This window comes from Amblyomma mixtum, chromosome 6 (assembly GCF_055824585.1).
Source record: "Amblyomma mixtum isolate Tamu chromosome 6, ASM5582458v1, whole genome shotgun sequence".
NCBI classification, from domain to species: Eukaryota; Metazoa; Arthropoda; class Arachnida; order Ixodida; family Ixodidae; genus Amblyomma; species Amblyomma mixtum.
The window spans coordinates 102,629,550-102,701,638 of NC_143017.1; positions in this window are offsets into that span (position 1 = coordinate 102,629,550).

Below are 72,089 nucleotides of genomic sequence, written 5' to 3' on the forward strand. Positions count from 1 at the left end.
TTAGTTGCTTGTACATAAAGACCTCATTAACTCCGTGAAGGGCGAGCGTATCGTCAGACGCTTGCTCGTGAATAAACTGTACAAAACCATCAGAGCATTCGCGATCTTTTGTTGTTTAAACTGGTCGATTCCTTCCACTTGGAAACGCTGGCTCCACTGAGCGGAGGAAATAGCTATTAATTTGTGGACGTTTCAAGCTTAACGATAGCTAATACGGGCACCATGCAAAGCTTGATGATGATTGACTGGCTTATTGGTCTATCCCTTTCGGCCCTAGATTTTTTCTTTCGGTATCAGATTTCTTCGCTCTTTGTTTTTACAATCTCTAAGGCCCTATAACCACACAGTAAAAATTTAAAGCTCGTGGTGCAAGTATTAAGTGATTTACAGTTATGGTGTCAAAATCGCACATCGGGGTTTAGTGAGCGTAACATAAGAAAGTGACCGCTTTGGTTGCCGTAATTCAATGCAAAAAAGGGAAAGAAAAAATGTCTTATTCTATAGGTTAGAGATGTCTACAGAAGCTTTTTTTACTTTGTAAAGGATAGATCATGCATTTGCCACAGAAGGCGCAGCTCTCTCCTGTTTGCCTTGAGTTTTGTGTCATTTATCCTCGTTTTTGTCGCTGACGCATATGTTCCAGCTGATAGTGTGCCACGTCAACAACACACGTGGTCAAACATTGCGCGGCCTTCCTGGAAGGCAATGGTAGACAAGATGAAGTCTTTCCCCAAATCTCTAAAGCACTCTTATATCGGGCTTCATGATGCGCTACAGTAACGCTGTTCGCAGCACCCAGCACATTTATGTTGCCAGCTTGTGCGAGGCACAGTGCATCTGGTCTGCACCTGTTTTCAAACGAGCTGTCTGCTATAAAAGAATTTATAAACAGGAAGATATCAGTCGTGCCTGAAATTTTGACCAAACGCTCTTCTGCACAGGCGACAAGAAATTCCCTCTCAGTCATAGGCTTATGGGGCGAGGATATTTCTCGGCCGCGGAGAAAGGGGAAGCTGCTTATGAGCATACAGGACACGCGTTCCCAAGAAAAAGTAGACGAACACTCTCCGTTGCTCCTAGCGTCATGCAGCATGTGCTGCACGAGCGCCGGTGCGCAAGTGAAAAGGGTAGAGCAGTGAAAAAAAAAAGGAATAAAAGCACAAGGCCAAGCGTCCATTCATTCTCACTGTTCCTTTCCTGCGGTTTCTGTTCGCCGGCATCCACATTGCCATTCCCAAGCTGGATGCAAAGATTGACTTTCTATACGATAGGAAAAATTAGCGTTTTTTAGTTCGCCAAAAAGCTAGTTTTGATAATTCGTCTATTTGAGGCAAGGAATATTTATGCCAGCAGTATCACAAACTCATCAGTATATGTGCCTCTGCAAAAAGACTAGCAGAACTTCCCCTAGAAAGATTAGCTATCTTCCCTCAGTGGCCGCCGCTCGCAACCGTTAAGACCTGGTGGTGTCAAAATCGCACATGTAAAAAATATAATGGAGCGCAGCCCTTACGCATTCAATATTCACAACATATTTAGAAATCTGAGCGGGGAAGAAGGAATGGTAAGGGATCTATACGCCTACGAATTTGCTATACCTCAGCTTCTTCACCGCACGGCCACCATGCTGCTGCTTCTTCTTCCTTAGACCGCACAGCTCAATGGAAATGCATGAACAGCGACGCCATTAACCATAGGGATCCCGGACGAACTATCCATTTAAAATGAATAGCATTTTCGTCCTTTACTGAGGCACGAGTGGAATGTTTGTGTTGTGGTGTTATTTGACGACACCAGGGCCGAAAGGGTTATTAGACGCAATAAATATGCATACAGCTAAGATTGAACAAACATCACCATTTTTATTTATCCCCTACTCGGCTTAAATTTCTGTTCCTGTTTATAGTTAAAACAACAACCTTAGAGTTTAAAATAACATCCTCGGGAAGTACTTTATTGGAAAGGTAAGAGGCTACAGACGATGAAATATGTGGGACTAGGATTTTACAATACTTGAATAATGAAGGTTCAATGTTAGATGTGGTCACCATTTGTGGATCGATGCTGGAAGATAGCAGTCTGTAGAGTGTTCTGCCTGAATACAAATAATAAATGATTATAGTAATCATTGTACCCACCGCGGCGGCTCAGTGGTTATTGCGTTCGGATGCTGACCCGAAAGACGCGGGTTCGATTCCGGCCTCAGCAGCCGAATTTTGATGGAGGCGAAATTCTGGAGGCCACTGTACTGTGCGATGCAAGGGCAAGTTAAAGAACCTAAGGTGGTCGAAATTTCCGGAGTCCTTGGCTACGGTGTCCTTCATAGCCTGACTCGATCGCTTTGGGATGTTAAACCCTACACAAGCCATAAGTAATTATTGCTGCTGGGTGTCCAGAATTACCCGCTGTTGCAACGAAACTGAAAGGAAAAGGAAAGAAAGCTTTTATGAACTTATAAGCGAGTCTCCGCAAAAAAAGAAAAAGAAAAAAAAAACTCATTTGTAAACGCAAGCCTGTCTTTGAATGCGATGTGTAAGATTTGATCTGGATGACACGCACCCGAAAAGTTTGGAAACATGAAAAGAAAGTGAGCTTGTAACCTAAGTTGAAAAACTATGTGAGAATAATAACTTTAGAGGGATGAGCTGGGAACAAATTATGGTGTAGTGTATTAAGGTGGCGGCAGAAAGTTGGGTGGGCGGATTTAATTAGGAAGTTTGTGGCTATAAGGTTGCCGCCACTGGCGCAGGACAGGGCGAATTAAAGTGTTTTTGGTGAAGCCTTTGTCATTAAGGTGACTGATTAAGCTGATTATGAGAAAGCTGCTGCTGATGAACGGTTCAAGAAGAACAGCGCGAAAAGACAAGGACCACAGGAAGATACACAAAGACAAGCGCTGTGGTCCTTGTCTTTTCGCGCTGTTCTTCTTGAACATGGCATACCAACTCGCCCAAGCATCAGTCCTAATGATGAACGGTGTTAGCCGTTAATTTTTCTTCCGACTTTCTCTGTACCAGCAAAACTAAATTAAGCCTCAATATGGAAAACAGCTGTCTTTTTTTATTCTGCAGTTTAAAGAAGCACTACTGTTATGCCACTAAAGTAAAAAAGCTGACTGGGAATGTTAACAAATAGCACGCACCGTGGTCCGTACTGACTGCTGCTTACGAAAAGTATGCTCGGGCTATTAGACCGAACTTCTGTGGAGGGAACATTAATTAAGATCAAACTAGATTTAGCACATCGCTTGCCGACCCACTTGCGCTCGACCGTGCTACCTTTCTGCTCGAGTCTTGCCAGTTTTATTTCCTGCTCTTCCACCATAATGAAAGATTCCTTAATTGCCGCTCATGGTACGCGTCAAGACACGTAGATGGCGTCCAGTATCCGATGTTCTTCGCAGCGCCCTGTTACGTTTGCAGTGCTTAACCTACTGCGGCTCTTGTCACGCCAATTCTACTGCACCTTGCATTTTATGCTCGGTTGTTGCTTGAGGATAGACTTTTCTCGAACAAGGCGTAGCAACAGAAAGTGAGCGCATATGTAGTGTTAGATAAGATGGTGCAAACTGTGTTATATGCATGGAAATTAACTTCGATCGGTAGCATCGGAAGTCGCATTAGCGCGGCCGTATTGCTTTAAAAACATAATTTATGGTTGAAGGACTCGGCTCACTTGAAGTTTATTGCTTCATTGAAATGCCCGGTTGGTCAATTACTCAATTGATTGGATTTCTACATTTAAAGGACTTTTAGTCAAGAAATACTGGAATTTAAATATATCCGACTATAGAAAACCTGGGATAAATTTAACTTGGAATGTTTCTTCAGCAGCGTTCTCTTAGTAGCAGAAATTTAATCAACTCAGAGATTTAATCAGAAATATTTCAACATCTCAACCTTACAGGGATCGTCCAGGACCCACCAGTTTAGCGCCCATTCCTCTCCACTTTCTTTTATGCCATGGGCGTCTTCCACTTCCGGTTCGCTTTTTCACCCCTACCCCAAACAAGTTATTTTATAAAATACAAAAGCAACTGATGAATTCCCTCGCTATACCTGAAAGCGTCCGGCCAGCGCCTTCCAGCCCTGAGATGCGGGCCGCAGGAAAGTGCACTGGGATGCACAGCGTTCATTCCTGCATCTCTTATCAGTCCAGTGGCCAGGCTGTTGTTTGGTTTGATTTGGTTTATGGGGTTTAACGTCCCAAAGCGACTAAGGCTATGAGAGACGCCGTAGTGGAGGGCTCCGGAAATTTAGACCACCTGAGGTTCTTTAACGTGCACTGACATCGCACAGTACACGGGCCTCTAGAATTTCTCCTCCAAAGAAATTCAACCACCGCGGCCGGGATCGAACCCGCGTCTTCCGGGTCAGCAGCCGAGCACCATAACCACTGAGCCACCGCGGCGGCCAGGCTGTTGTGCTTCGAAGGCAAACAGGCGGCGTACTGCACGCGTTTAATGAGAAACTTCTCTTCTTGTGTAGAGCCCGCATAAGTGCGCCGGCATGCCTCTTTCATCGGCGCCCTTCTGCACTCTGGTCACCTTTGCCACACCCTCTGCGAATCTCCCTCGGCCGTCGCAGGCGTTGTACAGCGGCAAATACGTTGCCTGCCGACTTCCCCGTATTCTTTTCGGTCCGTGCAGATCAACCTATTATTTCTTTCCTCTATGCTTATGCTAAGTGCAATGAAAGAATGACGCACACCAGGTCCTTTCTGTTTAGCGTAATTCACGCAATACGACAATTGCATAGGGGCAGGAGAAATGAGCTGAAACCAGAAGGAAATTTCAACAAAAACGCCGCATAACTATGAGCGCTCAGAAACACTAATGAAACATATGACGCACGAAGGGGTCTCGGATGATGAAAGCGATACAGGGGTTTTGTATCGCAAAAAACCGTAATCCAGTCATGCCTTGTAATTGCAAATTTCAATGAGTTGCGTTTTGGAAACTTGCGTCGTCACAGCTTCCGCAGAGGCGCGCCGAAGGACAGAAGCTACGCCGGTCAGCAAGGGAGCAGAACCTCGCTTTACTTGCGAAGCTGGGCTCACTTTATAGGCGTGCATCACGTGAGAGAGAGAGAAGGGGGAAGAAGGTGAGAGAGCGTCGATAGCGGCTGACGAAACGAAAGTGTGCGCGCTGATGCTGCGCGCGCAACGCAATGGTTATTGAACAGATTGTGCCAGAGAAAAACATGGGTTAACGCCAAGTATGTGGCGCCAAATATTGCGAAGTGGCAAACCACCATGCGCAGGTGAACAAATTCTAGCATTTTGAGTCATGTTGGGGCTGTAAAACTAGTAGTTGAAGGGAAAACGTAGGTACACTGATATCCTTAGTTATCCTTTACGAATCCAAAGAAGTAGACACTTGGTCTTGTTGGTGCATGATACGAAGAAATACGCAGCGCAGACAAGGTAAGGAGAGATTGGACACATGCACACAGCGCTGATTTGCAACGATGCTTTATTTTTGCACAGGTAAAGGTTGGATTTATGCTTAATTATCACATCCTGCCGTCAGCGCCGGAACGACGCAAGCTAACAACAAATATCAGCCAGATACATGAGTTCCTTCTTAGGATTGCCGCAGAAAGATTGCTTGCGCAATTTTTTTCCAATTGTGCGATCCATTCGGTATCAGTCATTTCACGCGTGAACCAGCGTTCGTAAATTTTTAAAATAATACTTTTTTTTCAAACAAATGTACAGAGGTCAAAACACATGTCTAGAACACGCTCTGAGCGTATTTTGGGCGTAACACGCGATAACTACCGATAAGATTTGTTTAAAAATGGTCTGGATGTAAACATGTGCAGTTAAACTCATAGAATATCATCGTCCTTTTTTGCCTTTTTGGTCGCAGCGGCTTTGGGAGCTCCGGAACACACAGTTTGGTTGTTCTAGGCATGTGTTTTGCCCTCTGTACATTAATAATCGCGAGAGGGGGATGAAAATCCTCTAGCACCTACGTTCTATACATGGAGATCACTTTCTCCATGCCTATCATTCACACACCTCTGCATGCTTGTCTAGTATGTTGGCCTCAACATGAGAAAGGAGCTGCTATACCACGTTTTCAACAGAGGCAGCAAATTCTGTGCTATGTTTCTTCCTACAACTGGCCAGCTCTTAAATATTTAAGGCTTTTTTGGTACACAAACCGTTCACTTTGCTTGGTCGCAAAATACCGATCTTGCTCTTACCCGTTACATTATTCTTTCAGGCCATGAGATAGCGTATGGAAGTAAGGAATCAAGCCAATCTTTATTTCCTTACGCGGCGCCTCTTGATTAGCACAATTTTTTCTTAGCCATAAGTTCTTCAAAACAGAGTCCGATACAAATAAAAGAATGTGGGAAGGGTACCCAACTTGTTGCAAACGTTTACTCTGCTGTATAAGCTCATGCATGAGGCGCAAGTAAGGTTTCCTGAGGGCATTAAGAAATGCAAGGCGTGCAATTAACCTTTTCATTACTTTTGGAGTGTGCCCAATGAAATGGCGAAAATGGTTTCCGCAACGTGACATGAACACATGCACAGGAAATCGAGAAAGTGCATTTTTTTTATTACCGAGAAATTGTTTAAGAACACACTTTTTTCGCATATCATAAGAGTGGACCATAACAATCAATATATCCGCAGATTCCTCCTAAGGAAGCTGGAAGGTTTTTGCTATTTATCGACAAAAACGCCCCTCATTTGATTTCTGTGGCGGTCTTAACTACTCGGCGCGAGCACTGGAGAAATTTTAGAAGTGCAATTTTGTTAAGCATAGGAAGATTAGAGTGCTCATGTTATTATTTTCATAACGTTATTTCACAATATTCGACAGCTCCCTGACAGCTAAGCGCGATGTCCAAAAAAGCTAAAGCTCATCAGCACGTCCGGTTCAGATGAAGAATGCTGTTAATGTCAAGAAATCTGATTTCTCAGTTTGCAGGAAGTTCAGATGTGAGTTCAAGCTGATTGAATGTTCATAAAACAGCGTGAGAGCAATAAAAGCGTCATGCATGTAGTAATAATTATCATAGCTAAGAAAAATCAGAACGCCATCGACGGGCCTGTCTTGCTAACACTGGTGTCGCTTGGTGTTTTAGCTAAAGGCCTGTCGAACTGAGCCAAAAGCAAAGAGCTTAAAATGGTAGCCCTACAAGACGCAATGTATATGCCTTGTTTTAATACGTGCGGTTTTTCAACCCATGATATGAAAATGGAAGTGAAATAAAACTTTAGTAACTTTAAAACCCCCCTCACCCGAACGCCCAATGCCGGAAAGTGCAGTTACTCTTGGTGTTCTCTTGTTCAAGGCGTAACACCCACCACGTCTCTTAGAAACGTTACACCCTCAGCAGAATTCCCGCAAGAACACTGACACGTTACTTACAGCTTGAAGCTTGGCTTGTTTTATTTTTCGCGTTAATATTTTGGCGCTGGCATCTCTTCTTTCCTGGCATCAGAGCTCCGCGTATAGATGTAATAAGAAAAAATGTTAGAAATATGACTTTTCTTTATCAAGCTTCCGTGTCTCTTGAATTTCATACCAAAGAATCGCCTAGCGCGGTAAGCTCGCAGGTTCACCTCGGACGAAGTACGAATGGCAGTCATAAATGATGTTCTAGCAGCTTTCCAAGAATGTAGAAATACAGCAACAGGGATAGGAAAAACGGAAGTGGATGATGATGAAATATTTCAATTTAGCCAATGTACATAAAAACTGCATTGAATGATCGCTGGTTTTTCACGTAGTTTCAAATGCATATTTCTGCTGATCTCTGCTAGCTTTTAATAGGCCCAGGGCCTGCTCTTGTAATACGTAAACGACACATTTAAATCGGCACAATCTTGTTTTTTGTGATGCTTATCATAGTAACTGCTTGGAACCTGGTTTCACTGCAGACCAGGCGGCCAGGAGGTACTATTGTCATTCGGTTTTTTGTTTACCTATGACATCATTTTACTCGTTTTGCAGGGCAGGAAACAGGCAGACGCCTGCCGTACCCTGACGCAGTGAAGTTAGGAGAGGAGAATACATTCACGATGTTTCCGTTTCATCCGTATAAATGAAGCCATAGACTCTATGACAGCAGTCCTATCAACACATAGCTTAGTTTTCCGGAGACCATGAGAAAATGATAAAGCCAAAATATTTTCCTTGCGACCACAAGAGCGAAGTGCTTCGTTCAGCGAGAACTGGATGAAGGGCTCGCTTCATTCCTACAATGTATCTGTACTGGGATTTCTAGCGATCGCATTGTTCTTCGCCTAGTAATTTTTGCTTCTTCTTCGCCGTCCCGTTTGCACCATACGCCTCCTCCTACGCGCTGGGACCATCTGCGTCGGCCCTGGCCGTAAATTATTGACACGTCTCATCGCTGTTGGTACCACTACTGACCATCCTTCGAAGCGGGGGTCCTCTCTTTGTGTTTGCTCTTATTTCCCTTCAGGCAGCTGCACTGCCTGGTGAACATTAGATGACACGTGAGAGACTCTTCAGTTTCCTACAGCGTCCGTTGACGGGAGACGCCAGTTGGGATCCCGCGTCTCCAGTGAGATTTGGCGCCACGCCCAATTGACTTGCAGTAGTGTCCCTGGCTGCTTCCCATGTCTGTTCATAAAAATTATGTTTTGTACTTTCTCCAAGCTTCCATATGGCGCTGTTAGGCTGCTCAGCTAACAATAAATGCCGCGCTATGAGGAGTGGCCCCTATCTGCGGCATTTCGAATGAACGAAAAAGACCACTGCGCTTGTTTTCGCGGGGCGTCATCACTGCAGACGAAGTTTAATAAAGTTTCCGAGGAAAGAAAAAATGGCAAAGCTGAGAAGGAGACCGCAAAACAATTATTGAGCGCAGACAACGCATACAAGAAAATTTATCCGAAACACTACCTGGTGTATTGCCTTTTTAACCTTCACCATACGCGGTGCGCTTCTCTTTTGTTTTTGCCATTGGGCGGTTGCTCCTACTATACCACTGCGCTGAATTCGAGAGCTTGGATTTTTTCTTTCGGCGTTTCTTAAAGCTTTCTTGCTTCCGTAGAACGTTTGCGTTTAGTTTTAGAGCTATCTTTATTCCCTTTTCACAAGAAGACCAAGAGCGATAACGATGCATTGGAGATCGATATTGTTTCAACGCTTAAAATTCCCTTTACTCGTCCTTTTTATTAACGTTAGTTTCCGCTTTCCTTTTGTTTCCTTACTGTATCTTGAGAACTGGTCCCAAAAATGCCGTTTAGCGCCCAAGAAAAATGCCTTCCTTTTTGCCAGAATCTTATCGAGGAAACGATCGCCCAGCTCGGTTCAGCGTAGGGCAGGACGCACGCTATAGTTCAACCCTAGTTTATCTCGCAAGCTGAGCGGCCGAGAGGTCTCGTCAATGGAAAGAAAAGTCGGCGAAAAGTCGGCGAAAAAGTACTGCTAACCCACGGCCGCTCGATCTCGAGCGGCCGTGGCTAACCTGTCAAAGAGGCCCACAAAAATGGTATTTTGAAGCAGGCCTCTTGTTCATTTGCTCCTGCAAGCTTTGAATTTGACGGCCACACATGGCCTTAACTTTACGCGTGGCAGCATGTTTGCGCGAAAACTAGCACAGGCGGCCTCGTTTACTTCCAGGAGCTACCTCAGTAGGGTGTTTTCATACCTGTGGTCGATGACTCGGGCGGAGCTAGTTAATCCGTACATAAATTTGAAAAAGCGGCTTCGCAATTGCCATTGAGCACCAGCATGAATGCATTTGTGTACATTCTATTATGTGTGCCATGTGATATGCGCTAAATTGGTGTACGTAGTTTGTTTTAAGAAGTTGCATGTTTGCAACACTTGGTATGGTTCCGTTTTTATTGTTGCGTATTTTTGCTTTGTTTTTTTTTTGCGCTGTTCTCACTGCTGCCAGTGCTTGTTGTAGGGCCAAGGACAACTCAAGCCGTTTCTGAACGGCTTTTCCCTTGGTTCTTTTTTTTAACTGTATAGTGAGAAAATAAAAATAAAATGACGGTTGTTAACCGAAATGATATGGGCGATTTCGCCTGTTACTGCATACCTTTTCTGTCTTTATTTTTGGCTAGAGGTGTTCTGAACAGTTCGACACGTTATCCTTTTTTATTGCATATTTGCACTGCCACTCATTTCGTTTTCAGGCAATATTGGGCTGAAAATTTGTCGTTCTAATTAGGGCATGCTTGTTACCTGAAAGAGCTCGCTGTGCCGAAGTAGCAAATGCTTCGCCTGTGCAGAGGCAGAGGACGGAGCTTGAGTGCATTAACACATCTTCAAGGTTTGAGAGCTGCCTACTCAAATGTGAGAAAGGAATGTAACCGAAAAACAAATTGGTGCTAATGCGGAGCAGTACGTTGTATGACATGTGGCTCGGACCGCTTTCGCTGGGATTGTTTGTCGCTGACACTGCTGTAAAAAAAACTCTAAAGCTATGACAAAAAAAGTGCTGGTTCAAATACACATGCGATGAATTTAAAAATACGTTTTCCACTAACTAGGCTGCAAAATCATGGCAAAATATGCGCCAACAAGCCTACAAGAATTTTATCCTTAGTTTAAAATGCAACTCTCACTTGTGTCGGCACCGAGGGGTAGAACGACAAAAATTTTGAATATGTGCCTTTCAGAATGGAAGGTTTCCAAAAGTAGGTTTTTTTTTTTCAATAGCACAAAAGGTCAACACAATCTATTCGGTATGTTTAATGGGCAACAACGTAGCGCCGTTGCTTATTGAAAGGAAAGCGTTGAATGAATGAATGAATGAATGAATGAATGAATGAATGAATGAATGAATGAATGAATGAATGAATGAATGAATGAATGAATGAATGAATGAATGAATGAATGAATGAATGAATGAATGAATGAATGAATGAATGAATGAATGAATGAATGAATGAAAAACTTTATTGTCACACGGGTTCTCTCAGCGTAAGTGGAGCCTTCAGTCCAGGGCCCCAGCGGCCTTTGCAGTCTGGCGAGCCCTGTCGATCAGCTTGAGCTGCTCTTCAGGCTTCGAGCTGGACAGCGCAGCCTCCCACTGCTCCGGTGTGTGTGTCCTGTTTATCGGCGCTGCCTGCATTTTCTGACAGGCACATGTAATGTGGTAAAGCGTTGAAAGCCCAGCGTTGAAAGCAAGGAAGCAGATGCCGCCTTGGTGGATACTGTGGTCTTTCGTTCCCCCGTGTCGACGCTGTCTTTTGTGAGGCTCGGGGTTAGAGCTATCGCTCAACGTTCTGAGCCCTAAAAAACCGCAGCGAACATTTTAGGAGATTCAGTACGATAAATGGAGAAGGGACTTAAACTGCGGTAAAAGGCGTAGTTGACAGTCTAGTGTATTGGTTTCACTTCTCTTCCGAAAGCCTGGGACTTTTAGGGCAAAAATACATTCTGACGGTTGTACGCCCGACATTCACGGCCTCGTACCAGCACATGACAGCCGCACATGTGAGTACGCAGTGCGGGCATCCCTTGTACAGCAACCCAACTCTAAGCCTGAGTAATCATGGAGACCAGTGATGTCATATGAGCGCGCACTGCCTACATGGCAAGAGTACAGCGCCCATTTTCATACATAGCTGTACAGTACAGGTAGGTGTCATCCAGTTGGGCGGGGGGGGAGTTGCCAACACCGAAGACTGTAGAAGTTGTCCTGAAATAATAAAGAGGGTTACTATGTATATTGAGATATTGAGGCGAGAGAATCCATTTCTGCAGCAGCTCCGCTTAACGTTTCGCGTTTTATACGAAATTTAGGTTTTCAGAATGAGTTGCTTTGTGCAAATGGCCCGCATTCTTCGCGGTTAGTCTTCACGCTGCGGGGCAGGTGTTTTACTGCGGAAGCCGGGCTGCTGCCTCTCGGAGAAAACGTCGGTCTCGGTGCCCGAAGCCTCCGGCACCACCAACTAGTCAAGCTGCCCACCCAACCGGCCACCAACCTCGATCCACCTCTTCAACAAACCTGCAGCATCCAGAAGTGCCATCAACCACCTACCCACCCTCCTCCGCCTCACCTCCCTCTCCAGAAATATTCTGACGCCAGTGTGAAGCCTCCAGTTAGAGTGAAGCGTTCTTCCGAGTAAAAGCTTCAAAGTTATCATTCAAGAAAAATCCTACTACTTTCTCAGAACTGTCACATCGGAGGTCTGACTGCCCCGTTATTCATTCTCGCGTAGTCGACCCAGCTATTTTCTGCACAACGCCAGCCGACCGAATAGCGTGTACAGGCGCCATTCGCATTCCTGGAATGCTTTCTGAGTCGCAGTGCATCTCGCCTCAGCACCTGCTTCTTTGTTGGGAAAAGCAAACGCAATCCTGTGAGGAATTCGGGAGGTTCGGGCACACCAGCAGCTATTTGTCTTGCGGCTGCCAAATCGCCGCTGCCGCCAGAAAAATGCCGCTCGCGAGACGCGTTTTCCGGGTGGCGGCGTTAAGTTGTAAAAAGAAATTACAGTAGCGTCCGAGCCAAGAAGCTGCGTCTGCTGCAGCACTTGGAGTATGAGCCGGTGTTTGAATTAATTTCGCATCTCTTCTTCAGAAAAAGTGAAATGGTGCGCATTATATTCGTTTACGTGCAGCAATGAATTCAGTGCTTCATTTTACTCGTCACCGGTTTATGCTACTGCGAGATTTGAAACTTAAGAAAGTAGGAGGACTATGTTCGTGGACTTTATTTTCATGCATATATAGTGAAAGAGAAAACACGTGCGATGGCGAAACAGAAATGACGTTGACACATGATCAGTCACGCTTCTCACTCACGCGTAAAGAGGGAAAAAGATGACACGGCATTCCCCGTCGGCATAGGAAAGCATATTCGATTTAGGTTTCCTTTCTGAACGTAACGGAAATTGTTATTTCTGACTCAGCACTTTCCTGGAACACACCTAGCAAATAGAAAATGTTGAATTCCAGCGCATATTGCTGTTATATTTCATTATACTTATAACGTTAACTACGTTTGTAATTAAATTGATATTTACTTTGTCGAAAAATAAAATCAGGCCTTTAACCGTTTCCTGCCAAAGCTATGTGATCGCAATATTTGTGCCGTATCCCTCCTCTGTGGACCAAGCTCTGCATCGCATAACTGAAAGACATCGCATTAATGAATAATAACAGTTTTCTTTGCTAATGTTTTATTATTTATTAATAGGTTATACCATATATAGACTTTTCCTGCAAACTTATTTGTTAATACAGTAAGTTTTAGTGTGGAAGCACTCATACGCTCACCAACATCGACGAAGAATATTGTCAACTTTGGATCTTGTGTCGCTGCCTACAAACAACAACGCCATGTTAGGTTAAAGGGAGTCGAACCCACGGCGCCGCAAACAGATCCGCTTCGCGGGCCGCTGCGCTAGAGCACTAGGCTATTGCCGCAGCCGAGCATGCATCGTGTTAAACGGCAACGCAGCCTCGCGCTGTGCATCGCATACCGTCTTCTTCGTCCACTGAAGCTGCCCGTAATTAATTTAACTTTAATTGGTTTACCAAATATACTTAACCGATGTAGCGATGTGAGTTGCCCTGGGGTGATATTCAGTGCCTGTGAACGGAAACTGCCACTACCAGCAGAGGAGATTCAGAACCACATTTCCACAAGACAGTGGATTGTAGTGCCATTGGTTTTAAACGAATGAGTGGAAAAAGCAGTTTAAATCACTGACCAGATGAATGACTAAAGATACATACGTTTACGTCGCATCGCTTGCACTAGGGCTACACTCGGTATGATTGCTACAGCTGCCCGAGAAACTTTCTCGCGGCACTTTGTCCTGGAGAAACTCTCACAGACTTTGTGGTTTGTTCAAGATTCCTGATTGAACACCGCATCTCTGTTCAACTAGCCCAAACATGACGAGAAATTTGTAGCTCCTGCGTGGTCTCTTGTTCCCGTTTTGCGCGAAGGCAAAAGAAGCGCGAGCCACTAACCTAACCATGGATTCTTTTATCGCTCCGAGAAAATTTTGCGCTCCCCAGTAAAATCGGGAGAACTTACGGTAGGGATCTGCCTAGCTGCCGGAAACACACTCCGCATGGCACGTGCCCGACCTTGAGCCAAGGGCTGTACTCCCCGCTGCAAGGCTCATATCCTTCGAGAGCCTATGCGCTAGCGCCTGTTGAAGTCTCGCCACACCGGGCAGCCGGAGCAGAAACAGCTTTCCTGTCGCGCATATACTACCGGTATGTGTAGTTCCCTTGTCACGTACGCCTCCGCACCGACGGGGAATGCCATCACGTACTGCCCAAAAGAGAAACTAAGAGAGCTGAAACCCGGAACCAGGAAGAGCCTTTGCGCCTTTGCCACGGAGCTGCAGGTGTGCTCGGTATTTATAGCTTCATGTGCTTCTTGTATTTTTTTATTCGTCTCGTGGACGCAGCTCTGGAATAATACTTTTCCATGTTGCACGCGACCAGAGTGTCATCGAAAAAATAAGGAACAACAATCCAACTACGAAACAGAACCCCGAACACGCTTGATTCGCTGGGATTTTCCATTCTGCATGCACGCGTACATATCCGTTAAAGATCGTCTCCAGCTAGTCCGGCCCTCTTTCTCTTCTTTGCCTAAATATCATTCCTCTCACTTTTGGCGGTACGTTTTTCGCTCTTCCCTGCTCACACACAACCCGGTAGACGCTTTTCGTTTTTAGCTTACACTTTCAAACGTAGCGATCGATGCCATGCAGTATTTATTGAGTTTTTCCCTGTTTTCTTCATTTTCCTTTGCGTTGTCTTCAACCTTTTCCTTCGACCATCAAGGCTTCTTGATCCATCGTCCTGGATTAATTTGTTTTTTGTCACCTCAGTCTGCGAGTTACGCTGTAAGACGTGGGTTTTTTCGATGCCGATGTACCAGGAAACAAGCGTGGTCGTTTACCCTTTGTCGCATTTTGGCGACAGCCGTCCCCGTTTCCTGTGCCCAAGAATAAGCGCCTGGGGGAGATCTATATATTTTCATAGGCTTCTTTAGAACCCTCAAAACCCTGGTCGGCTTCGCATGTCGTATTTGTGTTGCTATATTGCTTTTTTTGGTTCCTTTCTATTTATTTATGTACTCTATTTTTTGTGGTAACACTTCTACAGGACTTCCTTGCTTTTGTATTTTAGAACGAAAACATCAGCCAATGGGCAGGGGTTAAATATTCGAAAACAAAGGAAAACAAGAAAGCATTAGAATATTAACGTAGCTAATCCGAGCAGACGCTCGAAAGTGTGTGGTTAGCTTGCTTGACCCATGGTTTTGCTTTGCTGGGTTGTCGGCACGTTTGGCGACGATATCAGACTCCGGTTGAGCTCTGATCATGGCTAAGATGATCTGATCTGTTCGCGTCTCGCGCGTTCATTAATAGTCTGTTTTGATTCCTTCTCGGTGGGAACAAGGCATTTTTGCTGAGTTCTTGGAGGGCACGCTGCAAAGCTGCATTCTTCAATTGGTTCCTAGTATGTGAGGTAGCGCAAAACGGTCATTGCCGTCATTCCCTACACTCAGTGCTTGTCCCACAATGTAAAAAAAAAGTTGGGACGATAGCGAATGAATGTTCGCGTGGTTTGTTCAGTCTCTGAAAAACTAAGCGTGCTATCTAAAAAAAGTTTGCCAGCCGACAAACGTCCCCAAACCCTGCAGTGCACCATTAATAATTGAAAAAAGTTCGTAAAATGCACTGAAGGCATTGTTTATGACATCCCACTCCTCTGTGGCAATGCGTATGTTGGTCACTCTGGTGGTTTCTTGAATGATAGGCTTCGTGAATATAAAAACAACTTAAAAACTTTTACTGGCAGCAATCTGGTGTTGCACTGTAAGGAGTGTGGTTTTGTGCCATTTTTGGATAAGTGCTGGATCGTGGCCGGACACCGGGATCAGTTAAAACGGTAAATTATTTAAGCAGCGCGTATCGCTTCATTGTGTGAAAAATGTGTCAGCAAGCCGTCTATCTTCCTATCTAAAAGAGAGCTGGCCTTCACTGAGTCGTTTGTCCGTTGTTCCTCGTTCATCTGATTTTCAATTTTTTTCCTGGGCGCATGCGCCTGTGTGCCCCACGGTTCACTTTCGTCTTGGTCGCCTAGGTTTCTGCCAGTCGGAAGTTAGCGCCTGTGTTGTGTGCGTCTTTCGCTGTCCCGTGTCGCGTTTCGCGCTATCCCTCATACTATGGGTCAAAGTTACCGACTCGCGCAAGTTTCGACCCTTGTGGATCTTCAATTGGAATCGCGATATACAATGATACAATGATATACGTCAAAATTACCTGAGTGATACACAAAAGGCTGAAAAATTTGAATTATCATATGTATGTATGGCATCATTCTAGTGTTTTCCGGTCTGATGTCATTGTGATATGTTCATGAAAACATTGGCGAGCTCTAATAGAGCACTTTGGCGCACTTAAAAACACCAGCATTAGCGTCATTGAAAAGCAAACCCTAAATTTCCTGAAGCTTTAACTCATCTGTTTAAAATGCCATTACCTTTTTTTTACTTTGCGCAAACTATTACCCTAGCTTTCCATATCGTCTAGGAGATTACTTTCGGGCAAATACGTGCGATGAGAGTCAGTCTACTTTTTTTCACTACCAGTTTTCCAAAAGATCAATTTCTGATGCGCGCGAATCCAAGGTTTCTATATTTATTTCATTCTGCTCGAAACTTAAGGAACTATCTATCTTGTGACATACATACACCAGATGCCACTAACGGAAGGTTAAATAAACAACCAGCGGCAAATGCCTTGCCTTACTCTTCGCTTTCATATACGGGGTAGATGTTATAGCCTGTGTAGGCAGAGAAAGTTACATTACGAGAATCAAGTTTTATCTAAGGAAAAATTTAAATACTATAATGGCACATTAACTCAGCCTTGCAACGAGTTCACTTTCTTTCGTGTGTCAATACCAAAAACCCGGCCTCCACCGATGCTTTTTTTCTCCAAATTACTCCGCAAAGGTAACACCGCGTTTCAATTTTATACAGGTTGAACCGAGCTCTTGGATTCCTTTCTCGGGGTTTCATCAGCATATATAGTGCTTCCTTGTCTACGGCAGTAATATAAAGTAATATAAAGCGTAGCATTTGGGGCAAATGCATCAGAGAATTTTCTCCAATCATCAAGGCTGCCCTTCAACTCGTGTCAGTCCACAAAATTTTCCTGCTCGGTATGGTATGCTTTTAAATTTTCTCAAGTACTTCATGTCCTAGTCTGAAAAAAAAAAAAAGCGAACTCAGAACATGAAAATTAAATAACTAGGATCAGCAAAACCATCACAGGCGCTCTTTGAAAAAAAAAAAAAAAAGCATTCTGACTTTCAACACGCATAGAGTGAAGACAGCTGAACCGTACAGGACTCACCTCGATCGTATGATCTCCTCGCCCAAACGACATTCTCGAAGGCTAGCAGTGGAACGCGAGCAGCCCAGCGGATCCACTCTCCATACAAGAGTAAGCCATGGGCAGCCATGATCGTTATTTCACGAATTTAGGGCACCAAAGTTAAACTTGTAGCTGGCGCCAGCAATAAAGCTACCAGAAAAATGCGTTCAGAGGCAAATTGGTTATACCTGGACTTTGTCCCATGCATTTAGAGGAAAGCCCAAGGTGTAGTAGATTTCAATAAAGAGAGTCGGTACACTTTAGCGTCCACCAAAGAACAAGCATACGCCCTAATAGTTCCCCAGAAGCAGTGCAGTGGAAAAAAAATTGCCGTTTCCTAGAGCCACTTTCTTCAGCTGAGATGTTTCTGAGAAATCCGTAAAGTTTTCACTTGTGGGCGCATGGATGCTCTTGGGTGTGGAGCAAATTAGCCTGGAATTACATCTCTTGGACACAGGGGGATTACAAGAAATACATTGGAATTACCTGTGCTACAGCGACGACGAGAATGACGTTTTCTAGCGCACAGATGGTGGAACCAGCGAAACTGACGCAGGAAAAGACAAAGAGGCAAACACACCGATGTTGTGTGTATGCCTCTTTGTCTTGTCCTGTGTCAGTTTCACTGGTTCCCCCATCTGTGCATTATGAACCAGCTATCCTAGCAATTTAATATATTGAACGTTTTCCGTTTCTCCACTGGCGTGACGTCATCGTGTCACGTGGTGTGATGTCATGTATCACGTGATTTGGAGGCGCACAACCACAGCGACGGCGCGAGGTGGGCCGCCGTCATCATCATCATCATCATCATCATCAAAACGTTTATTTCCACCGAAATGAGACTCCTTTTTGGACCCCCCGGCACGCAGGCCTAAGGGAGCCCTACTTAGGAGCCTCGCAAACTAAGGTCCTTTCTCCACTGCCGTGACGTCATCGTGTCACGTGATTTGGAGGCGCACAACCACAGCGACGGCGCGAGGTGGGCCCCTGTTTCTCCACTGTCGTGACGTCATAGTGTCACGTGGTGTGACGTCATTTTCTCCACTGTCGTGACGTCATCGTGTCACGTGGTGTGACGTCATGTATCACGAGATTTGGAGGCGCACAACCACAGCGACGGCGCGCGGTGGGCCCCCGTTTCTCTACTGTCGTGACGACATCGTGTCACGTGGTGTGACGTCATGTATCACGTGATTTGGAGGCGCATAACCACGGTGAAGGGCTGAAGTGGTAGCTAAAGTAGTATGCTTCGCATAAAAACAACCACATGGCGCCGGTGGGATCCGAACCCACGACTTCCGAATTACGCGTCCGGTGCTCTACCTCTGAGCTACGGCGACGGCTGTCAAACCTTCTGCTTCTGCTAGTTAGGACGTCTTATATTACGACTGAGTGCACCTCTGACAGCGCTATGCCAAAAAAACTGTTGTTATAATTTCAAAGAGCCAATTTTTAAACATTTCTCACAGTCCTACATGAAATTGCCTGCGTACATCGGTGTAGATAGAGGTGAAAAAGCGAAGCAAAAAATTCCATTTAGAGTCTCACAAAACGTTCTTTCACCGTTTATGTGCAGCTCTAAACTAAGGGTGCATTTCTCACTGCATGCAGTAATGGCTTATTATTCCATTCTCCAGCCAGCTAGTGGGACTTGCAAAGGCCAATAAACATCGACTAATTAACGTTACCACGTAAAGGCCCGACGATGTTCCACATTTAAGGAATACCTTTCTTTCCCCACTCTTAGAGCACATCTGACCACTCTGACATTATTAGTTCAGCGTGAGCTGGGCAGACGCGGCGAATGATTAGGCCACTGTTCTCCGCTTGGAACGATCGGTTATTAATGACTACAACTACATAGGTAGCAATAGGGTTAAGTAGGCTACTGAAGAGTGTATCCGGTGCTAGGTCCTAAAGCTGAGTCTTCAGTTCTTCGATTTCCACTTACGCTTCTTCTAATCTTCATCCTTTCGTTCATTCACCGCAACCCCCTCCCCATTTTTTACTGAGTGCCACATTTGACCATGGCGCTGCTGCCTGGGATTGACTATACCGCCTAGTGACCTCCATACTTTACAGGTTGTGCTCGCTTCACAGCGCATAACTCCTGTGCTGTAATTATAAAAGTCAGCCTGTAGAAACTAACGACCCCTCCTACCTCCGCTCTCTTATTCACTGAATAATTCAAGAATCGTTGCGAATCTATGTCTCCTTTTCGCCACGTTGGGTCGCCCGCGAGGGTTCCGTTCTGTTGCTTGGTTCGCTCCTGCTGCCTGCACCGTAGTGCTCCTATGTTTCTGTTTCTCTCCTCTTTCCTTCTCCTGCTTTAACGACGGTTCTCGGCGCCACTCTTGATCTCGGAGAGTGATAAGAGCTCTTCGCTGTCAACACGTGAACTGAGAACTAGTACCGATACGCTGTGCTCCCTTCTGGGGTACCCATCGAAGCGAAGGAACGCCGAAAAAAAAAAGTTGTGCTCTTTTGAAAGCAGACGAAGGCGTTCCTTTGGCGATTATGGTTTGCGAACCCGTGCGTTGCGCTTAAATGTTTGCTGTAAATGGACATTAGTTTCAAAGAGCGGTCCCACTCTCTTCGCCAAAATGGTAACCAATCGGAATAGCACTTGCAACTTTGCTCGCTGCCGGAGAAGTTGAGGACTTTGCGTGGGGTGTTTTACGCAGGCATTGCCTTTCCTTCCACATTTGCTGATCCTGGCTTAAATTTCACACACTACGGAGTTCCTTGGCGTTCTATGGTTTCTAAAGGCCAATAAACAATACCGACCTGCTAAATCCTTTCCAGAAGAAAAAAAAGCAAGAATAAAACGCAGTCGCAGTAGAAGGACTGACTACCAGCGATTTCTTTTTGTATATAAAGCCCCCGTGTGGGGGCACGTCTAACCTGTGTCGCTAAGAACCCGAGGAAGAAAAATCTAAAAGAAAAAAAAAGGAACCCGCAAGACACCATAACTCTGGCAATATGACGCCGGCACAGAACAGGAATACAAACCTGGAAGCACAAAAAGCAAACACAGACTAATATCTACATCGAACATGTAGCTATGCTCTAACAAACAAAGACCTGTTCACTGCCTAGTGAAACATCCTAAGAGGTCCCTAAGACCTGGAGGAACGTGGGAAGCGCCCGATATTTTTGTCTTAAAAAATTAGCGATGGTTAAACTCTCTTAAACATGGTTTGTAGAGCGTTAGCTGTGGGGTTATGATTGCTGTTGGTTTTAATTGCAATTAACTGAATAACGCTAATCAGTTCGGGTCGATAACTAGAACAGTGTTTTCTAACGGTCTATGAGTGGGTGCAATAGCACAAAGTTTGGTCTTAACTGCAAATGATTAAACGGTAGTAATTAGTTCGGCTCACTAACTAGCACAGCGTATTTGCACCCAACCTTTGCAATATTATGACATGATGCTCTAGCGTTTATTGGCCAAAGAAAAGATGTTGACCGAGATTTTGGTTGGAGGCCACGGTCAAGAATCCCAGCGGGCATGACCGATGTGCGTGCCAGCCGGATGAGCACTCATTGGTTTTCCAAGGTGACGCTGACCAGTTTTACCGCCCACTGCGATAGCATCTATATCTGGAGTTCACTCGTATTGCTATTCCTCCTCCGTCATGGCTCGCCGTATACGCTGAGCCTGTGCTGAAGCCTATCGGCTCCGCCTTCAGTGATATACTTCCGTGGTCGCTGTCTCCGCGTGCGGGGTCTTCCACTACGGCACACACACATGGCGTTGATTCTAGCTCCGTACCAACCTGATACGCAGAGCTGCCTAGACACGTATGCACACAACAAAGCGCAACTTCAAACGCCAAGCCCGCCATCACGCTCAGCCGTGTGATATAGTCTCTGGACATCACAGGCACCGTCAACCAATGAGTGAATTTTGTGACAGACGGCGCCAGACGCAGTCGGCTATTTTCTTCGATAAGGCTTTTAATGCTATCGCAATAATATTGATACATGCATTCGAAGAAGAGACAGAAGTAGCGCATGCGCTAGAAGAAGAAGAAGTTAGTTGGCTCTCTCGCGCGCGCTCGAACCACTAGGGGACCGCCGCAGGTTTTTCGTCTCTGCGCTGGTGTTCTTTTTGGCGTTGCACGCTACAGTTTGGTGGAGGTGCGGGGTACACTTCCCGACCTGCAAACTCCGTACAGCGTCACTACGGACCTCACACCGGTTCACCAGCGACCCAGCCGCCGTCTCCGCGGAGAGTCGCCTGAATTTGGGCCCCTTCCCCCGCCAACAAGGACGACGCAGCCTCGACCGCCGAGTCCAACTGACATGGCCACTGACATCAGGACCCAGCCGCCGATCCAGCCTCTACCGTCGAGTCCAACTGCCATGGCCGCTGACACCAGGCCCCTGGCGCCGATCCTTTGCCACCCACCGCGAACACCGCCATCTTTTCACGGTGACGTGTTCGAAGACGCTGAGGACTGGCTGGAGACGTTCGAGCGGGTCGCACGCTACAACGGCTGGTGCGACGAGCGCAAGCTGAATAACGTCTACTTTGCCCTGGAGGAGTCTGCTCGGACGTGGTTTGAAAACCACGAGGCTACACTTCCCACCTGGGAGACGTTTTGCCGGAGTCTCCTGGCTACGTTCCCCAACGCTGACCGCCGGGAGAAGGCCGAAGCTGCGCTGCACTCCCGAAATCAGCGCACGAACGAAAGCGTGCGCATGTACACCGAAGACATGGCCCGTCTTTTCAAGCGCGCCGACCCCAACATGACAGAGGAGAAGAAGCTGCGCCATCTCATGCGTGGGGTTAGGCAGGAGCTGTTCGCGGGCCTCGTGCGCAGCCCACCCCGCACTGTGGCGGAATTTCTAACCGAGGCGACCACGATGGAGACGACGCTGCAACAACGGGCCCGCCAGTACAACCGGGACATCAACTGCATGGTGCCCGAAGGCTTTTCGTCGTGTCTCGGCGGCAGTGCAGACACCTTGCGTGAACTAATTCGCTCCGTTGTCCGGGAGGAACTGCAACGGATCCATCTGCCTCAGGTTGCACCTGCGCCGCTGGCAGCGCTGTCCGAAGTTGTCAGGGACGAGGTGCGACAGGCTGCGCAGGCACCTCCTGTCCCCGAAGCGCCATCCCGGTTCGATGACCGACCCACGTACGCATCTGTTGTACGTCGCACGACAGGCTACGGTCCCATTACCCCAACGCCTGGCGTGAGCAACATCGGCACATGTCACGCAAGCGTGCCTGGCTACGGTGTGACCCCGTCGACCTCCGTGAGTAACATCGCCACGTATTCTGCAACCGCATCTGCTACAGCTGGGCCACGCCCTCGCAAGTCGGATTTGTGGCGTACACCGGACCGCAGGCCTCTCTGCTACCACTGTGGGGAGCCTGGTCACCTCTACCGCGCCTGTCCGTACCGCCAAGTGGGCCTTCACGGTTTCCATCCCGATGCACCCTGCCCTCAGAACGGCGAACGACCGCATGAGATTGCACAGCATCTCTGGGCACGCCAGAACCCTGCCTACTCTGGAAGGCGCGAGTCCCGTTCCCCTTCGCCTCTCCGTTATCGCTCTTCCAGCCCTGGCCGCCAGAGTAGCTCTGCTGGCCGTCGCTCGCCGAGTCCGCGTCGGGAAAACTAACACCAGCGACCTCTGGAGGCAAGGCCGCTGACGTCGGGACGTGTCAAGATCCTCCATCGCGGAACCCTCGAGCCGACGATACCCGGACAGAGAGAGGCAGCGACAGTATCAGATACGCTGCATCCGATTTGCGTGTGACAATTGATGGCACTGACATTACCGCGCTGCTCGATACCGGTGCTGATTACTCTGTTATGAGCCGTGCCTTCGCTGGAGAACTTAAGAAGGTTCTGACACCGTGGACGGGGACCCCCATTCGCACCGCTGGTGGCCACCTAATTTCCCCTGTGGGCAAGTGCACGGCTAGAGTTGGGATTAGTGGTTTTACGTACGTTGGTGAATTTGTCGTACTCCCCGAGTGTTCCAGAGACTTGATTCTGGGGATCGACTTCCTGCAGTCGAACGGCGCTGTGATTGACTTTCAGGAGGCACGTGTCACGTTCTCGACCAAACAGGCCGTGGCGCGCTTTGACTCCCGCGATCCCTGCAGCAACGCTCTGCGCATTGTCGAGAACGACGTCACGGTGCCGCCGCGGTGCAGTGTTCTGGTGCTCGTGCGGAACGACCTCTTTCATGACTACGAGGGCCTAGCGGACAGCCATAGTCCACTGCTGCTTAAGCGGGGACTTGCCGTTGCAAGAGGTCTCGTCCAACTACGTGACGGCCGCACCCACGTCCTCCTGACTAACTTTGCCAACGAATATCAGCACCTGGCCAAAGGCATGGCTATTGCCTTCCTCCACGACGTTGCTGAGGTTCCAGGTTTGTGCACCGTGGGAGGACCCTCTCCGGAGTATGCTGGCCCACATCACGTTCTTCAGTCAGTCAGAATAAATCCTGCCTTGCCGTCGGTTCAGAGGGATCTTCTGTCGGCCCTCTTGGCAGAATTTGCGGACTGTTTCGCTACGTGCTCGAAGGTCGGCTGAACTCCACTCGCCAAGCATCGTATCATCACTGACGAGACTACGCGACCCGTCTGACAGCACCCATATCGTGTTTCCCCGGTGGAGAGAGAAGCCATTCAGAATCAGGTTGCCGAGATGCTTGCAGACGATGTCATTCAGCCGTCCACCAGTCCGTGGGCATCGCCTGTGGTTCTTGTCAAAAAGAAGGACAATACTCTGCGTTTCTGCGTGGACTACAGGAAACTTAACAGCGTGACCAAAAAGGACGTTTACCCGCTGCCCAGGATAGATGACGCGCTCGACCGATTGCGGAACGCCAGATACTTCTCGTCATTGGATCTTAAAAGCGGGTACTGGCAAATCGAAGTGGACGAGAGAGACCGGGAGAAGACGGCTTTCGTGACGCCTGACGGCCTCTATGAGTTTAAAGTGCTCCCATTTGGTCTGTGCTCAGCACCGGCCACTTTCCAACGCATGATGGACACTGTCCTCTCCGGCTTGAAATGGCAGTCCTGCCTGGTGTACCTGGACGATGTCGTTATATTTTCGCCCACCTTTGACCAACACTTGGAGCGGTTGCGCATTGTGCTACAAGCGCTCAAATCCGCGCAACTCACCATCAAAGCCGAGAAATGCCATTTTGGCTTTGAGGAACTTCGCTTTCTTGGTCACGTTGCCAGCGCACAAGGTGTTCGCCCGGACCCTGACAAGACCGCTGCCGTCTCAGGTTTTCCACGCCCAACTGACAAGAAGGCCGTTCGCCGGTTTTTAGGCCTGTGCTCCTATTATAGGCGCTTTATTCAAGATTTCTCGCAAATCGCGGAACCGCTGAACGCACTGACCCGTGACGACACGCCCTTCCTCTGGGGGACCGACGAAGAGGCTGCATTTGTCGAGCTTCGCAGCCGTCTGCAAAGCACTCCGATACTCAGCCATTTCGACGAGCATGCTGCCACGGACATCCACACTGACGCCAGCAATGTTGGCCTTGGTGCAGTACTGATCCAGTGGCAAGACGGTGCAGAACGGGTCATCAGTTATGCTAGTCGGACACTTACGCGCTCCGAGACCAATTATTCTACGACGGAGAAAGAATGTCTTGCAGTGATATGGGCCATCTGCAAGTTCCGACCGTACCTCTACGGACGACCCTTCCGTGTGGTAAGCGACCACCACTCCTTATGCTGGCTGGCGAGCCTCAAAGACCCCTCAGGACGCTTGGCTAGATGGAGCTTACGCTTGCAAGAATACGACTTAACAGTAGTTTACAAGTCTGGCCGCAAGCATCAGGATGCGGATTGTCTGTCGCGCGCGCCTATCCCAATCAATACCGAAGAAACCACCGATGATTTTCCTTTCCTGGGCTCTGTTAGTACCACCCAAATGGCGCAGCTTCAGAGGGCGGACACGGAGTTGGCGCCGCTCATCGATTACCTCGAAGGCAGTGAAGCTCCCATTCCGCGTGTTTTTCTTCGAGGGCTTCACACCTTCACTTTACGGTCTGGTGTTCTCTACAAGCGCAACTTTGCCAACAGCGAGGAAGTGTTCCTACTTGTCGTACCATCACAGCTGCGGTCTGAGATCTTGAGTGCCTGTCATGATGCACCATCCGCCGGCCACCTTGGAGTCAGCCGTACACTCGCGCGGATTAGACAAAAGTATTATTGACCCAGGTTACTCCCATCGGTGCGGGCCTACGTCAAAACATGCCGTGAATGCCAACGTCGGAAGACTCCTCCATTGAAACCGGCCGGATTTCTTCACCCCGTCGATCCACCGAAGACCCCTTTCCATCAAGTGGGCATGGACCTCCTTGGCCCATTTCCGAAGTCTTCGTCTGGAAAGCGTTGGATAGTCGTTGCGACTGACTACCTCACACGGTACGCTGAGACCACGTCTCTTGCCAAAGGCACTGCTGCTGAAGTGGCGCAGTTCTTCGTCCACAACATTGTCTTGCGTCATGGAGCACCCGCCGTTGTTGTTACTGACCGGGGAACTGCTTTCACGGCCCGCTTAACCCAGTCCGTGATGACTCTGACGCACACGAGCCACCGACGTGCTACGGCGTATCACCCGCAGACAAACGGGTTGGTAGAGCGACTCAACCGCACACTAGCCGACATGCTATCAATGTACGTTGACGTCGAGCATCGAACTTGGGACGCCATTCTGCCGTACGTAACGTTTGCGTACAACACCGCCCTGCAGGAAACAACCCGACTGACCCCCTTTCAGCTTGTCTTCGGTCGCCAGGTGACCACTCCGTTGGATGCTATGTTGCCCGTCGACCCTTACTGCGACTCTGACGCTGACATCGACGTAGATACCTTCGTTCAGCGTGCTGAGGAAGCGCGTCAACTGGCCCGCCTGCGCATCCACCGTCAACAGGAGGCTGACGCCACTAAGTACAACTGTGGACGCCGTTTCGTCAGTTATGCTCCCGGTGACCTTGTGTGGATTTGGATACCTGTTCGTCGCCGCGGGCTCTCTGAAAAGCTGCTGCGCCGATACTTCGGCCCTTACGAAGTAGTGCGCCGCATCAGTGATGTGACTTATGCAGTTGCTCCCGCCCCGACAGCTTGTTCATCGCGCCGGTCGCACCGAACTGAAGTCGTACACGTTGTTCGCATGAAGCCTTACCACGACCGGCTACCTGACTGAACTGCGGTCCACTGCAGCTGTGTTCTACCCTTTCGCTGACTTTTCACTCCCAGCCGCATCGTGTCGATGCTGCAGAAGAGGGGGGCAGTGATACATGCATTCGAAGAAGAGACAGAAGTAGCGCATGCGCTAGAAGAAGAAGAAGTTAGTTGGCTCTCTCGCGCGCGCTCGAACCACTAGGGGACCGCCGCAGGTTTTTCGTCTCTGCGCGGGTGTTCTTTTTGGCGTTGCACGCTACAATATCATTCGCATGCCGATAGTATCAACGGCAGTTCTGACAAATGAGAGAAGGTGAAAAATAACGTGCCAGAAAGAATATTTTGTGATTGTGGAGAACCATCGGCTTGCCCTCTCTTAATCTTGTTTTAAGTACACTAATCATTAATGAAAAAAAAAACGTGCCCATCCCCTTCTTAAAGACGAGTTGCGCCCACATAAAAGACAGACAAAGGAAGAACATAGGAAGGCGGAAAGAACAGCCATGTGTCAGCTAGCCCAGCAAGAATTCCTTCAAACTATTTTCCTCCTGCGCGCTCTAGAAGCCCACTATCCTTGAGAGCATGCGCTATCATTATAGGGTTGCCTTCACCGAATCTGCGCTGCCTTGCGTCCTTCACAACTGCCCGCTCATGTACTGGATGCCGTGTCTTCTAAATGGAACAGCGTTATCGCTGTTTGAATGTGCACGCACCACCCTCATTAGCCTAATGAGGACCTAGCACTCACGCACCTGTACACAGTGAGGTATTTTGTTCAGTTGAAACGCCAGATGCCTCTCGTACCTAATTGTTTGATAAATGGGACGATGTCTCTTGAAAAACATGGCATAGGGGACATGCAGAGTGGTAAACATCGCATAATTTCACGCAGTGCTTGCCCTGCTTGCGTAAACAGTGTACACCATCCTGAAAGGGTGGCTGAGCGTCTAAGAGCATCCGTGTGAAGAAAAAGCTCAAACGTGGATGGCTTGCAAGCAACCGTACATCAGCACCAATCCTTCTTGTTTCGTCTCAGATCCGCCGTAACGTTAGCCCGCCTGTTATTTTTCTTCTAATTTCCACAAACTGCACTCATATTTTGCGGGCTTATGCATTGCCACAAAATAAAAATGTAGCACTAGGTTAATATAAATATATTAAACACATTGAATATAAATATTTAATATAAATAAAAGCTTCCGCGCACCTCATGGCCAGGAGGCGCAGATGACCCAGCGTCTTGTGTTCTGTTTGCGAGGCACACTACGGAACGTTTTTGCCTCCAGCGGATTGCACTGTCCCCTTTATGCCATCCTTTTTCAAAGTGAAAGCTGTACTGCTCTCGTTCTTGAAGGTCATGCCGGTATGCAACACGACCTTGGAAGGCAGCAGAGCGCAAATAAAAACGAAAACTCTAATAAAACGAAACTACAAATAAAAAAAAATACAGTAAAATAGCAGATAAAAACACGAAACTACAAACATGAATGTAAAACAAAGATGAATTGGCACAAAAATAGAAAATAAAAAATGAAAAACAACAATATGAAACAATAACAAAGTAAAAAACGAAAATAAAAAATTTCAAACAAAACGACAGAAATAAAAGTACGGAATAGCAGAAAGAAATCTATAATGAATATCAGAAAGAATTCCCGAAAGAAAATAATTGCAGAAAGAATTCAAGAAAGAAGTGTGTAAACAGTTGCAGAAAGAATTGCAGAAAGAAATGTGTCAAGAACTGTAGAAAAGTAGCTTTCGCTCTGGTTTAAGATTCGGCTGAACTGCGACGAGCCTGCATCAATTTTGTATCCACATCGTTCATTTACTCTTTCCTGGAGGTGTTCTAAGTATCGCGTTCTTGTGCAGAACGTCCCGTTTACCTCTATTTGCTTCCTTTCGCGGAGCATATGTCCGCCATCGCAAAGGCTCCCGTTACAATACCGCCAGCGGGGAGGGCTGCCCTGGGGAAATCAGGCTCGCCATTCGTGCGAAGTGCCTGATGCTATCCGCACATCTTTTTCCTGTTGCTTCTTGGTCAGCCAGCTATATTTAGGCAGCCCTGTGTTTTGGGTTAATATGGTCGTATCACTTGTGATTATTTTCTGCTCGCACTTTCGAAATAGTTCCTCAATAAAGGTGGTGTGTGTTTTGCAGCACCTTTTCTCACATTCACAGCCATTTATGCTTTATATCTACGGTACTCTCTCAATAAAATGTTTTTGCAATATGGCTTTCCCTTTCTATTCCTTCTGCATCATTATTAGTGCTGGTTGGTTGCTGTCAGGCTACGTTTTCCTGTATTTCCTTTTGGAAACGTTTTGAGGAGCCAAGCTCTCTTCCACGTTAGCATATTTCATGCGGACTTCACCTCCTGCTTCGTATATTGGAAAGAGGCATTTGACCTGAAATGTTTTCAAGCGTGCCTTACTCCTTGAGCCTAAGCTCTGCGTAAAAGCGAAGATGGAGCTCGGCTGCCTCTGCCCCCCCCCCCCCCCCCTATTTTCAGAGCGCGGCTCTTAGGTGCACGTTGCTGGCTTGCGTGCCGTCGTCTTTGTCAGCGGCGTAACCAACAGAGCTATAGAAAAGCGAAAAGCACGGCGAAGGATGAAAGCAGGAGAATAACAAAAGGAGGGCGAGAATGAAAAAGCGGAAGAGGGTTAGCGATGGAAGAAAGAAAGGCGGCAGCGTAAGATGGAAAGTGGAGTACAGCGGTGCAGACGGGAGCGGTCGTGCTCAGTTAGCGCAAGCTGTTGCGTAACGTCCTCCTAAGCGCCTTTCCAGGAAGGCGCCGTGGTTAGAACGTGCGCCGCAAACACACTCGCAAAACTTGCAGCAGCGGGTAGATACCCGAACTATCCCTACGTTTCAGGCGGCTCACATGGGGGGTTTGTGAAAAACGACATACTGCTTTGCCCAAGAGAGGCGATTCCTTGCGCAGATATTGTGGGCATTTAACCGTCGCTCTAGTCACTGCAGATTATGATTGAATTTGCGAAAAATCTACCACAGAACTCGTAGGTACAATTTGGTAACATGCATGGGCGTCTGTGAGCGCCGTTTGTAGAGTCCACGCAGTCTATCATGGGCAAGAGCAGGTGTGACTCTGCCGCGAGCCTCGTGGCCTGTTCCAAACGATGTCGCCTCCTTTGTGCCTTTTGCGTTCCTCATCGAAGCAATGAGACAAGCACGCAGCCCTTTCTCGCAGGGGCCAGCAAAGATGGGAGAGGACGCCGCAGTCGCGCAACGCTTGCACCGCTCCACTCTACACCCTCTGCCGAGCGTTCGTTCAGCACGATAGTTTACGAGGCCTTGGGCGAAAAAGCGACAATGATTCGCATTTTACTCTAAACGGCGGTTTAAGCGTCGGCCAAGTTTTCTGCTTCAATATATTAAGGCGGAAACCTTTAATGCCTCATCGTTGTAAGCAGGAGTTGTCGACAGAAATGTCGCGCTTTTCAATTGGTCGAAATGCTCGTGACGTCACAGTGCGCGAATTTCAAACGGGGCCAATTGTACTTTGGCTAGTAACCATGCAACCAATTAAAGGGATGGTGATGCTCAAAGTAAGTGGGAGTAAGTTTAGTTAATTAGTTAAATAAACCAATTGGCCTAATTAACCTTTCCAGTCAGACCAGACAAATAAATAAAATCGAGTAGGAAATTGGTCGAGTTGGGGAATCGAACTAGGGTTTCCGGAGTGCGAGACCAGCACGCTAACCACTCCGCCATGCCAGCTCGATGGTTTGGAATGACCAAAGGCGCGTCTAGTGAATACTGTGTCTTCGTTCACTCCCATATACCTTCCTTCCCGTTACGGAAAGGTTCAGGTGTCCACCGCGATATGCGAGACAAATAATTTCCTTTCCTCAAAAACCAATTTACAGATGAGCAAGGCGTAGAGGCGAACGGGCGATGGCATTCGGTGGACTCCCTGGCAGTGTTCCAAGACGCTGTCGCGTTCTACTTTAAGAGGCGCAGCTTAACATCTTAACCTCACATCAGTGACACAAGCAGCAACACCGCGCTTAAGGCTTTCGCCTCAGCGCACTTTAGGTCAGCAAAGTGCCCCCCTGAATTTTTTGCACAATCAAGCTGCGCACAATTTTTACAGCGATAGCTGTGATAACTTCGTACAAGCCATCTAGCATAAGTAATTTAGTTGGTACAACAGCAGGCGTGCAGCACGTTTCGCATAACGCGATATGCGTTTTTGCAGGTGGCCACCACCGCCATGTACCTCAAAACGCACACCTCAAAACGCACAAAAAGCCACTTTCACAGGGGGCCAGTTATGCGCCTTTCCTTATCTCAGAAAGAACAAAGGGTTCAGACTGCCAGGAAGACAACACTGGGAACTACAGTTTGCTTCGTGCTACCGGGTCCTAGAGAGATTGAGGGATGCCGAGAAAGCAGTGAGAGCCGAAGGCTGCTCGCGGAAAAAGGCCGAGTATGCACGTGAGCGTGTAGACCCCAAAAAAGGGCCTGTGAGACTCAGTCCATACCTCTCGGCCGGTAACGCCAGTAGGCTTTTGCTGATTAATGCGTTAAGCTGGTAAGCTTAGACCCATTTTATATTAATTCTTTATCTACGCAAAACAAATGTTTTTTTATTTTGATTGAGCACTTTGGCATTTTTAGCGATGGGATAGTGCCTCCTTCTACTGACTGAACCATATAGTCGGTCTAACCATCCATATGGCTCATGTGCACGTGACCAACGACACTGCGATGAAAAAAGTAAAATGATTACATTAAAACGGACACAGCGGCTAGCAATTTCATGAACTGTAATTTTCACCTTAGGTCTTCCCACTTCATGGTTCCTTCGTATAATAAACAAAGTAGTTGTTGCGGACAGCTCTGCATAAATGTCGTTTAGTTTTTTCTGATTATTTAGGTATTAGCACAGAAAAACGCCTTACTGTGTCTTAAATTTATGTCTTTACTGCCCATGTTTGCAACGTCGGCTGTATTCGTTGGGTTGGCTTCTTTGCATTAAAGACCGTTTAAACATGGTGCACGCTTTACAGGTAGCACGCTATACAAGATGCAGGACCTATCAACGAGTAGTTCTACAACTCATACCTATTACTACGGGTTGACTCATTTTTACGAAGCATGTCGGAAAGATTAGCACGTATTCATGCTTTATTTCAGCCTATCAGCCCGCTAACAAGCTGCTGGTAATCATAGCCCCAATATTTATTCGAGAGTCATTGCTAGAATTCGATTCATCATCGAATATACTGTTGAAATATTTTAACCTTAGGTCGTCGTTAACATTTTAAATCAGTGGTGGCAACTGTGATGATAATTTTCACCTAAACACTTCGTAGTACTACATTGGAAGCTGCGTTTCTGAATCTCCCAGTACTTTTCTTTTTGACGCAGGAATCACATTCAAAATAATTAAAATTGGCCCTAAACAATTCAATTCTATTGCAGGCCCGTTCTCATTCTTCTGCTAATAAGGTCAACAACCATGGGGGCGTCACTGCTAATAAACTATGCTGGAGAAAGCCAAAGGCGAAATTGGGTGAAGAACGAACATCGTCACGGCAGCAGACTAGGCCAGGGAGGGTGCATCGCGGAGAAGCCAACCGCGTGGGACGAGCGGGTCGAGCCAACCAACACACAAAAGTTTCATTGGTAGCATTTACCAACAGCTACTCTAAAAAAATCTTTTGTGAACCACAATGGTGCTTGAAATGGTCCAAAAATAGGCATATTGTTATTTTTAACACAGGTATCGTTTGCTGCGGGATGGCCGAGTGGCGGTACGTTTGGTTCGGCGAAAGCTTATTTTGTTCATCTTCAGAATTAGCGCCTCAACTCCATTATAGACCAACGCCGATCTTTGACGTAAGCAGGATGCGCAACGACGTAGGTAAAACTTGGGGGTGAAAAATAAGCTTGCCGCCCACAGGAATACATAAAATCAAAAGTGTTGCAAACAATTTTCTGATGTCACAGTTGACCCATGATGTCATCATTTCGCAAAGAATAACCAAGTTTATCCCAGAAAAGATCCTGAAAGTATAAAGCGTCGCGTCGAAGGCGGTAGCTTTTGAAAGCATCACGTTACGTGCGAGTGAGGATGATTGCCTGGAGGGGGGAGGGGCGGGGGATGTACTTAACGGGCGCTCGGTCCATTGAAATACATGTAAGCAAAGCTTTCAGAAATATCTTTCTCGCTTCACAGAGTGCCCACGGATGCGGCTGTTAACAGTTGGCGAATGCTTTGAAGGAGTAGGGTATGAGAAAATATGCTACGTCATTTCAACGATATCTTTTTGAAACACCACGATAATTGTGTTTGAAGCCAGACATTGGCCCAAATGGCGCTCTATCTGTGGGTGTTTACCCGAATTGCTCAAGCTTGTCGTGTATTCCGACATGCTTCCGCGTGCCCTGCACTTGCTCACTAATGAAGTCATTTAAACTAGACATCATAGACAGTATTAACTTAAAAGGAAGTTCTTACACGCCATGGAAAGCACACAAAAAAGTACCACGCACTGTAGTAGACGGCGCTGCAGATGAGAGCCCCGGGCCGGCTCCGGCTCTGGGATCCGCCAGCGCCACCTATGTGTGGAATCATGATGTCAGTCGCCGCTCCTGTGCTGTTCGAGGACTGTCCTCCGCATAAACATTAATGTAGATTCAACGGCAGTGTTTGCGTGGAAATGTAAGTGCTCTGCAGAAATATCAGAGTACACGAGAAGCTTGAGCAATTCGGGGAAACACCCAGTGGATACAGCGCCTTTGGGGGATATGACCAGCTCATACGGCTTTACAACGCTCCTTTATAGTGACATGTTATAAAGGTGGCTTCTAAATGATGTCGCATAATTTCTCACGCTGTTCTTCTTCAAAGCACTTACCAACTTTTAAGAAACAGCACCCACCATGGGTACTCTGTGAAAGGAGAAAAATATTTCTGAAAGTTTCCTCACACGTGTTTCCATGGGCCGCGCTCCCGCCCCGTACCTCTGCCGGGAATTACTCCCAGGTGCGTGTGACGCGATGTTATAAAAATACATCACCTTGGAAATGACGTTTCATGCTTTCAGAACCTGTTCTAGGATGAATTTGGTGGTTCTTCACGATGGCACAACACCATAAGTACACTGTGAAATAGAAAAAAAAAATACTTTCAAAACAATTGCTTCTTTTTGCTCTGGTCTACTGTTTATCGTCCCCCTAATTGATTACTGGAACTATGTTTTTCTGAACTTACAGAGATTTGTATCTCCTAAATTCAAATGAATTTAATGATAACTGGACACCTTAATATCGGCATTTTCGAAATTACCAAAGCGGGAGTTGAATGCTGTTTTTACTTGTATGTAGTGTGCGGAACAGGGAATATGATTTGTATTTACGCTAGAGAAGAGGTAATGGGCACCATAGAAATTCATTCGTGTATCGACCAAATAGCATTAACACTTCTTCTTGGGCGAGTTGGTGCATACTTGAATTGAAGAAAATAGCGCCAGAGCATGCAGACCACGAAAAGACAAGGACGAGACACAAAGCGCTATTTTTTTTTTTTTTCTAATTTTATTGAAACCAGGCAGCGCCTTTATATGGCGAAGTTCCACTGAAAAAGAGGGAGGAGGGCAGGAAAGGTAAAGATATCAAAGCGACCATCACAGCGAGCACACATGAGGAAGCGGTAACTAAAAAAAAACAAAAAAGTTGTCAAAGATTATTTAAGGGCGGCATCTAAGAATTCGAACTCGGATGAAAAAAGTGAAACCGATGGGGTGCTGACACACCTATTGCCAAGTTTTCTTATGTGAAAAGCCTCCAGACATTCACGTGCCTTCTTATCTGCGCTTTTGCCTAGAATCTTAGTCTGACTGAATCGTGCCTCGCATCCGTCGCAACCCATAATATGCGCTACCAAATGTGCATATTTATCCTTTAAATCTGATAAATTTCGGGCATGTTCCCCCAAGCGCTCGTTGATGCAACGCCCAGTCTGGCCGACATAGGTCTTCCCACACGTTAAGGGGATAGCATAGACCACTCCTGCGGAACACATGATGAATGGAGAGTCGTGCCTTATCTGACAACCCCGCTTTCTTGAGCTGCAAATACGGGGGCACAGCTTTTTCAGCTTGTTGGGGGCGGAAAAAACGACACTCACCCCATGCCTGTTGGCCACTTTCTTCAAGTTGTGAGCAGTTTTGTGCAAGTAAGGCACCACCAACGGCTTCTGTGACCTGCAACGATCCTCTCCGGAGTTTCTTCGTGTTCCTTGCTTAAGTTTCTTTAGAAGGGTCTCGCAGACAGCAGTCAACACTGAGCAGGGGAACCCAGCCGCCGAAAGCCGGCTCACCTGATTGTGGAAGCTAGCTTGCAACCGATGCGGGCACGACTTTTTCAAAGAAGACTCCAAGCAATGCGACGCTATTGCTCTTTTCACCGTCTTTGAGTGCATGGAATCATAAGGCAAAAGATCTTTCTTCGCGCGCGGGTAATAGCCCCAGCAAACATGTCTCTCAAGAAAGGTTAGTTTAAGATCTAAAAATTGTAAGACGTTAGTGTCAGGAAGTTCATGGGTGAAAAAAAAAAAAAAAAAAAAAAAAAATAGGATTTAAATTTAGTTTCTCTCGCTAAAGATATAAAAAACTGCCGAGGTAATAGCCTAAATGCTTTCTTTACTGCCAAGACTCACAAACCTGACGTACCTTTCCGGACTATCGTGAGTGAAGAAGGCTCTTGGCAAAAGAACGTCAGTACTTTCTTGCAAAAGCAACTTAAATTACTACGGTTGGACGATCCCTTCTTCACAAAAAATTCGACAGCTGTAGTTGAGTACTTACAGAGTACCGAGGATATTGGCTTTGGTTTTTCCATAGATGTACAAGATTTGTTTTACTCGATTCCTCAAGACCAGCTCTTGGCGGCAGTAAAGGAATGCATAGAAGCAAACGGTGACGTGTCTTTTCAAAATTCTTCAGGTTTGTCGGTTGACAACTTTATCGCATTATTGCAGTTTTATCTTAGTTCCACTTTTATAAGTTTTGACAACCTGCCTTTTTTGCAGCGCAAGGGTGTGTGCATAGGTTCCTGTGTGGCCCCCATCCTTTGTGATATTTTCTTAGCGAAAGTTGACCAGTCTTTGGACATAGATTTTAATGGGGGGGTGGTTTTAAAGGTTTTTAGGTACGTGGACGATTTTTTAGTGCTTTTAAAAAAGCAGACTTCCTTCACCTACCCCTCTACAGTAGGTGAAGTTTTAAATGCTTTTAACAAACATGGACTTGGGCTCACGTTCACCCATGAACTTCCTGACACTAACGTCTTACAATTTTTAGATCTTAAACTAACCTTTCTTGAGAGACATGTTTGCTGGGGCTATTACCCGCGCGCGAAGAAAGATCTTTTGCCTTATGATTCCATGCACTCAAAGACGGTGAAAAGAGCAATAGCGTCGCATTGCTTGGAGTCTTCTTTGAAAAAGTCGTGCCCGCATCGGTTGCAAGCTAGCTTCCACAATCAGGTGAGCCGGCTTTCGGCGGCTGGGTTCCCCTGCTCAGTGTTGACTGCTGTCTGCGAGACCCTTCTAAAGAAACTTAAGCAAGGAACACGAAGAAACTCCGGAGAGGATCGTTGCAGGTCACAGAAGCCGTTGGTGGTGCCTTACTTGCACAAAACTGCTCACAACTTGAAGAAAGTGGCCAACAGGCATGGGGTGAGTGTCGTTTTTTCCGCCCCCAACAAGCTGAAAAAGCTGTGCCCCCGTATTTGCAGCTCAAGAAAGCGGGGTTGTCAGATAAGGCACGACTCTCCATTCATCATGTGTTCCGCAGGAGTGGTCTATGCTATCCCCTTAACGTGTGGGAAGACCTATGTCGGCCAGACTGGGCGTTGCATCAACGAGCGCTTGGGGGAACATGCCCGAAATTTATCAGATTTAAAGGATAAATATGCACATTTGGTAGCGCATATTATGGGTTGCGACGGATGCGAGGCACGATTCAGTCAGACTAAGATTCTAGGCAAAAGCGCAGATAAGAAGGCACGTGAATGTCTGGAGGCTTTTCACATAAGAAAACTTGGCAATAGGTGTGTCAGCACCCCATCGGTTTCACTTTTTTCATCCGAGTTCGAATTCTTAGATGCCGCCCTTAAATAATCTTTGACAACTTTTTTTGTTTTTTTTTAGTTACCGCTTCCTCATGTGTGCTCGCTGTGATGGTCGCTTTGATATCTTTACCTTTCCTGCCCTCCTCCCTCTTTTTCAGTGGAACTTCGCCATATAAAGGCGCTGCCTGGTTTCAATAAAATTAGAAAAAAAAAAAAAAAAAAAATAGCGCTTTGTGTCTCGTCCTTGTCTTTTCGTGGTCTGCATGCTCTGGCGCTATTTTCTTCAATTCAAGACCAAATAGCAGTAAGGCTGCAGAATATTGACGCCATCACTGCAGTTATACAAAGATAGGCGGCGGAACATTATTTCACGAAGCTATGTGCTTTCAAACCCCAAAAAACAAATGTTAAGATGAACAGTTTAAACATTGAAAATTATAGATAACAAGTGTTTGGGTGAGCTCACCTAGAACTTTCCTTAGAAGTTAGCAAAAAGTTACGTCGAAAATTATAACCCATAAGCAGCCAAGTTTGATAGGTTTTATGAAATGTCCACGAAAGAGGTTAAAATTGTGTTAAGGTACCCAGAAAAAACAATATCACGGATGATATACTGGAACCATCCCATGAAAAGGACAGACTCTGGAATGAGTATAAACAAGACGCCGAGAGCATAGCCTTGAAAGAGCAGCATAGGGCACATCAATGCAAAAAAAGAGCAAAAGAAATAAGTGTAAACAAGGAACCGAGAAGAGAGCCTTGAGAGAGCAGAATTGGGCATATCGTAATAAACTTACTGCCAAGCTGAGGCTAGCAAAAAAGCGACATTTCTCTGCTGAGTTTTCTAAGTGTGGTATCAATACAAAAGAACCTGGGGTATATTGAATCACTTTGTCGCCAGGCAGAAGAAAAGTAGTTTGGATGAGAAGCTGCATTATGCTTTCCGGATATAGCATCCTTCGACTGCTAGCAATTATTTTAATGATACCTTTGTATCATCTATTAGGGAACTAGAAAAGCAGCCGCTTGTCTGTAGCATCCTATATCAAGGCAAAAGAGCAATCAAATCTGCTGATTTTCATTTCTTGACGGAGGAATGCGATGGAAGCTTATTAGGTCATTACCAGAGAGGCGAACACCGGTGTACGATAGGATTAGGACTGCGTGATTTACGAAGCAATTACTGTAAACATAAATAGGCACTTTTACATATCCTCCTTAGTAGTTTTCTGAAGGCAGATATGCCACCTGATTTTAAGGTCACAGTTGTAAGACAAATCTAGATGTTCAGAAAAAAGTCCGATAAAACAAATTAGCCATTTTCCATACTGAAAGTTATTAGCACCCTGATCGAGAAAAGTGTACATCATGTTCTGACATCTTTTTCTGAGAAATATTCATGTTTGAGCACTACTCAGTTTCCGTCGTATTATTGGTGCCCATGAGCTTCTTGAGGACTCCTGTGATTTATAAACGGTAGTTTGGATGACAATGGGCGTGTTTTCGTGCAATTTTGTATATATAGGAAGCATTCTATGCTGTAGAGCAGTCTGTTTTGTTAAATAAGTTAGAATGCATTCGGTTCCGTGACCCATACGATGATTTTTTCTCAAGCCATTTTTCTGAGCTACAAGCAGTAAAAATGATATATGCATTCAGTCCTTTTTCTGATATTCAGTCTGGTGTTCCACAAGGCTTGGTGCAGGGACCCTTCTTGTTTGAGATTTATGTAAAAGATACGATAAACCTCAAATCAAATCAATAGCTAAATTATTTCAGCATGATGATGACACAGCACTAGTGTCAGCACGCCGCTGCGCAGCTTGTGTACTTATATCCAGTGACTCGTAAACATCCGCTCTGTGGTAGAGATTTAGTGCGTATTGTTGAAGGATGTGTATAGCTAATGTCATTAATCTCTGTCGGTGAAAACCGGCGAATGGTAGGAGCCAAAGACGGGGTCGAGTCAGGAACTTGGCGGGCGGGGTCTTGAAAATGTGAAATGAGGGACAGCTGGCGAGCGACCTCTTCACGAACGAAGGCTTTGATTTGGTTGAGAAGAGGGGAGTCCTCAGGAGTAGTACCGCCCAGGGCCAGTGTGGAGAGGGCTTCGTCGCAGGCACCGGCACGCCGTGTAGAAGCGCGCTGCTTGCGGAGCTCGTCGTAGCTCTGGCAAAGCTTAATAACCTCACTGACGGTGGTGAGATTTTTCGCGAGCAGCATCTGAAATGCGTCGTCAGCGATGCCTTTGAGGATATGGTGGATCTTGTCCGCTTCTGGCATGGCGGCGTTGACACGTTTGCAGAGGTCAACGATGTCCTCAATGTAACTTGTGAAGGTCTCGTCGGTGTGTTGAGCGCGGTCCCGTAAGCGCTGTTCGGCACGGAGCTTACGCAGCGCAGGGCGGCCGAACACTTCCGCAAAGCTCTTCTTAAATACGGGCCAAGTGGGTAGGTCCGCCTCATGGTTTCGAAACCAGAGGTTCGCCACGTCCGTGAGATAAAAGATGACGTTACTCAGCTTGATAGTGTCAACCCGCTTGTTATAGCTGCTCACTCGCTCATACGATGACAACCAGTCGTCAACATCTTGGTCGGCAGTCCCACTGAAGAGGGCAGGGTAACGCTGCCGGATGGCGCCAGAACAAATGACGGTGGTTGAACTGGCCGCCGGTGTTGGGGCAGTCTCATCTGGCATGGTTGACACAGGCGGCAGCGTACGGCTCCGGAGTTCCAGTTTGGTAGGGGACCTACCCAGCACCTCCACCAATTGTAGGGGTGCGTTTATTAGGCGTCCTCAAGAGACCGAACCGCCGTGCAGGATCTGGCAGCGTAGACGGGCGTAGCCAGCACCAAGAGAGCGGGGCAACTTCGTCGTTGTCAGGCGCAGCGTAGCGTAGCGTCGGCGCATAACTTCGTCGTCGTCAGGCGCAGCGCAGTGTCGGCGCATGGCGGTAGCGGAACCTGTCACAGTTGGCACACTACAGGTGTCGATTTTTTTTTTTACATATGGAGAGAATTTCGTGCCGCAGGCCGCCGTTTCTTTATTGGCACTCACTTGCAAGTTGCGGCTTTCTGGGAAGGCAGGTCATTGATCGGTGGTTCTACGAAAGTTAACTAATTTCACAACCGCCCTGCTCCAGTTTAGTTCAGCGCCAGCAGCTCCGGAACGGCGAGAACTAGTTGGTGATACACTAATATGTTGCGCGGTTTTACAGACAGCCACGGCGTCATCTTCGCAGTGTATTAATCGTATCTTGTTTTGACTATCATTGCAAAAACGTTCGTAATTCACCTTGCGAAGAAAGAACGTCAGTGTTTGCACGTCTGTAAACTTGCTCACTTTCGTCAAAGCACCGATCCAATTTAACGAATAATAACTGCTTTTTTTACCTCTGTAACAAGGGCACCCTAGGCGTCAGCAAAGTGCTCGTTTGACTCGTGTACAATTGAAGATAGCCCGCTGAAAGCGGCAGCGGAACCGATCTTCGACAACCTTGTGGCATTTCGGTAATCCGTCGCCCAATACAAAGGCCTGTAGAAGTATGCTAATTCGGGAGACAGTGATGAAATCTTTCTTTATAGGATTTTGTATATTTCTTCTTATCACTGCTGGCTACATCTGCGGGCGCTATCTGCGCAGCAGGTTTTCAGTCTTACTTTCGCCAGAGCGCACAGCCGAGCACTGCTGAGCTCCTGAGGCGGCTTTTGAGCAGCACGCATCGTCTTCCCTTGGAAGCCGGAACGTTGACGGACGATAATATAATATCTGAACAATCATCGTACCAAGATTCATAAAAAAATCGCAAGACTTTTGTTTAATTCCGCGCGTCCTGTAGTATGCTTCCAGGGGAGCACCAGTATGCTGCTCGCTATCGAAATGGCTCTTCAAGAATTGGTGGGGAAAAGATGGAGGTAGCGTTCTGATCTCTTTTTCCTACTCCTTGCCATTCCGACATTTGTTTACCTTCCATCTCCCTGTGTACGCAGCTTTTCTGTCGGAGGAACGCAAACGCTTCCGATATCGCCATTAAGGTCTTATCGCTGCTTCTCCCGCCAGTGGACTCCCACGCTCATTCATTTGTATTCGCCTAACCCTTTCTTGTTTGTGGTCATTCACGGCGCTTGGCTTCGTTGCCGTCTCCGCTTTCTCTGGGAGAGGTGCCTGACGCCTTTCCCCTCCGACCACACCTGTGTGCAAACATGCAAGCGCATCAGAGAACACGTGGCGTGTCCCTGCGGTCTTCGTCTTAATTTCGTTACACCCGGGGGGGGGGGGGGGAGAGGTGGTTGGGCCATCGAGCAAAAACGTGGGCAACACCGGCGGCGTTTAATGAGGGCATTCTCCTCTCGACTGGCGCTTCCGGCAGGGCCTGCTACATCCATGCTTGACACCGGATCCGGCACGCTCCTTTTATCGCAATGCGGCTTACCTCCTGTTTTCACCATTTCCTCTTTATCTTCGCATCTTGCCCACTCGTTGCTGCCGATGTCCCGCGGCAAATACGTTGCTTCTCGGCCTTACCACTATTCCTCTGTCCATGGAAAGGGCTGCTCGCATGCTCTGTTTGCTTGCCCCGCAGGAAGCTGAAAAAGGAACGAAAATCGGAGATTTTGTGAAGCGCTCTGCCTGCATTACAGGACGGATACGATAGTAACAAGGATGACAAAAAGAATTATGGCAATGCACATATTATCAGCCCGCATGAAATACGAAAAGGATCTTCGTGAGAGCAAGAACATCACACGAGAACGCTGTGTTTGGTGATAGCGGCGACATCCCTTGAAGCGTAAATAGGCTGATATCTCAAAGGGTGAGTGTTTTTTTTTATCAACTTCCACTATTGTTCGAGGTATGAGGCAACTCCATATATGTACTAAGTGATAAAAACTTGAAACAACAAGAAAAATACGTGTACTCTAAATTACATGCGTTTAAGCAATCGTTCTTGCAGTGTTTCAGCAATATGTGTGTTTTAGCCATTTTTTTTTATTTGAAAGGCAGGCCTTGTGATAAGAACCGCGTTACTTCAGTGTCTTTAATCAGCTAACCGCTGTGCGGTATCGCTTTCATGGTAGGTTGCAAAGTAGCTTCCTAATCAATGCCCCTACAGTGACCCTATGTTTGGAGATCCCGAGCAAAAGCTTCGATATGGAGAGTGTCCTCGTCAATAAACTAAGCAATCATCATCAGCAGCAGAATCATCATCAGCTTGACTACGCCCACTGCAGGGCAAAGGCCTATCCCATGTCTCTCCAATTAACCTCTCCTTTGCCAGCGGCGGCAACTCTATCCCTACAAACTTCTTAATCTCGTTCGCCGACCTAACTTTCTGCCTCCTATGCTACGTTTGCCTTCTCTTGGAATTCACTCCGTTACCATTAAGGGCCAGCGGTTATCCTACCTTCGCATTACATGTCCTGCCAGAGCCCATTTCTTCCTCATGATTTCGACTAGAATATCATTAACCCGCGTTTGTTCTCTCACCTTCTCCGCCCGCTTCCGGTCCCTTAACGTTACACCTGCCATTTTTCTTTCCATAGCTCGCTGCGTTGTCCTTAACTTAAGCTGAACCCTCTTCGTTAGCCTCCACATTTCTGACCCATAGGTGAATACCGGTAAGGTACAGCTCTTGTATACTTTTCTCCTGAGGGATATTGGTAAACTGCCATTCATTTTCTGAGAGAACCTGCCACATGGGCTCCAACCCATTCTTATCCTTCTAGCTACTTCCCTCTCATGATCGGGATCAGCGGTCACTACCGGTCCTAAGTAGACATATTTCCTTACTACTTCCAACATCGCCCTACCAATTGTGAACTGCTGTTCCCTTGCTAGGCTGTTGCACATTACATTTTAATTTTTAAACCAACCTTTCTGCTCTGCCTGTCCAACTCATTGATCATGCTTTGCACTTCATCTGCTATGTCACTTAGCAAGGCAATGTCATAAGCGAATCGCAGATTACTTAGGCATTCTCTATTAACTCTAATCCCCAACTGTTCAAATTTCAGGCCCTGGAATACCTCCTGTAAACAGACGTGAAATAGCATTGGCGAGATCGTGTATCCCTGCCTGACACCTTTCTTTATTTGAATTTTATTGTTGACATTATGAAGTTCTAAGAAACGCCAAAGCATGAGGACGTCTAACTCCACAGCCAGGATAAAACTAGCACAGCTATCGAAGTTAATAAATAAGCGCAAGGTAGCCGACATAAGAAAGTTTAACATGGAGAAAATTGAGCATGCTCTAAAGAACGGAGGTAGCCTAAAATCAGTGAGGAGAAAACTGGGCATAGGTAAAAGCCAGATGTATGCGCTAAAAGACAAACAGGGCAATGTCATCACCAATATGGATAAGACAGTTGAATTAGCCGAAGAGTTCTACACACATCTATACAGTAGCGAATGTAATCATCAAGTTACTGAGGGAGGCTGTCGAGCACAAAATGGGACATCCCGCCAGTAACGAAGGAGGAAGTAAATAAAGCCTTAGAAGCAATGCAAAGAGGGAAACCAGCTGGTGAGGATCGGGTAACAGCAGACTTGTTGAAGCACGGAGGAGACATTGTGCTACAAAAACTAGCCACCCTGTATACGCAATGCCTTGTGACCTCGAGAGTACCAGAAGCTTGGAAGAACGCTAACATTATCTTAATTCATAAGAAAGGAGACGTCAAGGACTTGAAGAATTACAGACCGATGTGCTTATTGTCCGTTGCCTACAAGGTATTTACTAAGGTAATCGCTAATGGAGTCAGGACAACTTTAGACTTTAGTCAACCAAATGATCAGGCAGGCTTCCATAAAGGATATTCGACAATAGACCACATTCACACCATCAATCAGTTGATAAAGAAATGCGCAGAATATAACCAACCCCTATATATAGCCTTCATTGATTACGAGAAAGCATTTGACTCAGTGGAAACCTCAGCTGTCATGCAGGCATTGCGGAATCAGGGTGTGAAAGAGTGTTATGTGAAAATATTGGAAGATATTTATAACGATTGCACAGCTACTATAGTTCTCCATAAAGTCATCAATAAAATTCCAATACGGAAAGTGTCAGGCAGGGAGACACGATCTCGCCAATGCTCTTCACTGCCTGCTTACAGGAGGTATTCCGGGGACTGGAATGGGAACAGTTGGGGATAACAGTTAATGGAGAATACCTGAGTAATTTGCTATTCGCAGATGACATTGCCTTGCTAAGCTACTCAGGACAAGAACTGCAAAGCATGATCAATCAGTTAGACAGGCAGACAGAACGGTGGGGCTGAGAATTAACATGCAGAAAACCAAAGTAATGTTCAACGGCCTAGCAATTGAACAGCAGTTCGCAATTGGTAGTGAGGTGCTGGAAGTAGTAAGAGAATATGTTTACTTAGGGCAGGTAGTGACCGCAGATCCGGATCATGAGAGGGAAATAAATAGAGAAATAAGAATGGGGTGGAGCAAATATGGCACGTTCTCTCAGATCATGAATGATACCTTACCAATATCCCTGAAGAGAAAAGTATACAACAGCTGTATCCTACCGGTACTCACGTATGGGGCAGAAACGTGGAGGCTAACAAAGAGGGTTCAGCTTAAGTTAAGAACAACGCAGCGAGCTATGGAAAGGAAAATGATAGGTGTAACGTTAAGAGATCGGAAGAGGGCGGAGTGGGTGAGGGAACAAACGCGGGTTAATGACATCTTAGTTGAAATCAAGAGGGAAAAATGGGCTTGGGCAGGGCATGTAATGCGAAGGCAAGTTAACCACTGGTCCTTAAGGGTAACGGCGTGGATTCCAAGAGAAAGCAAACGTAGCAGGCGACGGCAGAAAGTTAGGTGGGCGGATGAGATTAAGAAGTTTGCGGGGATACAGTGGCAGCAAATGACAAAGGACAGTGTTAATTGGAGAGACATGGGAGAGGCCTTTGCCCTGCAGTGGGTGTAGTCAGGCTAATGATGATGATGATGGTAGCTGTGCAGTCGTTATCGATGCCTTCCAATATTTGCACATAACACTGTTCTGCACCCTGACTGCGCAATGGCTGCATGACAGCTGTGGGTTTGACTGAGTCAAATGCCTTCACGTAATCAATGAAGGCTATATATAGGGGCTGGCTATACTCTGACGATTCCTCTATCACGTGGTTGATAGTATGAATATGGTATATTGTCTAGTATTCTCTAAGAAAGCCTGCCTGATCATTTGGTTGATTGGTTGATTTGGTTGAACTAAACAAATACACTTTGCATCCTGCATTGCAATGCCTGCACCACAAGCCTTGACCATCCTCATTACCACTGACCTACGGGCTCTGGTTTACGATCCACAAGTAAGCATGACCAGTGATGGAAACTTGTCCTTGAATGAACTGTGGAAACGAGCTAAGCGGCTGACGAGGAGCTAAATTTAAAACGGAATTAACTTTGGTTTGATAGTTTTGTGCTATATTGGTTTTTTTCTTTTAATCTTTTAGAAATTAAGTAGAGTATGCCTTCTAAGAAGGTAGATTTTACATCCTTGAAAGCATTCCGGTTTTCAAAGAGGCTTACTAAACTGTAAGAGCCTTGAAAGCACGAGTAATGAGAAATGAGAAATGAGTAATGAAAGTAATGAGTAAGAGCCTTGTTGTTTGAAAAATTGATTGTATAAAATTTGGAGCTTGTCACTAACTTAAAATCCCGGATTGGTAGCTAAAAATTCTTTCAACGAAATCGCTTTTTTTTTTAAAGATAACTGCAACATGGACCAGAGAGGTCAGCGACTAGGTCAGCGCCTGTCCCGTCTTCTCTCTTGTCCCTGTTGCGGCGCTGTTTTCTTCAAGTATGTACCAACTCGCTCAACTCGCCGTTTTACTGGAATCGTCTTTTTATAGCCTTGTTGTTTGAGAGAGCCTTGTTGTTTGAAAAATTGATTGTATAAAATTTGGAGCTTGTCACTAACTTAAAATCCCGGATTGGTAGCCAAAAATTCTTTCAACGAAATCGCTTTTTTTTTAAAGATAACTGCAACATGGACCAGAGAGGTCAGCGACTAGGTCAGCGCCTGTCCCGTCTTCCCTCTTGTCCCTGTTGCGGCGCTGTTTTCTTCAAGTATGTACCAACTCGCTCAACTCGCCGTTTTACTGGAATCGTCTTTTTATAGCCTTGTTGTTTGAAAGAGCCTTGTTGTTTGAAAAATTGATTGTATAAAATTTGGAGCTTGTCACTAACTTAAAATCCCGGATTGGTAGCTAAAAATTCTTTCAAAGAAATCGCTTTTTTTTTTAAAGATAACTGCAACATGGACCAGAGAGGTCAGCGACTAGGTCAGCGCCTGTCCCGTCTTCTCTCTTGCCCTGTTGCGGCGCTGTTTTCTTCAAGTATGTACCAACTCGCTCAACTCGCCGTTTTACTGGAATCGTCTTTTTATAGCCTTGTTGTTTGAAAGAGCCTTGTTGTTTGAAAAATTGATTGTATAAAATTTGGAGCTTGTCACTAACTTAAAATCCCGGATTGGTAGCTAAAAATTCTTTCAACGAAATCGCTTTTTTTTTAAAGATAACTGCAACATGGACCAGAGAGGTCAGCGACTAGGTCAGCGCCTGTCCCGTCTTCTCTCTTGTCCCTGTTGCGGCGCTGTTTTCTTCAAGTATGTACCAACTCGCTCAACTCGCCGTTTTACTGGAATCGTCTTTTTATAGCCTTGTTGTTTGAAAGAGCCTTGTTGTTTGAAAAATTGATTGTATAAAATTTGGAGCTTGTCACTAACTTAAAATCCCGGATTGGTAGCTAAAAATTCTTTCAAAGAAATCGCTTTTTTTTTTAAAGATAACTGCAACATGGACCAGAGAGGTCAGCGACTAGGTCAGCGCCTGTCCCGTCTTCTCTCTTGCCCTGTTGCGGCGCTGTTTTCTTCAAGTATGTACCAACTCGCTCAACTCGCCGTTTTACTGGAATCGTCTTTTTATAGCCTTGTTGTTTGAAAGAGCCTTGTTGTTTGAAAAATTGATTGTATAAAATTTGGAGCTTGTCACTAACTTAAAATCCCGGATTGGTAGCCAAAAATTCTTTCAACGAAATCGCTTTTTTTTTAAAGATAACTGCAACATGGACCAGAGAGGTCAGCGACTAGGTCAGCGCCTGTCCCGTCTTCTCTCTTGTCCCTGTTGCGGCGCTGTTTTCTTCAAGTATGTACCAACTCGCTCAACTCGCCGTTTTACTGGAATCGTCTTTTTATAGCCTTGTTGTTTGAAAGAGCCTTGTTGTTTGAAAAATTGATTGTATAAAATTTGGAGCTTGTCACTAACTTAAAATCCCGGATTGGTAGCTAAAAATTCTTTCAAAGAAATCGCTTTTTTTTTTAAAGATAACTGCAACATGGACCAGAGAGGTCAGCGACTAGGTCAGCGCCTGTCCCGTCTTCTCTCTTGCCCTGTTGCGGCGCTGTTTTCTTCAAGTATGTACCAACTCGCTCAACTCGCCGTTTTACTGGAATCGTCTTTTTATAGTCTTGTTGTTTGAAAGAGCCTTGTTGTTTGAAAAATTGATTGTATAAAATTTGGAGCTTGTCACTAACTTAAAATCCCGGATTGGTAGCTAAAAATTCTTTCAACGAAATCGCTTTTTTTTTAAAGATAACTGCAACATGGACCAGAGAGGTCAGCGACTAGGTCAGCGCCTGTCCCGTCTTCTCTCTTGTCCCTGTTGCGGCGCTGTTTTCTTCAAGTATGTACCAACTCGCTCAACTCGCCGTTTTACTGGAATCGTCTTTTTATAGCCTTGTTGTTTGAAAGAGCCTTGTTGTTTGAAAAATTGATTGTATAAAATTTGGAGCTTGTCACTAACTTAAAATCCCGGATTGGTAGCTAAAGATTCTTTCAACGAAATCGCTTTTTTTTTAAAGATAACTGCAACATGGACCAGAGAGGTCAGCGACTAGGTCAGCGCCTGTCCCGTCTTCTCTCTTGTCCCTGTTGCGGCGCTGTTTTCTTCAAGTATGTACCAACTCGCTCAACTCGCCGTTTTACTGGAATCGTCTTTTTATAGCCTTGTTGTTTGAAAGAGCCTTGTTGTTTGAAAAATTGATTGTATAAAATTTGGAGCTTGTCACTGACTTAAAATCACGGATTGGTTGCTAAAAATTATTTCCACGAAATCGGCTTTTTTTTTTTTGAAGAAAACAGCAACATGGACAAGAGAGGTCAGCGACTAGGTCAGCGCCTGTCCCGTCTTCTCTCTTGCCCTGTTGCGGCGCTGTTTTCTTCAAGTATGTACCAACTCGCTCAACTCGCCGTTTTACTGGAATCGTCTTTTTATAGCCTACGGCAAAGGAAGCAAACTCATAACAGCAGTTTAAAAATAGAACTAACGCAATTAATGATCTCTACACAGAAAAAACAGTGTCTAGTAAAGGCTGCTAGTAGCCTTGTTAAGGCGAACCGAATGTATCCTAAATGTATTTTTAATGTAGTACAATGCATTTAATGTATCTTTTTCCGTATTTTTGATTTATAACAAGTATATTAAGCTTGTAAAAGTTGTATTTTTGACATTATTGTAGGAATGTTCAAAATGTCACTCCTAATATACTCGGAAAGCATTCGTTCTAGTACTAAAGAATAGTGAAAAAATACAAAATTAATGCGAAATCGTTACATTATGGTCAAAATGCATTTTTGGCACAGCCTTTTTCGCTAAGGGATGTCTTCCTCCATTTCTATTTCAGTCAGAAAGGAGCATATTTTGTTTGCAGCTACACTATGAGAACTAACGTAGCATAGACGGGTGGTCTATCTACGGCACAAAATAGAAATTGTGGCATATCAGAACAGCAGGCTCATTGACTCATATGTATCCACGCGTTTTATCACTGCGTTTTTTTTTATGACAAGAAACATGGCTGCTCCGCTTTTTGAAAGCCTAGTCAGCTGCGTTATCCACAAAACTACTTTCTTCTCAAAGGACACTTTTTTTTTTCTTGTATACCCAATGTGGTTGCCGAAAATCCTGCGGTGTGAGTCTGATCCGGCATCATCTGCACCCGTAAGTGAACAGTAAAGCGTTTTTTTTAAGCAGTAGCAACAGCAATAATCGCCAGGCTCCGCAGAGGAATTAAAGCCCCTCCAGTGCTATAGCAGCCTTTTTTCTCGATCCTCGTTTTCTTTGTTTAACACACTTATCACTGTGCACAATTTTTCATTCCGTTTGCAGCTCGGTTAGGAGTTTTATTTTTTATCTTACTTATTGGTCGGAGTTGTTCATCTTCCCTGATCATCGCGTAGCGTGCAGCCAGGTGTTCGAGAAAGCATTGTACATGAACGAACCGTAACCCCTGCGGATGTCTTTGGTATGAGGTTCGAGCGCAATAGGAGATATAGAGGAAAAATGAGTTCATGTTTTCACTGAAAAAAAAGATGCCCAGGCTTAGCTTGGTTAAGCAGAGAATGCGTTGCGTATTGCGCGGTCTTTTTGCGCGAGGTATTGCTTGGCGGCACTCGATTTTCTCAGCAGCTTTTCCTCCGTGACGTATGGATGGATGGATGGATGAATAGGAGCGCCCCCTTTGAAACAGGGCGTTGGCAACCGCCACCATGCTCAGCCGTCTTTTTTTTTCCTTTTTTTATTATTTTCTTTTTTTTTCACCTGGTTTGGTGTCGTCTGACGTCACCAAACCACGTGACGTCACGTCACGTGGTTTGGTGGCTGCCCGGCCGCGCCCAAGGGCTGAACTGAGTGATTGCAATATGCTACGCATTAAAAAAGCGTCAACCAGAAGGAAGTAATGATGAGAAGCGAAAACAAAACAGAATCTTCGAGATGGAGCAAGAAATGAATGATAAAGTAATTGGAAAAGTACGAATGAAATGGGGAGCGCAGGGCAGACGCAGTGATTCCTAACCCGCACCTATTCAATCTCGTGTGCACCCTTTAAGCCTTGCCTCGTGTTACAATTGTCAATTTTGTGCTTCTACTCGACCCTGTGTACTGACTCGTCAAGAATCCCCCATCGCATTCTTGTGCAAGGAAACACCGTATTCATCTTATATGATTTTCTAATCGTCGCTGTCCAACATCTGTTAGGGAGCGGCACGCATGTTGGGGCGACACCAGAATGTCATACTTTTGCACTACTAGCATTTAAAGACATTAGCCAGTTGTTGCACCGGTTAGAGATAGCGTGTGACCGGACTGCTAAAGAAGGTTTTCGTGAGAGATATTTTTTTTTACGAATAGATAACAACAGTCGGCAGAAAGCTGTACCGACAAGGATATACAGTTAAGGCGCACGGCAATGTAGAGTAGAAGTCATAAGGGTTCCAAAACGAAAGCCTTTAGAACAATGAATTTTACAGGACAAGTAATTGAGACTGAATAAACAGTTGTTCAAACTGTGAGTGGTTATCCAGCGTCGTTACTACAGCGTTCCATTTAAATCCCACACATACCCAACGCTCCCAAGAAACACCACGACAGATTTCAGTGCCTTTAAGCACAATACAATTCAAATCGAGTGGGAAACACTAATGTGCTGTGATTTTTTTCAATGCTTCATAGTACGACAATCGCAGCTCTAAGACGAGATGGCCTGTAGGGGGAATATTTGAAGGCACAAACACCCGACAATCTTCAGTCCTTTCCAGGGAGAGACCACTTTCCTATGCGAGTCTCAAACCCACACAACGCCATATGAACAAATTAAAAAGTAAAAATTACCCGAACTCACTTAGAGCAGGCGACCATCCCCGTAGCTTCATTCAACTTCTCTGAACGCCTAGCGCAAATCCAGTACTCTTGGATTTTTAGAGTCGTTTGAGGGCTTCGCTGCAGTGCCCGTCCAATATCGCCCAGCGGCGGAAAAGGCGACTTTAGCGGCTTTCCAGATCCTAGGCGAAAGTACTACAGCGTTATTGCGTGCTTGGCCAGCTCGCTACTCGGATGCCTATATCTGCCTGAATGGATATTGCAGATGGCAGATCCCACTGCGCGTACCGCTGGAGACTGGGAATTACGTGCCAAAAGGCTAGGCAGACGGGAGAAATGCTCTATATTACTAGAACGTGCTGGGATTTTATGAAGGAAATGCTGTGGTTTTTCAGATTGAACGACTCTGCCGGAACGCTGTACCAGCATAGATGTGCTTAGTTTTGCGATGCTTTTTTGGGGTGGAAGTTTGATAACGATTAGAAATAAATATTTGAAAAGAAAAAGAATGCGCATAACAGAAATGATATCATTGTAATACTGTGTGTCGCGAACGCTTTCCGTAAGAGCATTTCAAGTGAGGTCCCACTTGAAATGCACTGATAGAGGGCATCGGCTGTGCAAGGCAAGCAACGACTAGACCATATTCAAACATCGCCTAACCGATGCTTGCCAAGTGGTTGAAGCACTTAATTTAGCGCAAGAGTGAGAGACAGGCGCTAGAAGTAGCATATGGGAGGTGCTTCCTAAGTACGATGGGCTTGAAATAAAAAAGCTTTTTTGCTTAAGCCGATGCATGCCCGCTGACACTTGTACCAGAATAGATTGTATTCCTGAGCAATTAAGTGTGAAAAAAATAATATTGAAATCACGTAAAACTATGATCGGCACTGACGTGCGAGAAATTTGAAATTCGTATCGTAACGGTAGTAAACGTGTACTTCCTTCAAAAATATGCTACATAAAGATATTCGTGATTATTTTGAGCCAAAAAGCTATTGCTTTTTGTCCCAGGATATAAGCGCGCTAGTGAGCTCATATACTGAGCACCTTTTTGCCTTCCTTGCGCCGGAAAGCATTCGACTTTACAAAGAAATTTTATTCAGCGTTATAAGACGTAGCGGTATTATACTCTCTATATACATTCACGTATTGCGTAAGCTTTGTTTTGCTAGCCGAATAATGATAATCCACATTTACAAAGTTAAAATATTGAAAGTGAACAAGCATTCAACAGTGCAAGATTGGCAAAACTGCTAGCTCGGGTAACCTTTGAAACTATTATGCCGATGATCCATAAAACTATCAGCACATATACGCGACTCTAAAGGCTCGAAAATAGTTATAAGTGGCAGAAGCACGTTTATACCGGGAATCCGATACTTTGTTGTTGTGCATACACTGAAGCTCAAACTATCGCACCAGGGAGTGGCACAAACAAGCAGCTTAAAAGAAAATAGGTTTCGCGTGGAATTGTCGTTTCCTAATTCTCTTAATTAGAAGCTAGAAACATGAATTTATGGTAGTTCACAACGGTGTTTTCGGCAAATGTGAACTTATGGAACGGCTGTCTTCACGGCGTCAAGGCAGTCGGAACAATCTTTATGAGCCTCTTACTATGGGTGCTTGAAAACAAAGAGAGTTGTTGTGTGATAGTTACTCGTGCTTTGTGTTCTCGGTAGTCATCTAAAATAACAGATAAATGAAAAAATTGACAGTGCTTTGTTTGGATTCTTCCTTTAGAATAGAACAGAAAAGTCTATTTTAGTTTCCGCCACGTTCGAGAACTTGTCATACATAAAAATTACAATATTCACTCCAATTAGAGGCCGTTCTATTGCAAGCCGTAACGACCCCGTTGTTGACGCGAGAAAATGAAATAGCATAAAAACCAAGCACAATAGTTTCACGAGTAAGGTTTTAGTATTGTCACAGATGTTAGCTTGTACTCCAAATTACCGTTCATAGAGTTTTGAATAAAAAAGTGGCTGTGCCTCAACTCAACTGAACCAGGATATACAGCGTGAAACCTCTGTTAAGCATGCTTATTCGCGGTTTAGCTTTGATTCGTTATTGTTTCAAGACTACAACGGGAGTAAATTGTTTCAGCGAGAGGAAAGCACGTGATGCATCACGAGCCACAAGTGCAAGAGCGATCGTCCTGAGCAGCGGTCAGCGAAGCGGCGGACGTGGCTGCCAAGCGGAAGAGCGAATCGCGTGAAGAGCGAATCGCCGTTTGTATCAAATGATACCAATGGAGAAGAGGAGCGTCGAGCAGCAGCGAGCGAAACGGCAGATTGAGTCTCGGACACTAGCATCGTTCACGCATGCCCCCAAAGTTTTTCTGAGATACCTGGACGATTGCTTTTGTGTCTTGAAGAAAGGTTCACTGGACGCTTTTAGTCTACACCTTAACAGTATGGAATCAGCAATACAGTTTACCGTTGAAGAAGAAGTCGATGGCCGCCTCCCATTCCTGGATGTACTGGTCTCCCGTGAACCTTCAGGGCTAACCTTCAACGTCTACAGAAAACCAACACACACCGGCCACTACCTTCATTTTTCTTCCGTTCACCCTGTTTCCCAAAAGCGTTCCGTGGTTGCCTCGCTCCTCCGTTGAAACGAAAGAATATGCATGAAAAGTGAAGAGAAGTCTGCTGACACCTTGCACATACGCCATGATTTGTCTGCTTGCGGCTACCCTGGACATTTTATTGACTCGGTGGAACGACAGCTTGCACGTCCCGCGCTGCATCGGACCCCAGGTGCGCAAAAGCGGGCGTCGATTCCTTATGTTCCAGGAGTTAGTGAAACGTTGGCACGCATACTCCTTCGCTACGATGTGCAGACTGCGCATGTGCCAGCCTGCAAGCTCAGGGGAGAATTGGTGCGAGTGAAGGACCCACTCTGAAAGGAAAAACTCCCGGGCGTCGTATACGCAATCCCATGCGCCGACTGCGCAGCCGTGTACATTGGCGAGTCAGGGGATTTTGAAAGAAGATTGCGCGAGCACCAGAATGACGTGAGGAGCCGGCGGGTGGCTTCGAACGCGCTGGCCGAACATTTGGTATCTGCCGAACAGAACATTGACTGGACACAGACACATGTGGTAGCGAAAGAGAGGAACAGAGCATCACGGCTCTATCTTGAGTCGCTGATTATTCAGACGACAGCAAATACGCTGAATCGTAATCATGGTAATCTGCCCCCTGTATATGCAAGATGTCAGGGTTCTGTGATACGCCGTATATAAGGCAACGGTTCCCCGTTTCGCCTCATTATGGACAAGGCTCCCGTGTGGGAGCCGAAACGTCATTCCATCTTTCTTTTTTGGTCGGAGCCATTCTTTTTTCGTCATGTTTCATCCCGACCAAACGGGCTTCCGTCAAACTCTTGACTTCAAATTGTTCCACGTAGCCTAGCCACATAGCATGAGAAAGAAGTACCGAAAATTCTAATAGAAAACGCAGAATAAATCTGTTGTGACCACTAAGGAAACACGAATAAGATCCTCAGACCACGGCTACAGCAATCTAGTGCCATCAAGGCCTACTACGCCATTCGCCGTACGCCATTTTGACTATTCCCTTCATCCCTTCCTCCTTTCTCTCTTCATTCCGCTCATCCCTCCTCCTCAGTGCAGGGTAGCCAACCGGAACACTCTTCTGGTTATATCCTTGCCTTCCGTCTTCCTCTTCATCTCTCATATTGAAGCGAATATTGTGGATGAAGACGTGAGCGAAGTGTCTCGGTGGTGCGCGTGCTCTGCTAGAATGAAAATTAACTGCTTTTACATTTTCGTTTTTTTTTTGTACGAATTCTAATCTAAGTCTCAAAATTATTCATGTAGTCCACTGCTTGCACATGAGTGCGTTTTGTATGCCCTATGCAGCCTGGTCAATCTCTCACCGTGGGTATGTTCCATTAAGCCTTTGGACGTCATTATGCTCATCTAGGCTTTGATGCTGTGTGTCCTGTGCCGTCTATGCGCTCTCGGCCTGCGCGCTGTGCCTGGGTCGTTCTTGCGTAATCCTCGCCGTGAGCCACGTAACATCTTTGGTGGAGGTGCGGATTTTACGCTCGGCACACCGCGGAGCTTCGGACTGATCGTTAGGCCAGGTCTACCACCAAGCCTCAACCCGGAGAGTCAAGGAGCCCCACCACCGCTCCTTTCTTGGTCGTGGCTCCTTCTTGCCACCCCAGCACCTTTTCCGGCACTGATCGCACCAGTGTGGAATACTTGCTCAACCTCTATGAACGCGTCAGGGCATATGACAGATAGGACACTACCTTAAAGGTGTACTGAAGAGGATTATGAACTCGTCTTTTTGCCGCGGGAACTCAATCTACACGTTCCGAAATTTTCCTAGAAACTTCGATTTATTGACCTGTGTGGCCGATTTCCCTAATTAAATCGAATTAATGTACGGCTCCCGCATTTTTTTTTAATTCTCCCTCGTACGGTGGGCGGAGTCGACCAACGCGCGGAGTGCCTTTCACCCAGTCCCGTGGCGGCTTGCCGCTCGGCCATCGGCTGAGTAATACGTAGTAATCCGCAGAAGGAAATAGTCCGCGCGTATTTTTATTTCTGCGGGCTTATTTTGCGGCTATATTATCTGCGAATGAAACTATTTATTCCCGGAAACCTAAAAAACACCATAAAACGAAAGCAAAGCCTCCACGGAGCTGGCTGAAAGGCACTCCACGCGTTGGTCGACTCCGCCCACCGTACGAGGGAGAATTAAAAAATAAAGGCGGGAGCCGGACGTTAATTCGATTTAATTAGAGAAATCGGTCACACAGGGCAATAAGTCGAAGTTTCTAAGCATGCTCGGAACGTGCAGATCGAGTTCCCGCGGCAAAAAGGCGAGTTCAGATTCCTCATCAGTGCACCTTTAACAATCTCCAATATCGCATTTTATCTCAATGGCATGGCACGACTATAGTATCAAACCCATGAGGACGATATGGCAAGCTGGGACACCTTCAAACAGTAGCTAAGGACGCTGGTCGGTAGGCCTGATGATCGGCAGCTCGCGTCCAGGAAACAGCTTGCGTATCGAGCCCAGCCGTCAACAGAAAGTTACGTCGCATAAATCCAGGACATCTTTGCTGTTAGCCACAAGGTCGACGCTGCAATGAGCGAGGCGGGCAAGTTGGACTAAGTGCTGAAATGCATTGCAGGCGATGCCTTCCATTTTCTTATCTGCAAAGACTGCTCCCCTGCTGACGACATCAGTAAGGAGGGCCATGGATTTCAGCTTCCAAGAGACTAAGGACATCGGCTACGTAAAAGCACCAAGAAACCTTCAGTGTACTGAAAAACTCTGCTGCCATCGTACCTGGGGAATGTTTTCAAGCAGACGCTGACCAGCAAACATGCTTCCCACTTCACATCCTCCTTTTCCTCACCTCGATCTCCTCCTCGCAGTGAAGCCCCACTTAAATCGCGCCAATGATGAACGCTTTGCCCTGCGCAAGACAAGTGCTCTTGTCGACACGTTGAATGGCATCTTGATGCTTCCCTCTTGCTTTTTCGCTACGCCTCCTTCATCGCGCGCACAGAAGCGGTGGCGCTACAGTGACACTCAATGGTACCCATAAAAGATGGCGTCCACATGCAACCTTGCAGGTTGCGGTTAAATTAATGACTGGTCGTGCAAGGTTGCTCCGGAAAAACAACCTGGATCACACAAATTCAGTCGGTGGCAGCACCTGCCGTCGCAGGGCAGTGGTGCACCCCTCAACCGCTCCATCGCATCTCCTGGAGCGGTATGAGGACCTCCAGCGATCTGCGAATATAAAATAGTGGATGAGCAATTCCGCATATATTTGCAATAACCCATTAACTTTATCGCTGCATATCCTTAAGGCGGGGCTTAAGTGTCCATTCCAGTATTTCTTTCCCTATGGTCTTAGATAGCCCATTCAGAAGAAACCCCAGTATAAGTTTTGGTGGCGGTGTTGTCGTTTTATATATTACATAGGCTGCAATTTAGTAAAAATTAATCACGTTGAAAACCCTATCCTCTTCACTGGCTCTTTTTACACGCGTTAGGAATGGGATTTAATGAGTAATTCCTGTCACAAGACAGACGTTTCGCTGAAGGCTTCAGCCTCGGTTTCGTCTAGAGAGTGAGAAAGCAACTTACCTTGCTTGCTTGGGCAAGCTGGTGATTCTACTCCACATCGTCGAAATTATTTTCTAAGCAAATACATCCCGCACTTCTCGACATGCGAGAATGCTCTGTAGGCTAAAAAAGCTCTCACATATAGCCTAGTTGATTTATTTAAAAAAAGGAACTTGTTTGGTTTCTTATTGTCGGCCCGACTAGCATCGCAAAACATAATAGCGGGGTATGAAAGCTCTCAGTTACTAGAGTTTTTATGAAATTAGAACAGTATTACGCAGTCTGGTATACATCAGCCATATTAGTTAAGAAGTTACAACATGGTTGCTGTTGTATAAAGAGAGATTCCTCAAGAACTCTTGAAGGATTTTCATTTCGCCATATATGGAAATACAGATTTAGTGAGCGGCATGCGTTAGTACAAATACAGTGGACTGTTTTTAGTTTTTCGCACATACTTGTCCATCGACATCGCTGCTGAGGCTTAGAGTCAGTGACTCTACTTAGCCTCTCCTCGGGAGGCACGTTTTGAAGCAGCCGCCGCAGACGCAGCGCTAGGTTTCGCCATTCCCTCCCTCCTTCTTCTAGAGGAACCACTATTCGGATCTTTCCCATGGCAGCCATGCTCCATGTGTGCAATCCTCGCTCATGTTATAATCTCCTCCTTCCACAGTAACCACCCTCCGAGTGGCTCAATGGCAACCACCCTGAAGGCCTTCGCAAGTGTATCTCAGTATTGTTCATCCTTGTTCATCCCTTGGACACAACACTCGTTCACAAACTAAGCTAACACCTGCAGTAATTGGGATTTGACCTCGACCTGCTGACAATTCAGCGCTGATGACACCGATAACAAGATGATGGCGAGCTTGAGAATCCAACACCTTGCGAATTCCTCTACGCTTGCTTCTCTATGCACTCAGCACTTCCACATCATTCCATGGCATTAAGTTCGAGGACATATAATAAGGAAATGTTGTTACTTGGAGGTATGTCTTACGTCTTCTCTGTGTTCACGCCGTAAAATTGCAGCAGCTGCGTTAAATTGAATTACAGATGAAAATTAGATCATATGTACTAGGTAGGATGAAACTATAACCTTGCTCAGTCTTATGAAGGTAATATAGGGCGAGCTTACACCAAATATAATAAATGATTTTTATTTCTTGTGATAAAAATCATGCACACTCCCAATTGTCTTTCAAGGTTGTAGCGTTAACTCTCTGGCACGCCCGTACCACGATGTAAGGAATTCATTAAATCGTATTCGGGAATTCGGGCTCCGAACCAGCGGATTTCAAAAAGAAACTGGCTGCAAGAGTGAAGGAAAATTCGTCTCAGGGTAAAGGTTCTTTTAGCGAGTCTCCACGTGTCTACCAGAATTCGTTCAGTAGGGGAACCTACCTGTGCCAATTGCGTAATGGAAATGCATGCTTATCGGAGAAATAATTTGCGGAGGGCAGGCAGAAAGTGATAGTAATCAAAAACTTCTATGTTAATTAATCTCTTTCATCTCTCGCATTTCGCAATGAAGTTTTCGCGCGGCAAGTTATAAAGAAAAGCATGCATACTTGTCAATGTAAGAAGAAAATGAAAACGGGATCAACCACAGATTGAAGAGGAATGCCAATATTCTATGGAATGGAAAAGGAAAGAATGAAATTTTCTCGCACGTGGCTCAAGACACGTGGACAGAAATAAATGAGCAACGGAGAGTTTTGGTGGCCTTGTTTTTAGACAGAAGCAAGGAACTTTCTAAAGGTACAAAGCGTCCATGAGCGCGTACATTAATCAGAAGTTGTCACTATCAAAGGACTGCTAAGCCATAGGCGAACGCAGCCCGAGGGGTGTGTCAGTGCCTGTCACGCAAGCTCAATAATTATCACTCATCTCTTTACGCTTATAGCATCCTCGTTTCACAGCTTCCACTGCTCTGAGAAATACCATAAAGTAAAGAAAACGAAATAGCAGCAACATAATAATAATTACACCAATCATGTTTTGGAGGTGAAGCAGGCAAGGAGCTGAGTAAATATATTTTGTGAGCGGCTTTGATTGGATAACGTCCCTGCCAGCTTTCTTTAAATGGTGTCTTGGCAATTTTTTGCCTTCTGGTGTGTTCCTCGTTCGCTTCGATATGTTCATCTGCATTTGCCCTGTTCTTCGCCGCTTTCAGCAGGGCGTACGTTTTCCCCACGAATGCTTTTGCCGCTATTTAAGTATGTTTTATGTGAACTAATTTAACGTTCGCTCTCCTTACCGAGAGGTGCTACATTCCATTAGCCCTGTGGCGCTGGCCACGTTTATTCCACTCGACTGCGGGCACCGGCGCGGGGCGGCCTGTTGAGCTGAGAAGCAAAGCGGCTGATCTGATCGCAGTCCTGGAGACTTCATCATTTCCTGTTGTTGCGTTCACCAGCGCAAGGGGCGCCGTGCTGTGATGATGGCTGCTGACTGGTCTCCTGCGTAGAAGAAGCGGCAATGTTCTAAGGAAATAAAAAATCTAAGAGTATGATGTGCGCCGTCGTAACGTACAACGGCAGAGCACATCTTCACGACTAAAGTTGTATGCAGGACGTTATGTATTGTACAAGGCACATAAAGTGCCTAATGTATCCAGGTGGAGCAGTTGACGTTACAGTCTGGCCTCGGGTTCTTGGCCAGGGCTGAAGTGCGGTGGTCGTTCACTGGCCACGCGGCAGCAGAGCAGCGAAGCCAGATGCAGGGTGTCAGGATATTCATAGGCGAACGACACGGAGTTGGTATACAAACAGGCTTGCTTGGAGGGGACAGTGGAAGAATCACTGCAGGCAGTCGAAGTTTCTGAGTTTGGGATAATCCTAAAAAATTGCAGTAGACTTGCTCCTTGCTGCTGTAGCTCCAGCCATGATTATTGTTGGCGATGAGACGATCTGACAAGGACAGCGATCGTGAAGCCGGGAGCAAAGGACCAGAGCCGGGGTAAAAAAATTCTGGTGCTTTAGCATGGCCAGCCACGAAATATTGTGCGGAAGCAGGTTTTTGCGGCTGGACACCAACACCATGTTCCTGTAAGCGCTCTTTGAAGTAGCTTTTCTTTCCTTTCCTGATTTGCTCATAGATGAAAGGTGACGATGCTGACGACGTACGATTTGGTTCGCCTGGGCACCGAGGCCACCCCGGCTTTCTGGAAGCACTGGAAGGGCAAACACGTTCTGGTCGCAGCTGCGTTGACTCTACCCCCCAACTTCCCCCAAACCGCATATGCTTTTCGGCCACCCTTTATCAAAGGTGCTTGCATTTTGCGCGCATTCCTTCTAGCGATCTTTGTATATGTACTTGTTCGTCATCGGAAAGAAACCTCTCGCAATCGATACCTTGGCCGTAGTCTTTTTTTTTTGTACCTAAGCCAGCGCGAGGTGTTAACGACAAGAGTGCTCATTTTTCTTTCTCATCTGAACGAAAGAAGACAACATTGCCCGCGCCCGATTTGCGAGGAGTACGCTGTGCCGCGAAAGAGAACGCATTACGCAGCGTTGTTGCGGGTATAGAGACTTGGGAACCCAACCAATTTTAAGTAGCATCAGATTTCGAACTGTGCAATCTAAGCGATAAGCTTGAAGTTCCACTGCGGAGTTTAAATTTTCTTTTGGGCATCTAAACCCAATTTTCAAACCTTACAAAACGCATGAGAATTGAAAACAACCCTAAATGTAACTTACCACATTCCTCGACATTAAGCCATCTTACGATTTTGCTTCTAAAGAATGCGTCTCTCAGATCTAAGGCCTAGTCACAAAATAGAAAGGTGTGGCCTTATCACGCAGTATGAGGCCACTGGAACTAAAGAGCTGTTGGACACTGTTAGTGTTTGTGCTGTAAGAGGGGGTTGTAGCTCAGCAGTACCTTGGTCGCCTTCCAACGTCCAGCAAAGGTCCAGGCAAACGTTCGGGCTGCGAGCGAGCTTCACGCCTCTGAATCGTCGTCGTCTTTCACTCGCATAGCTCCCCACAGTGAGCGAGCGCGGCTGCTACACTACAATTACCTCCCGGCGAAAAAGGAGGCATCCTGCCGACTCAGGGAGCACACACGGTAGGCGGATCGTAGTAAGGCTTGAGGCGGTCAACGTGCACTGTTTCACGGCCGCGACGGCGCGCATCTTGGGGTGGCGAAAGCGGTTCAATAATGTAGTTCACTGAAGAGGTCTGGCAGACGACACGGTACGGGCCTTGGTACTTTGAAATCAGTTTCGTGGAGAGACCGGGACTGGTTGAAGGAACCCAAAGCCACACGAGCAAGTCTGGGGTATAAGATGGAAGCGGACTGGTAGGGGCTCGAAGGTGCTTTTGGCGATTCTGATCCTGCGTTGTAAGAGATCAGGCAAGCTGGCGGCATTCCTCAGCATAGGTCGCCGCTTGAGAAAGGGTAAGAGACTCGGAGGCATCAGGGCGATACGGAAGCACGGTATCCATGTTACAGGTAGGCTTGCGGCCGTAAAGAAAAAAAGGGAGAGAAGCCAGTTGTGCTCTGTGTAGCAGTTTTGTAAGCATATGTCACGAATGGGAGAATGCGGTCCCAATTTGAGTGGTCAGAGGCAACATACATGGCGATCATGTCGCTCAATGTGCGATTTAAACGTTCAGTAATGCCATTCGTTTGAGGGTGGTAGGCCGTTGTAGAGCGGTGAACAATGCGGCATTGGCGAAGCATAACTTCGACTGTGTCTGAGAGGAAAACACGGCCGCGGTCGCTCAGAAGTTCCTTAGGGGAACCATGGCGTAGAACGAGATGATGCAAGATGAAAGACGCAACGTCTTCTGCAGACGCGGATGATAAGGATGAGGTTTCGACGTAACGGGTAAGATGATCGACTGCCACTATGACCCAGCGGTGTCCAGCCGGAGTGATGGGAAGGGGCCCGTAGAGATCGATGCCAACGCGGTCGAATGGGCGCGTGGGGCAAGGCAAGGGCTGCATCGGAGCAATGGAACGGCGAGAAGGGATTTAGCGACGTTGGCATTCCGATCAGGAGCGAACATACTGTCGGACAAAACGGTACATTCCCCGCCAGCAGAAGCGGAGTCGAAGGCGCGTGTAGGTCTTCACCTCACCGGCTTGAGCACACTGGGGGTTGGCGTGGAAAGAGGCGCATATGTCGGAACGGAGGTGCCGAGGAATGACAAGGAGCCATTTGCGCCCGTCCGAAAGGTAGTTGCGGTGGTAAAGTAGGCCGTGGCGGACTTGACGACGGAGAGTGCGGGTCGCAGGTCGCTGAGATGGTGAAGACAGGAGAGTGAGGAGGGAAGCGATCCAGGGGTCCTGATGTTATTCAAATGGCATGTCGGCAATATCAAGGGAAGAGGCATCAGTGGTGGCGAAAGATGTGGATTTTAAGTCACAAGGTAGCGGGGAGCGCGATAGTGCGTCGGCATCAGAATGCTTACGGCCAGATCGATAGATTACTTCAATGTCGTATTCTTGTAAGCGCAACGCCCAACGAGCAAGACGTCCTGAGGGTCTTTAAGGGACGACAGCCAGCAGAGGGCATGGTGGTCGGTAACGACAGAGAATGGGCGACCGTATATGTAAGGTCGGAACTTTCCAATAGCCCAAATTATTGCCAAGCATTCCTTTTCTGTTACGGAATAATTCCGCTCAGCCTTCGTCAAAGTGCGGCTGGCTTTCGCAACAACATGGTCAGCGAAGCCGGGCTTCCGCTGAGCCAGAACGGCGCCGAGGCCCAAGCCGCTGGCGTCAGTGCGAATTTCAGTGGGCAGGCTGGGGTCGAAATGGCGGAGGATCGGAGAGGACACAGGGATGGGGGTTGTCTGGCTGGTGACTTCGGGCATAACGGACGGCGAAGGTAATGTGCGGCTACGGAGCTTCAGGATGTGAGGGGGAACGTACAGCAGCCTCCACCAAATGTAAGAGGGGGTTGTGGCTCAGCAGTACCGTGGTCGCCTTCCAACGTCCAGCAAAGGTCCAGGCAAACGTTCGGGCTGCGAGCGAGCTTCACGCCTCTGAATCGTCGTCGTCTTTCACTCGCATAGCTCCCCGCAATGAGCGAGCGCGGCTGCTACACTACAGTGCTTATAAAATGTGCTGTTATGTGGCTTGTTTCTTGTGAGAAGAGTTTAATGGTAAGGAAAAAGAGAGGGTTAAATATAGGCTTCATCGGGCTACCCTGAAGCGAAAGAAGCGGTGAGAGCTATAGCAGAAAAAAAAAAAAAACATTAACGGGACTACTTGAGGCGTTAAATGAAACCGAAATGCATGCCAACATTGGAGCTTTTTTTGGTGACCTGTGACTTCATTAAGCATACCTTCTCATCAATTCAAGCCCTCGAGTATAAGTGAAAAAAAAAAAAAACTTTCGGTATTGTTGGAAAGTACAGTTGATGTGCTATAGCACATCGGTCTTCGAAATCTGCACACTTAACATATTTCATATATTAGCCTCCCTCTATACTCCGTTGTATGCACTTTGATCTTCGATCCACCCAGCCTTGCAGGTAACCTTATAAAACAACTATTCTAACACCTGGGGTCTTTACCTAACACTTATACTGATGCCTTTTTTGTGCCCTGAAAATTTTTCTTTACGCATTTTCTACCGGCTGTATAAAATCAGAAATAGAGGTTTCAATCAATAATTTCATACTACAAAGAGGCTTATAACAGAAGATACAAGAATACAAGATTGTACGCCATTCCTCAAAATAAATGACCCTCAGGTAATTAGCGGCTGAAGTGCGCCGAGCGCTTGCAGGTTGCCTTGGAAAATAGGCGCATGCCTTATCAGGCCACTTTTCTTAAGTGATATTGAAAAGCCTGTGAAGGGAACAGAAGATGATGGATTTCGGCATAAAATATGGGCACGCCAAAAGTCCATTCTCCTTTAACGTGCCACTAATAATAAAAACTTTCTAAATGGCTCAAGAAGCTGGAATTAGCTGCTAGAAAACTTTCTCATTAAAGTCGTGCATTCTGTGCAAACTTTCAAGCAAGAAAAATAGCGCTGCTGTTTGTGTAAAGAAAGTGCAGTTACACTTCATGCTACACTGAATACTTTTCGTATATTGTAGTTTGTGCATGTATCGGTGTCCTTTTCCCGTTTGTCATCAACCCAGCAGTGTATAACTTTCAAACGCATTTGTTCAGTTTTAATTGTTTTTTCTAGTTAATCCGTTCAATCGTAAATATTATAAATTCTTTCTATAGTGTACTCGTATGCGACCTGCCACCGTTGCATGTATGTGTCTATTTTATTTATTATTTTGTAATGGCCCTTAGATGAGCCACAGGCAGTTTCAAGCTATTTTCTTTAGCTTTTGGCCTGTGGCTCATTCTAACGACTGTATGAACATTTGAGAAATAAAGTTTGGATTCATTCATTCATTCATTCATTCATTCATTCATTCATTCATTCATTCATTCATTCATTCATTCATTCATTCATTCATTCATTCATTCATTCATTCATTCATTCATTCATTCATTCATTCATTCATTCATTCATTCATTCAACAAGTACAAAATATCCACCTGGACCTTTAGATGGGGTGGTGGTAGCGGAAAAGACAAAGGAACGCTGAAGTGCTATGCGAAGAGGCACACTGTTGATGTGAGCTTCTCAGTATCCTCTACAACTGCTCTGCATTGACATTAACTTCTAATAGCTGCGACGCATCAGACTGATCTCCCGGGACGTTCGACTCAATTCGCATTCGCGCAATTTCTTTTTTTTTTTTCGTGGGTGCGCACCCGACCACTGCGGCCGTGTTTCGGTCGAGGCGAAAGGCAAAAGGCGGCCGTGTGCTGTGCGATGTCAGTACACGTCAAAGATCCCCAGGTGGTCCAAATTATTCCCGATCTTTCCACCACGGCACCTCTTTCTTCCTTCTTTCATTCCCTCCTTTACCTCTTCGTTTACGCCATGGCTCGGGTGTCCACCGAGATGTGAGACAGTTACTCCCCTATTTCCTTTCCTCAAAAACCAATTTTCATTTTCCATTTCTTTTTCGTTGCTTTTGGTTTTACGAGGGTTTAACGTCCCAAAGCGACTCAGGCTATGAGGGACGCCGTATTGGAGGGCTGCGCAAATTTCTACCACCTGGGGTTCTTTCACAAGCACTGACATCGCACAGTACACAGGCCTGTAGAATTTCGCCTCCATCGAAATTCAGTTCGACCGCCGCGGCTGGGATCGAACCCGCGGCCGTCGAATTTCGATGGAAGAGAAATTTTAGAGGCCCGTGTGCTGTGCGATGTCAGTGCACGTTAAAGAACCCCAGGGGATCGAAATTTCCGGAGCCCTTCACTACGGCGTCCCTCATAGCCTGAGTCGCTTTGGGATGTTAAAACCCCGTAAACTGTCGACCACATTCAGGTCGCCTGCCAGTCTCCTCGCTGCTGCCTTTGAGATGCAATTGCACTAAGCAGCCCCCCCCCCCCCCCCCCCCCCCTCCCCTTCAGGGATTTCGGCGATGTTTGTCTCAAGCCTACTTCTGGCAGCTGGCCCACATTCCCCAATGGGCAGGTGGCGGCCTGCACAGATATATATTCCGTTTTTTTTTCTACGCGAAAGATTAAAGGCCCTGTCTCGGAGAAAAGCTGGTGGTGACATTGACATCAGCACGACGGAAAAATCCGGAGTGGTCGAAAAAGTGGCTCTTACAAGGTGCTCCCATAGATGGCTTTAGCCACGCCAGCCATGCATCGGAAGCCCCTGACCCTTATACAGCGAGTCAGAGATGTTAGCGCTACGCCTCGCAGGCACGTTCAATCGGCTCTCTTAAAGCGGGGCTTTAATTTGATACGAGGTGGCAAGCCAAGGAACACGACAGCACGATGTCCGATGAAATAAGATTTCCAATGGCTGCGGGGCTAGCGCGAGACTGCGTCACTGCCCCCTTCTTCGTCTTCGTACCATTACCCGGGGCCACCCAATGGGCGTACCAATTGATTGCTTGAATTCTCAAGGATGAGGTGACGATGAGTATGGCCAGGAAGGATAGGAAATGAAAGGATTGCCACCCAGATGAACGAAATGACTTGATGAATGGTTGCCTCCGGAGCTTAACGTCCAGCGGTCACCCAGAGCGTTGCCGGCCCATACCACGGGGGGTGGTACACGGCCGTAGTCGTACACAACACAAACACAGTTAACGAGCTCACTTCCAAAGCCTACAGCGCAACACACGCGGAGAAGATTGCCATTGCTCTGGCTCCCACTAATCCCTAGTCGAAATACATCATCACCAACTCGCGAAGGGTCTGTCGGAACTATGAGCTGGGATGGGCTCCCCAGCTTGCCTGGCGCATACTGCAGTCTAGCTGCCGATACGAAGATACAACTCCACGTAACCTGATTTGGGCCCCCGGTCACCAGGGACTCCAGGGAAACGAACAGGCCGATCAGGCCGCCCGCGCACTCTCTCCCCGGCTATCACCCTGTCCCTGGAAGCTTACTCCAAATCAGAGAATCTGGCCCTTACATTCAAACACCCCACAGATTACTACAAGGAGGAGCACTGGCGCTACTGTGCCCCTTGTAAGGGAATGGATCGTGCTGACGAGCGCCGCCTCATCAAAATTTTCACAAACACTGTACTGTGCGAAGAGGATGCTTAAGCATTTCAAAACATCCTTTGATGGCGCGAGCCATTTCTGTGGGAAGGCGGCTGACACCTTCCACATGGCTTGGGCGTGCCAATCAAACCCATCTATCCCCCCCCCCCCCTTCTTAACCCCACGAGAGAGGACTGGGAGGCGACCCTGCTCGGCTGACAAGACCTCAGGACGTAGAAGGCCTTGGTTCAATGGACCCCTGTGGCGTTTCTTGCCAATGAGGCCCCGTAATAGGAGATCCACATAGTATTAAGCAGCGAAAGAGCCAGTAGGGCCGTACCCCAATCACCTCTTTGTAAAAGAAAAATTTAATAGAAGATAAATGCTTTACACTAACACCACCACCCATAGCCGAAGGTCAAGCTTTATGAACTCGCCGGGCAGCTTGTGCGGGAGCAGTCTTGGTTCTTGTCGTCGTCGGGTCATAGCGCGTCTGGTCCTGGTCGTCGTCTCTTGTGGTCGGGGCTGCGGACGGGGCGATGGAAAGCGGCTGGTTGGCTCTGGTCAGGTCGAGATGGGGTTGTGGCGGGTGGCGGAGTCTGATCTCGGAATCTCAGATTTCACACTGTGAGTCTGACAACCATTCATGTGGTCCTCCTGCTCTTGCTTTGTACCTTCACACAAACCGTCTAAGCGCCTTTAAAGCATTTAGTGGAACAGCGGTTGTGTTCGATTTTGTCCCTTCTTTTTGCGCCATGGAATCTCATGTGCAGAAACATTTAGGCTAACGAAAGGCGTTGAACTTGAATTGAGAATGGTGCAGCCAATTGTGAGAAGGAGCATTATCCTGGCACAGCACAGGATAATTAGAGAAATATTGGAGCACCTTTATTTTTTAATATACCTAGACTAATGAAGAAGGCGGTAATGATAATGGTGATTTTTCTCTTGTTGTATGTGGTGACGAGTGTGTAAATTACTCCAGCCGTCATACCCCGAGACCTCGTTTATCAAAATGTGGCCTTGGGCCTGTAAGTTTTCCTTCAACGCTGTGTATAAATATTCTTTCGAGGTGGCACGAGTACCAAAACAGGCTAACGAAAAGTATTTCTGTAGAGGTTTGAATATAAAAATATCTTGAACAGCCTCTTAATACACATAATTTTCAAAAAGAAAACGCGTTGAAAAACAGAAGCATTCATTGCCTCTTCAATGCGGTTCAAGGTGTAATAAAATTTTTATCCAGTCTTTTATGTACGTTAGCACGCCCAGTCAGTTGTCGTCCGGTAAACGGAAGGATAAAACAGTGCTCCTTAGCATTTTGTCCGCACTCACTGGGATATTTACACAGCGCAGGCTTGACTGCTTTGCGTAGATGCACGTAGCAATATCATTCGCGATTGCCTGCTCCACTAGAATTGACCTCTTCCCATCTTCAATGATATGTGCTCTACCCTACTCAGAAAAATATTTACAAACGCAAAATTCTTCCGGCTTTTTTCTGCATGCATAAAGCAATTATTGCATTATTCAACCTCGCACATATGGTGGTGCGTTTATTTGGTGATTTGTTCCCGCTTTTTGTCTCCGTCCACTTTAACCTCGTCACGCGAAAACCACGCAATATCAAAATGCGCTCGTTCATCTCACCCTTCCCAGAGTATGGGGCACGGTATTTTTCTTCAACATTAGAGAGTTTTATTATAGCGTATGAGCGCTTACGTACGCTATACGCAAGCATTCAGCGGGAGGTTACTGTGGAAGTCGCAAGAGCACCTTTAGTTTGCCGTCCAACCGCCCGAACGCAACGATAGCTAAGGCCGCAGTGGCGCCATCTGGTGTTGTAATGTAAGAACATCTTGTGTCGGATTTTTCGCGGTTAGCCAAGGCATTGGCCAAGCTGATCCAAGTCGTATCACGTAGATAGCCGGTTGTATGGCGTCCCCGATGAGACGCGCACTGCTAGCACTGCGCGGTCGAGGCAGGGCCTAGCTTTTTTTTTAAATTTTTTTTAGGTAACTGAACCGAGCAAGGTTTTTTAAGAATGTCATGGTATGTACTACTGTTCTCTCGGACCCCTACTGCCCTACAGTCGAAGCGGCCGAAACGGCTGCTTTTTGCAAGGCTATGACTACCTTGGCATAAAATTCCAAATCAAGCCAATCCACAGTTGGCGGTGTTCTGTTAGGGTTAGGAACGGCAGAATCGTTGCACAGAATCCAAAATAGGGCAAGTTTATCACTCATTCGTTCTGCTGTCGGCGAGAGGAGGCAAAGCGAATATCACACGTTCCATTTAAGGGCAATGAATGTGCCTAAAAACGCAATAACATGACATCTCTCCGAAGCGGGCGACGTGTGCGCCGCCATGTTGACAACGCTATTTTTCCTGGCGTACGCAAGAGCACGCACGCTAAATTCGAAAAATAGCGTACGTAACGCGAACGTACGGAAGACATCGGTTTGAAATAGCGTTTGGCGCATGCGCAGTACGACTGACGCTATTTTATAGCGTACGCTATTCCTTTGCGTATGTCTACGTACGCTATAATAAAACTCTATATTGTTGCTTCGCAAAAAGCTGCATTTCATTCCTCCGCTCATGTGGCTACTAATGAGTAATTACCATGAAATTGAACTCCATAATGGGGGTTCCTCTAAATACATTGGACGGCTAACAACAAGATGGTCACACGCATGCTGTTTCGAAAACAAACGAGTGGTGCAAAATCTGGAAAACGAATATTCGCCGGAAGATAACGCTTGCGACAATCTAGATTTTTTTTTTTTTGCCAGAGAGAGAAGACACGATAGGGAAGCAGCGTCCCATTAACATGTGCGCGTTCTCCGGCTGCCACGTAGCAACGTATTTGGACACCAAGAGAAAGGCCGCCTATTCTTATTACAACGCGTGCTGTTCGTACATGCACGCAATTATATTCGTGCGTGCTTTAACATTTTTCTTTGTGCCATTGTTTTTTAAAAGTTTGTTAAGCTGACTCTAGCAAGTACGGATAAACCAGGACAAGCTGTCCAACGCCACTCGAGAAAAGTTGTCTCACGTTAACAGCCGCCGTTCTGGGGTTTGTTACAGCTGGAAACAGGATAAGCCCGTTTTTTTTTATTGCCTCACCCAATTACGACACTACACGCAGTGATACAGCGACGTGCTCCCCGCCCGCTTTGAGTCTGGCGAACACGTGACTGCTGGAAGGCACCGCGCGTTGCTGTCAAGAAAGCTATGCGGGGTGAGAGGCAGGAGAAGGGAAGGTGAGAGAGCACACAACGGAAGGCACGACTGTCCACACGTGAGGCCGCACGAGTGCAAATATACGTGAGTAAAGAAGGTGGTAGGTAAGGGAGAAAGGAGAAGAAAACATTAAGAAGGAATACTTGACGGGACAGCACTTGACAAGTATCTTACCTGAAGGCAGTGGTCAGCAAATGACGAACGAGAAGAAAAAACGCATAACTCGAAAAGAAAGGAAAAGGCAACAAAGAGCTAGGAATCAGAGCAATCAATGACGCCTTCTGGCAGATGAACCGTTATTTTCTAAGCAAACGTATTTCTCCGAACCTCCTCAAGGCGCACAATCGATGGTGAACCCCATGGAGGCCCCCACCCCCCGCCCTTTGGACACCGACTGTTGCAGGTTTCCGGAGATAAATGGATCTTCTTGTTCAGTGGAGTGTCTAGGCTCTCCCTACCTCCCCTCTATTCAATTGAGCGCCCCCTACCTCCAAAACACTTGTCGATGCGCCCATTTCGTTAACGGGCTCCCGACGAGTCCCTGATTGCCGCAGCTTTCCTGTGTTTCGGATTTCGTTCGATCCGCTCTTCTTCGCAGCCAATTTCCTTCCGACACGGGCGCATGGTCCCGCGTTGGTTTGATATCGTGATCCGTGCACTTGCTAAGTCATGAAATGCACTTTAGAGATGCACTGTACTTGCTATAGGGAGCTGAATAAGGTGTATACCACCGCAACTACGTAAAATTGGGCAGCCTAATTTCTGGCCGGCCTCTGCACAATGAACCCTACGTCCTCAGTGCCCACGAGTCACTAAACCGTAGCGTACGGCCGTATGGCACTGCACGAAGGGCCCCTAAACCACCAGTGCTGTTGACAACTGAGCCGTACAAAGGTATGAGGCTGCCTCGAGGACAATTCTAATCAAGTTCAGTAAAAATTGATTAATTGTCTCTTTGGGGCTGCGTTGATGTTTTTTAGGCATCAAAATTGCATTTCATGCCGAGAAAATCAGATTTTAAACTGCAAGATTTCTTTTTTCTACCATCCGAGCCAAACTCACCACGTCATTACAGAAAAGCGCACCGGGGATTACTCCAAGGAAATGAATGATGGTGCATCCTAGCCTCAGGGATTCGCACACAAAATCTATCTCAAGGCCAGCGCAGCTTCACTGCGAAAATGGCTGCACTAAGAGAATACTGGTACTCTGTTATTTTTTACCTTTTCAAGCGTAAAAAATCTCCTGTTTAACCGAGGAACTTGAATGCGTCGTTAGCAACTTCACAGGAGACGAAGATGAACTTCAAGCTTCTCTGGCTTCATAACACGTAACTCCAGTCTCTATGCTGTAGGTATTTGCAGCGCACACGAAACACGGACGGACAGAAAAGGGAACGAAACACAGCGCTGACTTTCAACTGAACTTTATTGGAAAAATAAGTGACAATTATACAAAAATTTTTAACATGTGACTCAGAAGATATCAAAACGTCCTACTACATGTGCCATCTAAAATCACTGATACTCTAGATAAAAACCCTGAAAAAACATGAATGGAAAACACTGAAAGACACGTGCCGCTTAAACAAACTAAAGGGTGCCATGATCAACAACTGTGAAGGAACAACAATCGATAAAACTAACAAAAAAACTATGATACCGAATTGCAAAAGCAGGGTGAAGCTGTATATGGGCTCCTGTTGTCACAAAATGTAAAAGAAAAAAGAAAATAAATTGACAAAAAACAGGACTGAAACGGTATAAAAACACATTAAGTAAAACAGCATAAAACCCATTATTTAAAGAGTGTTGAAATTTACGCGTGCGCGCCTGCGGCCTGCAAGAATCCAAGTTCTTTATCCAGGAGCACTAAGGACACAGCGCTGACGCACATGTCCCCTTTCTGTTGGATGGCTTTTGCCTCGATAATCTCCCTCGTGGTCTGATCGCTGCTTCTGTCCGTCCGTGTTTCGGTTGGTTGGTTGGTTGGTTTATGGGGTTTAACGTCCCAAAGCGACAAAGGCCATGAGAGATGCCGTAGTGGAGGGCTCCGGAAATTTCGACCACCTGGGGTTCTTTAACGTGCACTGACATCGCACAGTACACGGGCCTCTAGAATTTCTCCTCCAAAGAAATTCCAGCCGCCGCGGCCGGGATCGAACCCGCGTCCTTTGGGTCAGCAGCCGAGCACCATAGCCACTGAGCCACCGCGGCGGCCGTCCGTGTTTCGTGTGCGCTGGAAGCACCTACAGCATGAAAAACCAACTAGCCCAAGAAAAGACGATTCTGTCCAGTCTCTACGCGCTCCAGCCATATTTTCATTAACCCCATAATCAAAGATGCGTACATATTGTTCGGAACTACAAGTGTATTCTGCAGAGACAAAACCCATTATTGCATTATACAACCACTTCAATAATTTCACGGTGGGCCCCTTGCTCCAGGAGTTAAGTGCCGGCCGCTTTCGTCCGCATTTGCTCAGGCAAGGTTAGCGTCAGCCCGGGATCCCATGGAACGGAGAAGAAATGTGGGGTTCAGGAGAACATTGCCACTCCCACATTAGCGTGTGTTGCGCAGGTCCACTAGCAGCGCCTAAACAGGTAACAATCATATGCCTGTAACCTACCCATCAGCTCAAAAAACGGTTGTGTGCAAAAAAGCCAATATAACCAGCATTCCGGAAATTAATGGATGGAATTAAAGGAATATTGCAAGCGGCTCTTACAGTAGTACATTGGAATAAAGGAAGAAAAATAGTAGTGACAGACAATCTTCGGCTAAATTTTATAATCGTGCCAAAGCACAACTGCTT